The sequence below is a fragment of the Azolla caroliniana genome, unplaced genomic scaffold, assembly GCF_043228905.1.
Source record: "Azolla caroliniana isolate FFs.n. ecotype wild unplaced genomic scaffold, voAzoCaro1.0.p SCAF_3, whole genome shotgun sequence".
Taxonomy (NCBI): Eukaryota; Viridiplantae; Streptophyta; class Polypodiopsida; order Salviniales; family Salviniaceae; genus Azolla; species Azolla caroliniana.
The window spans coordinates 9,631,835-9,703,923 of record NW_028230438.1 but is presented as its reverse complement, the minus strand read 5'-3'; the positions used below and the strand labels follow the sequence as shown (position 1 = coordinate 9,703,923).

Below are 72,089 nucleotides of genomic sequence, written 5' to 3'. Positions count from 1 at the left end.
ACTGGGCAGATATTCTCCACTTCGCCGAATTTACCTATAACAACTCTATCCACGCATCCACTAAAGTTACGTCATTTTATGCTTATACGTGATGTCACCCCCGGTGGAGTGTACTTGAAACCCTAGAGGTGTCCACAAATCCGTGCGCGGAGGATCGTTTGGAGCAGTTACGCAAGATACAAGCGGATTTATCTACTCATCTCCAGCAAGCTCAACAAACACACAAGGTCTACGCGGATCGTCATCGACTTCCATCCAGTTTTAATATTGGAGATCGGGTGTGGCTGCTACGACAACACATCAAGACTACTCGTCCATGTGAGAAGTTAGATTATCGGCAATTAGGTCCTTTCCGTATTATTATAGAAAATTAGTGTATATTCCAGATTTCTCTGGAACATTCTAGAAGCTTTCAGGATTACTCCTGAAAACACTATAAAAGAGGGCACTAGGCATTATGTTGAACCAAATTGGTTCAACGCCAGTCTTAAGCCTTTTAGCCACCATTGTATATTCTCTTCATATAGTACATATCTTTCTTATCATCACTCTCTCTCTCTCTCTCGCTCACTTCTTCCTTCTCTCGAAGAAGTTCCACACCTCTCATAGTACTAATCCTTCGTTTAGTACTAATTCCTTCTCTGTCTTAGTATTGTTCATGATAGTAGTGATATATCTTCTTTTACAATGATTCCTTGATCGCTGCTACGTGTAAGAGTTCATCATATCCAAATGATCCAGATGAACCTACCATATGAAAATATTGGTTCTCTACTCAATCCAATCTCCTCAGACCCTCATGCAAATTTGCTTTTGCCTCCGCCACTGTCTTCGCTCATCGTTGTATAAACTAAAAACAAATAAATGTGCTTCAAAATATTTCCACATAAGCCATCTCTCCATTTTCCATGAAATTCCTATATAGATAACAAAGAAAAAATTAGTTGTCCTCATCCACTCATGACATTTTGCTTCAACCCTTGACAACATCCTCACTCATCCTTTCAAAAATAAATCAGCTTCCTTTTCCACAACATCCAACTTGCCAGTCATTGCCCAAGTCTTGCATCTTTCTATTTTCAACAATTTCCTGTACATACACATAACAGGATTAATCCACTCTCCTCACCCTCATAAAACCATGCTTCTACCTTCGCCACCATCTTCACTCATCAATCCGAAAACTGAAAGTAAATAAGACTGTTTCAAAAACTTCCACATCAACTATCTCTCCATTTTGCATCCAGATCCTCTTGCCATTCATCACTCGAGTCCTGTACCTACAAAAACCAGAATGAATCCACTCTCTTGAAACCCTCATGAAACCTTGCTTCTACCTCCACCACCATCTTCACTCATCCTTCCAAAATTAAATCAGCTTCATTTTCCACTACAACCATCTTGTCATTCATCGCCTGATTCCTGTACCTACAAAAACCAGAATGAATGCACTCTCCTCAAACCCTCATGAAACCTTGCTTCCGCCTCCGCCACCATCTTCACTCATCCTTTCAAAATAAATCAGCTTCATTTTCCACTACAACCATCTTGCCATTCATCGCCCGAGTTCTGTACCTACAAAAAGAAGACCAAAATGAATCCACTCTCCTCAAACCCTCATGAAACCTTGCTTCTGCCTCCACCACCATCTTCACTCATCATTCTAAAAATTGAAAATAAATAAGTCTGCTTTAAAAAAACTTCCACATCAAAGCATCTCACCATTTTCCATCAAAATCCTCTCCATTTTCAGTACTTTCCTGTATATACACACTCCTCAGACCATCATGAAAATTTGTATTTGCCTCCGTCCCCATCTTCATTCATCGTTCTAAAAGTTACAATAACTAAATATGCTTCAAAATAATTCCACAACAACGCCATTTTCACCAAATTCCATGTTGTCTACACTAAGAACGGTGCTGGTGGCAGAAACAACCAATGAGGTGGAACATGATTCCACTCAACATCATCACCTGCATCCAACAAAATAGGAATAATTGCGCAAACTCTGTGAATTCTTCTTCTTTTCCGGTTAGCTTTATTTCCATAACCCTTATAACTATCATACTCGCCTTTTACTATATGTATCACTAATTCCCAAAAGTTCTTAACCTGATCCACAACATGAATTTGTTCATCATTGTATAGTTTGGAACATCTCCCTTTCCACAAAACCCATAGGGCCAAAGAGGAAACAATCTGCCAAACATAACACCGTGAGAAGAACTTGATTCCCAGTACGGAGGTTGAAATAGAGTACACCTGAAAACTTTTTACCTGTAAAGTCAATGAAGAATTATGATAATGATAAAAAACCTTTTGCTGATCCAACATTCCCTAGAATACTGCACCTCACGTGAAAATGGCTGACCTATACTTACGACCTAATAACCTAAGAATTCAAAACCAAAAAACTTTTGGCCGCAACACATTCCCAAAAAACATGATGCAATGTGTCAACTGCAAACCCACACATAACACATGATCTATCAGGCATTGTTCCCCTCAATAAACCTCCTATTGGCAAGGCATAATGAATCGTGAACCATCGAAAATGTAATACCTTATTCATACACTTAAGTGACCAAAATTGTTTCCAGAACTTCAACATATGCGAGGATGACACATTACCTTCCTCCCAATATTTTTTCCCCGCAGGTACCGATTCACTCTGATTCAAAAGAAAATTCCTTCCAAACGCCACAGAATATGTGAAGAATGGGAGGACCTTCGTTTGCGAAGTGTCAGATCTGGACAACTTCCAACCATAATCAGACAAATCCCAATGCAAATCAGCAATTGGCCTAGATTGTAAAACCCAAATATGAGATGAATATTTAGCAATTAAGGGATTAGGATCTATAAAGATCTTTTTATCTAATCGAGCAATTACTCGCACTGGTAACTGATTTGCAGAAGACATAATTGGAGCCTCCTCCTCCACAAAAAACAGTCTACCATTATCCAGAACTTCATAAAAATAAAGGTTGCCATTTTGATGGTGTAAATGAGCTCCTATAAGTATATTAAGAGTGAAAACATACCATACCAATTCTGAAAATGGTCAAACTGCATAGTTGGCATTGTTACCTGAAATACCGTGGTCACTTGAGAGAACATAATATTTGCCCCTCTTAAATTAGACAACCTATTCCTCTGGTCCTGCATTGAAGTCTCCGAAAAATTTAGCCACTCCACAACTGTACGGGCAGGGCCACTATCCAATGTTGCCCAAGATAACCTAGGCCGTAAACCCAAAACACATGCAACTTCATCAGTAAATAAAGGATTCCATAACAATGGTTGACGCATGAATTGAGAACGAGTTTTTGGTGGCAAGAAAACAAATGCTTGACCAATACTTTCCCATGCATGACTAATTCCATTAAAGAACCGTAAAGACCCAACAGACGACTTAGGTAAAGGAAAATACGAATTGAAGAACCATCTAAGACTATCCCTCCATTGACCACCTACCGATGGCTTAAACTTATGTAAATGAAGAATCCATAACTTTTTCCATAACTTCTCTCCAGGAAATAAACTTCTAACAACATGTTTAGACAGTAATGCCTTACTTTGCATTAAGGGATCAATCAAACCTAAACCTCCTTTCTGTTTAAACTGTATAAGAACTGACCAAGCGACCTTTGCTACAAGAGTGTGTGAATTAGCATTCCCCCAAATAAAATTTCGTACTAGATGTTGAACTTTAAGCATTACTAACCTAGAAAACAACCATGTCGATGCAATATACCAAATCGAGGACAAAAGCATCGAATTTGCAGCAACTACACGTCCTGCTAAGGACAACTTTTCCTTATTCCAGTATATTAAGTTATTTCTTAATCTTAACAACAAAGGCGCTATCATATCTTCTGCATTTAATCCCAAACCCACTCTACATCCTAGATACCTAATAGAATGACCTGTTTGTATCCACGTAAATCCTGAACTAAATACATTAATTAGCGGATCTCCCTCAGCCACCCAAAAACTTGATGATTTATCCCAATTAATCAAGGCACCCGATGCATGTGAGAAGTCATCCACAACCTTTTGAACCTGGAACAAATTAACTTGTGAGGCTTGAACATAGAGAGTTGTATCATCATCAAACTCACTAACCACGCCAACATCTACAAATGGTATTGCTAAACCTTTGATATTTACATTATGAGAATTTAAATGTACAGAAAACGCTTCAGAAACTAGTAGAAACAGAAAAGCAGCAAGTGGACATCCCTATCTTACAGATCTTGAAATAGAGAAACGCCTACCAACATCCTCTGCAAATAGAAGAGAGTTGTGTGCATTACGATATAGTGTTGAAACTCCTCGGATCCATCGATTTGGAAAACCCATCCTGAGCAAAGTACCCTCCATAAAATCTCAATCCACTCTGTCATAAGCTTTCTCAAACTCAAGAAATAACACTGCCAAATCTTGCTTATGTAGTTCAGCGAAGGCAACCATTTCCCAAAAAAGAATAATATTATAAAAAATACTCCATTCTTGCATAAAACCAGTTTGGGAAACATGAATTAACTCAGAAAGGTAAGGTTGTAGACGTCTAGCTACCGTTTTTGCTAATATCTTATAGATAACATTCAACGGAGTAATTGGTCTCCAATTTTGAAGCTCCTCTAACTGGCCACTTGATTTGGGAATCATATATATTAACCCCTCATTCCAATCTTGTGGCATATTTCCAGAATCTAAAATTTGTTGATAAGCTTTGATCACTCCCTCACCTATCAAATGTCATGATATGGCAAGACTCGAACCCATGACCTTATGTTACATGGGCCAAGCTCTTGACCATTAGACTATATGTTGTAATACGAAGGATATTATTTTCATTTAGGTTTTACTATAGAAAATTGATGTATATTCTAGATTTCTCTGGAACATTCTAGAAACTTCAGGAGTACTCCGAAGAACACTATAAAAGGAGGCACAAGGCATTATTTCGAACCAAATCGGTTCAACGCCAGTCTTAAGCCTCCTAGCTACTATTGTATATTCCCTTAACATAATATATATCTTTTGTTATCTTCATTCTCTCACTCTCTCTCACTCTCTCTCTCCTTCTCTCGAGAGTTCTACACCTCCCTTAGTACTAATCCTCATCTTTTAGTACTAATTCCTTCTCTGTTTTAGTACTGTTCCTAACAATACTTCTCTGTCTTAGTACTGCTCCTAACAGTTTGAACCGATTTGTCTCTCCTTCCTTCTCTTCCTTTATCTTCTTACTTCTCCCTCCCTTCATACTAATATCTTATTCCTCTTTTCTCTCATACTATGGCCATTGTTAGCGCTCAAGAATATCAATCCGTTTTCTCAGAGCTGCAATGCTTGAAAGAGAAGTTCCTTGCTTTGGAACAAGAAAATCAACGGTTGTTGGGGGATCTTCAACAAATCTCCTTAGAAAAGCAGCAGGCGCAACAACAACATGGGGAACTAGTGGTACGTGTGCAACAACTCGAAGCAACCTTAGTAGTGATGCAACAACAAGGACCCAGTATGCAAGGGATTCATAAAGAACCCAAGATCGGTCTTCCCATGAAATTCGATGGAACACGATCGCAGTTCAGAGGATTCCTTAATCAGGTACGATTAGTCATTCAAATGCATCCTTGTCGATATCCCATTGATGCATCACGAGTGGGACTAGTAGGCACTCTACTTAGTGGCACGACGCTGGCATGGTTTGCCTCCTTGTTAGAAAAAAGCTCTCCCTTGTTAAATAATTTCGAAGAGTTTATTACCGAGTTTAAAGCTTGTTTTGGAGATACCGACAGTGTTAGAACAACAATCAACAAAATCTGAGGATTGCGCCAAGGTGAGCGGCCAGCCTCGGTGTTAGAACAACATCAGTTCCGTGAGGAAGGACACAAGGAAGAAATGTTTCTTTTCGCAATATCAATAAACCCCTCTAGTATCAATAAAGAGGAGTCCATCGTTCAACTTCCAGAGAAGTATCGTCATTATGTTGATGTGTTCGATAAAGTACGAGCTAATACGCTTCCTCACCATCGACCGTATGATTGCCCCATTGATTTACAACCGGGAAAAGAGCCACCATGGGGACCGATCTACAATTTGTCACCAACTGAGATAGAAGTCCTTCAAGCCTATATAGAGGAGAATTTGGCAAATGGTTTCATTCGACATTCGAAATCTCCAAATGGTGCACCCATTTTCTTTGTCAAGAAAAAAGATGGATCACTTCATCTCGTTGTAGATTACCGTGGGTTGAATAAAGTCACCATCAGGAATAGGTATGCACTTCCTCTTATCTCAAGTCTTTTAGAACGGATCAATGGTGCAAGGTTCTTCACAAAGATCGACTTACGAGGAGCATATAACCTCGTACGGATCCGACCAAGAGATAAATGGAAGATTGTGTTTTGCACTAGATATGGGCACTTTGAGTATACAATCATGCCATTTGGCCTCACTAATGCGCCAACAGTCTTCCAACACATGGCAAATGATATATTCCGAGATCTCTTGGATGATTTTTTGATCATCTATTTGGATGATCTACTGGTTTATTTGAAGACCCAAGAAGAGCATGATTCTCATGTATTGTTAGTACTAAAACGACTTCGAGAACATGGTCTTTATGCAAAACTGGAAAAATGTAGTTTCGGGTGCAACTAGGTAGAATTTTTGGGCTATGTGATTTCCTCGGAAGGCATCTCCATGGATCCAGCTAAGGTCAAAACGGTGGTAGAGTGGCAAACTCCGCGTTCGTTGTGAGATGTGCAATGCTTTTTAAGCTTTGCCAATTTTTACCGCAAGTTCATACAGGATTACTCGAAGCTTGTTCTGCCTCTCACACAACTTACCAGGAAGGGAAAATTATTCGTTTGGTCTGAAGAAGCGGACATTGATTTTGAGAGTCTTAAGACGACATTTACATTAACTCCTATTTTAGCTCATGTCGATCCAGAAAAACCATTCATCATTGAAGCAGACGCGTTGGATTTCGCCTTGGGTAATATTCTGTCTCAACAATGCGATGATGAAAAGCTACATCCTATGGCTTTCCATTCACGCAAGTTTGATGCCACGGAAATCAACTATGAAATTCATGATAAGGAGCTATTAGCAATAGTGGACTCTTTTACGCAATCGAGGCATTTTCTAGAGGGGTCTTCTCATCAAGTCATCGTATTCAGTGATCACAAAAACCTTGCCTACTTTCAAAATGCTCGTGTGTTAAATCGACATCAAGCTCGATGGGCCCAATTCCTCACTCGTTTTAACCTCAAAATTACATATTGTTCGGGAAAGCAACAAGGGAAGGCAAATGCATTATCACGACGTTCGTATCTAGCACCGTGTCCCGGCGAGCCAACTTTCGATAACCAAAAGCAAGTAATCTTGGGACCGGCACGATTGCAAGCAATGCAGGTCTTCGGTATGCCCTTGGATTCCCACGTTATCGATAGCATACGTGAGGACTTGAAGAAAAATGTTTTCGCTCAAGCAATTCTAGCACAAATTGATCCCTCTCGAGCATCTTGTTCACATTCGCAACAACCAGATACGGACTATCGACAATTCGAATGTCATGATGGATTACTATTCTTTAAGAAACACTTGTATGTTCCTAATGGTACTTGTCGCCAAAACTATCATGACACATATACAATTGGGCATTTTGGTAGTACTAAAACACTAGATTTAGTACAACGATCCTTCTGGTGGCCCCATATGCGACAATTTGTCGAAGATTTTGTTCGGTGGAGCAGTATCTTCGGTGCTTTTTAAGCTATCATCAAGATGACTGGGCGTATATTCTCCACTTCGCCGAATTTTCATATAATAACTCTGTCCACTCATCGACAAAGGTGACACCATTTTATGCTTACACAGGCTATTACCACCGGTGGTGTGTATTTGAAACCCCAGAGTTACCCACAAATCCTCGTGCAGAGGATCGTTTGGAGCGGCTACACAAGATACAAACGGATTTATCTACTCATCTACAACAAGCTCTACAAACATACAAGGTTTATGCGGATCGTCATCGGCTTCCATCCAGCTGTGACATTGGAGATCGGGTGTGGCTACTACGACGACACATCGAGACTACTCATCCATGCGAGAAGCTAGATTATCAGTGATTAGGTCCTTTCCATATTATTGGAAAAATTAATGATGTCGCTTTTCGTCTTGATCTACCTCCACAACTTCGGATACATCCGGTGTTTTATAGTTCTCTCGTCGAACCCTATTAAGACATCACCATCCCAAGTTGTATTAAACAACCTCCACCCCCGATCGAGCTTGAAGATGGACCTGAGTATGAGGTTGCCGCCATCCTCGATTCCAAGATTGTTCCCAACAAGCTCTACTATTTAGTCGATTGGCTAGGATATAGTCCCAACGAGCGTACTTGGGAACCAATAGAGAATGTGACCAATTCTCGTGCTCTTCTTGAAGACTTCCATCGTCAATATCCAGACAAACCGGGTCCTCAATCCAAAACGACTCGTGACACTCGTCGTTTTAAAGGGGGGATAGTGTCATGATATGGCAAGTCTCGAACCCATGACCTTATGTTACATGGGTCGAACTCTTGACCATTAGACCATATGTTGTAATACTAAGAATATTATTTTCATTTAGGTTTTACTATAGAAAATTGATGTCTATTCCAGATTTCTCTGGAATATTCTAGAAACTTCAGGAGTACTCTTGAGAACACTATAAAAGGATGCACAAGGCATTATTTCGAACCAAATCGGTTCAACACCAGTCTTAAGCCTCCTAACTACTATAGTATATTCCCTTAACATAAAATATATCTTTTGTTATCCTCATTCTCTCGCTCTCTCTCTCTCTCTCCTCTCGAGAGTTCTACACCTCCCTTAGTACCAATCCTCATCTTTTAGTACTAATTCCTTCTTTGTTTTAGTACGGTTCCTGACAGTACTTCTCTGTCTTAGTACTACTCCTGACATCAGATCCCAATACTTTATATACCATTGAACCCCCAACCCATCCAATCCAGGACAAACATCCTTTGCTAAGGTCTTTGTCGCTTTCAGAGTCTCTTGAGGCTTTGAATCCTTGACCATACAATATCCCGTTTAAACAAATCATCTCTAGAAAAGGATCTAGCCTTCAACAAATTTTCATAATAACTCGAGGCTATTTGACGCTGACTAGGATAAGTGGTATAAGAGCCATCCTGACATTTTAAACAAGAAATCCTAGAAGTCGCCCAATGGTCCACACTAGGTACTTGTGAAAGTATGTTTTTCTATAATATCTCTCAATCTCTTGCATGGTTCGATGCATAAATATTCATGAGACCCCACTTTTTCAATCCTATTTGAAAAATTACATATTGACCTCAACCACATGTCAAGACTCCATAATGCAAGAAGGAACCCAACCAAGTATCATTTAATGCAATGCAAAGTCCCGCTTTCTATTAGAGACATGTACTAAAGTAAGCATTAGATAAGGATAGATCTAGGTAGATAGAAAGAATGGAGAGAGAGAAAGAAGGGTGCCGATCCACCTGACCACCCCCGAGCGAAGGGATCGAGATGGACTCGAGCCTCGATCGGCGTCCCATACCATCGCCGTGGCGTTGAGTCGTACCTAGTGCTGGCACGCTCGCTACAAGAGTTGACCCACCACAAGACAAAGTCTCAACGTAGTCAACAACCTCCTAAAATGAGGGTAGCTAGGCCTCTATTTATAGCGATAACCAAGGCCCCCAGCCATGTTCACACTTGGCCTAATGTGTTGTCTCAATCCCGAGGATTTAAAAGTAATCCTCCCCTTCTTTACACTCTCGTTTAACCCTCACACTTATCCACGTGTATAGAATACTACGGTAAATTCTCACCATGGGATATTATATGGTCATGACCGTAACATACTGCCCCCCCTCTCTAAAACATTGCACTCTTGCAATGGAAAGTTAGGGAAGTTAATTTTGAGAGTATTTTCACGTTCCCATGTGGCATCTTTTATTGATTTATCCATCCATTTTATTTTAAATTCTCGGATTTCTTTAGTACGTAATTTTTTTGTTTTAACATCGAGAATTCTTTCTAGTACATGTGGTTTAGAAGATAATTCTTCAGAAGTAACCAGAGTTTCAGTTGTAACTGTATTGTCGCCAGAACCTAGAAGTTCTTTTAGACGACTCACATGAAAGATTGGATGAATTCCAACACTGTTGGGAAGAGCGAGACGATAGGCTAATGACCCAATGCGTTTGAGGATTGTAAAAGGTCCACAAAACCATGGGGCTAACTTAACGCACTTACCTGTAGACAATGTCTTAGAATTGTGAGGTACACGTAAAAATACCTTCTGTCCAGGGTTGAATACACGAGGTTACCTATGATGATCGGCATAAAAATGCGCTCTATCTTGAGCTGTTTTTATATTATCTCGTGCAATATGCAACATATCTTGCATATCCCGAAGAAAGTTTTGCGTACTTCGCAACTCATCATGATGTATATTAACATCAATCGGAGCTCGTGGCTGAAAACCATACATCAACATAAAAGGACTATATCCCGTCGACGTATGCTTGGAGCTGTTATAAGCAAACTCCAAAATTGGGAGATAACGTTCCCATTTTGTTGGTTTTGCACCAATGTATGCTTGAAGCATGTCCTCAATAATTTGATTTACTCGTTCTGTCTGTCCATCGGATTGAGGATGATCCGTGGAGCTCATGCTCAACGTAGTTTCTAACTTCTTAAAGACTTGTGTCCAGAAGTCACTAGTAAACTTTGGATCTCGATCACTCACGATATCCATCGGTAACCCATAAAAACGAAACAATTCGTCCACGAATTGGTAAGCCAATTCAGGAGCTGTTACCGTGGTTTTAGTAGCAATAAATCTGGCCATTTTAGTTAGTCGATCAACGACAACCCAGATGGCATCATGACCTTTTTGGGTGCGAGGAAGGCTAACAATAAAATCCATGGATATACTTTCCCACTTATTATTGGGAATGTCCAAGGGATGTAAAAGTCCTGCGGCTTTAAGTTGCTCGGCTTTGTTAACCTGACACTGGTGACATTTAGTCACATAGCTATGTATGTCAGGATGCATCTTAGGCCAATAAAATTGAGTGGAGATGAGAACGAGTGTACGATGTATTCTAGGGTGCCCTGCTGAGGGTGCATCATGGCATTCAAAAAGAATCCTGTTTTTGACCTCGGGTAAATCTGGAACACAAACCTATATTATCTTGTGCAATATGCAACATATCTTGCATATCCCGAAGAAAGTTTTGTGTACTTCGCAACTCATCATGATGTATATTAACATCAATCGGGGCTCGTGGCTGAAAACCATACATCAACATAAAAGGACTATATATCCCATCGACGTATGCTTGGAGCTGTTATAAGCGAACTCCAAAATTGGGAGATAATGTTCCCATTTTGGGAACACAAACCTCACACTTATCCACGTGTATAGAATACTAAGGTAAATTCTCACCATGGGATATTATATGGTCATGCCTGTAACTCTTTCAAACAATTATCACCAACTGTAGGCACCTAGAACTGTCTCCACTTGCCTAGCATCATATTTCCATATTTTTGAATCCTTTGCTCATTTAAATGATGCTCTTGAATAAGAAGAATATCAATACTACCTACCAAAGACTTTCTCAACTATTGACGGAAAACACTCCTTACTTTACGACAATTTTTGCCTCCTAAGCCCCATACATTCCATGAAATAATATTTAACCTATCCATCAATCATAGTTTTCCCCCCTATTCTCCTTTAAGCAAGTGCGACATCTCTACCCTTCCTTCCATCCTCTGAGGCTCGTAATTGTCTCTTATTAGCCCAAAGGTCTTTCCCAATCACCTTATGTGAACGCATTGGCATGTGCTTATCTACCCTATCTGAAGACCTAGCAACAGAAGTTAAATGACCTATATTCTCACTATCCATGTCAACATTTACAAGATCTACCTTGATCCCTTCATTTTGTTTAACATCATTCACAACTAAGGACATATCAATCTATTGTACTTGACCGAAAACAATTTGTTTACCCTTATTATATTGCTTATTAACCTTTGTAACATGTTCTGAATCTTGTACCTATAAAAGGATGTCTTGCGAATTATGTTCCACCCGTTGTTCCTTTGTAGCATCCACTTTCTTACTATTAACATCCTTTTCCACTTCCTACATCGAATGATAAGGGTTAGCTTTGAGTAATAACAATCGGTTAACCAATGTATTCGTCGGCTTGAAAACATGTTTTATAGAAACTGAAGACCAACCATCATTATTAGCAGCTGATTGAGGAGGTGGATGGGATTCAACATTTGGGCGTCGCTTCTGACACTCTCGACCTAAATGACCAAACTGATGACACACAAAACATTGGTTAGGCAAACCTTGATAATACACATTTTGCATAACCGGAGGTTTATTGGTAAGCAAATTAGGTAAAGAAATCGTTGTTGGCAAACGAACACTTCTTGGGGCGATCACCCTAACAATTGGAACTCCGCCCACTCTATCTGACCTAGAAGCTTGTCCATCACGCGTAGCAATGACTTTTCCTAACAAAGCCCCAATGCGAGGAAGACCATTCCTCCACTCTTTCCTCAAACCAGGGAATATCGCCGTAAAAATCATACTAGAATTCTGATCCTGCAAAATCTCGTCTACCTTAACATTATGTGACCATTTATGAAAAGAAATACACGCACCTTACATGCCTGCCTCCTTAATTGCTATTAGTTTGCTAATCGAATCCTCATATGCAAATTCCACATGATAACATCCTCTAGACAAAAATTAAATGTCGAGGATGTTAGTCATTTCCTCTCAAAAAGTAGCATATAAGATATGTCGGAGTTCCGATCTATTTGGCCGCGAACCCTAGACTTGCACTACCAAGGAGATCGTCTCCAGCCTATGAACTTCTCCCAGTACGGTGTATTTATCCTCCTCTGACAACAGAAGGTCGACTGACTTATCACTTAGATGAGGCAACTTTTGGGGGGGTGCATTGGACTCCCCTGCTCGTGTGTACATGCCAACCGAGAATGGTGTATGCAGTTGTTCTGTAGTCGACCTGTTGTTCGTGTTGTTCGATCCTCTCGCGGTGGCAATGTTGTTTGCTCCATCTGCGGCCTGTTCAACATTCGTCACTACGATATCGGGGTATTCCTCGCGGATGCGTGGAATGAGGCGGGACCTCGGGGGTCTTGTACCAAAGAGCAATAGGGAAAGGAGAAGGGAAGGGACCCACTACGTGCGAGCGTAGATCCACAGGGGCACGGCCCTTCGACACGAAGACGCGAGCGGGGGAAACCAACACAGAGAGGCACAAAGGTATGTAAGTATATATTAACAAAGACAAACAACAAGAAGCACGAAGTCGGTTACAACCGAACAGGCCGGCGAACAGATGCCGATGCCTGTTCGCAAACGCTCAGAAGGAAAGGAGTAGGTTGGAGGTGCTGCCGGAAGCACTCGGGCATTCCTCAGAGCAGCGCGAGCCTCCCGAAACCTGCACAGGAAGAAGCTACGGAGAGTATGGAAGAGAGAGAAGCCTTCGACCGACAACCCGACAGCACTTCGTCCTCTCTGTTTTCCGCGATCCCCCTCCCCTCCTCATCTCCCTCCTTTTATATGCAAGGAAGGAGCCGTTTCCCATTAACTTCCTACCTACCGAATCTACCTACCTAGGATCTTCTATGTACAACATAAGGCGTACGTGTATGGAGAGCCGGCTCCTATGCTCCGGTGCGCCGATTCCGCTTGTGGACGGTTTTCTTCACGACAGCGCACTTCATTCTTTGTTTTTCATTCTCTTCTAAATTCATATTCTTCTCTAAATATTGATTGATAAAATGCATTATATTCATGGGATTCACAAGTTTCATATCTCTCTTTTATAATCTATTCATAACTAGATCTGTCTCAAATTCTTCCTTCTCCTAGTCCAAAACCTCGGTGGTTCCCTCCCAACTCACGCAATGATCTGGTGCCGAAAGGCACGACACCACAAGTCGCAGATTTCCACGACACTGCTTCGGCCCAATTGTATTTCGGCATGTGCTTCTCGTTTATCATGGTGCGTGCTACCTTGAGTATGTGCCGATTCTTTTTTTCAGCTACACCATTTTGTTGGGGTGTGTATCGGCATGACAATTCTCTCCATATGCCTTCACCTTGGAGATAGGAGATGAATTCGTCAAAGAAATTCTCCTGCCCTCCATCTGATCATAGGTAACGAATATTTTGGCATGTTTCCTTTCGGACTTGGTTCTTGGCCTCTTGGAAGTGGGAGAGCACTTCACTCTTTTTCTTCATTGGGAAGATCCAACTATACCAAGAATAATCTTCGATGAAAGTGATGTAATATCGGCATCCGCCGATCGTTGGCATTTGAGCCGGTCCCCATACATCCGAGTGGACTATGTCAAGGATGTTGTTGCTTATGTGTCTCTCCTTTGGCAATGGGAGGCGATGTTGTTTGCCAAGTTGACATGCTTCACACACTTGGTTGACTTGTTTCAACTCAAAGGCCGGAAGTCTGATGATGACTCCTTTCGATTGCATAGATTGAAGCCGTTGGAGGTTGATATGACCAATTCTCTTGTGCCACAACTCGATAATCATTTCAACCTTGAGACCTTTGGCATACATGACCAATTTTACCTTGTCCGAATCAAGAATAAACATTCAGCCTTCTCTCCGTCCTCTAGCTATGAGTCCGCTATTCTTTTCTATAAAGCAATCTCTATTGTTGAAATGTACTTGCATGCCTTGCTCCACGATTTGGCCGTTTGATACCAAAATCTTCGTTATTGTAGGAATGTGCAAGACATTCTTGATGAAAATTCTTTGTTATTGTAGGAACATTGACGATGTGCCGAATGGGATGTGTGGTGTCATTTCCTGTTTCCACATAGACGAGTCGATCGAGAGTATGCAAGTCGTTGAACCACTCCTCGTGGGAAGTCATGTGATTTCAGGCGCCGGAGTTGATGAACCGTACTTCTTATGATGTAGGAGTTTTGGCCGAACCGAATGCCGACATGGTGTTTACTTTGTTCCTCATGATGAACATGCCTCCGTAGTCTTTGAATTTGGATTTAGTGGGGTAATTGGTGACTTGCCGATTTGTGGAAGCCAACTCGATTATTTTCTTTCAGCACTCCTCTTCGCGGTGGCCGATCTTACTACAACAGTTGCAAGTAATGAGCCTGATTTTCCGACCTTGTTCGGCATGGAGGCTCCCCCTTCTCTAGAAGGTTCCTTGAGTGTTTCCATTTGCTTACCAAAGGTTTGAGTTACTTTCGTGATTCCAGCCAACTCACCATCCTTTGCCTTTGCTGAAATGAACTCTTCTACCTCGACTACGTCCTCGATGCCTTCCGAACTCGAGAAGAACATATGTCCTTCTGAAATCTTGCTCTTTGTTCAACATGATTCTCTTTGACCAATAACATAGATTGGAGATCAAAGAATGAAGGCAGTTTTTCTCTTGCCAAAATTGTCATCCTTATTGGGTCAAATCGTTGTGCGAGCCCTCCCAGGCATACTTGAACCATCTCGTCTTCGTCGATGTTTATGTCGATGGAGCCAAGCGAATCACAAATGCTCTTGATCTTGACTGTGTAGTCCTACTCAAACATGTCCTTTTGTCAAATATTGTTCAACTCTTGTTGGAATTGAAGCTTGCGGGCGGTCGTGTTGGCAGCAAAAATTTTCTTTGAGTTCTCTCATGCTTCTTTAGGCATCTTGGTGTCTCGAATGTGGCTAAGCATGTGGTCATGGACACATGTTGCCAAGCACTACATTACCCGACTTGCTCCTTGCTCCCACGTTCGGTAGTTGGCATTTGTGATGTCTGGTTTGTTTTCAAGTGCGTCATTGATGTAGGTCCAATATTTCGAGAGATATGGCTTCCATAAGAAAAATTAGGGTTTTTGAGTGATAACCCTTCAATAAGAAAAGTTAGGGTTAGGGTTTTCCGTGATAGATTTTTCCTTCCCCTCTATGAGAAAAAAAATTGCTCTCTCCCTTCAGATTTTGGGCCTTTCTTTTTTCCCACTTCAATTGCATGTTACCACTCGCACTTGCATGAAGGAACTCTAGTTTGTCTCTCCAGTTGAGTTGCATGCATCCACATGACCTTTACTTGTCCCACACATGACTGTCCTTACAATTCGGCCGCATGATCCTATCATCCGTACAATTCGGCCCGTGCATGATCGGTATGGTCGTCCCACATAACGTTTACTTTAGTTGCATGGCCTCCATGTCCAGTTACGGCCCGTGTTCTACAAATCGCCTGACTATTCCGAACAGTTTGGCCGATTTGCACGTCTCGACCATCCCCACCGATCCGCGTGTCCGACCGTTCCGTGCGTCCCGTTCCGAACGTTCCGTATTGTTAACAATCGGCAACAGTTCGGTTTGAACCGAACCGAACCGCGAAATCGTGGTTTAACGGCTTAATAGTTTCAACGGTTCGGTTCAGTTCAGTTCAAGTTTAGGTTTTTTTAAACGGTTCGGTTTGGTTTCAATAGTAAAGAACCGTAGTTTAAACGGTTTAACGGTTTTTATTTTTTATTTTTTAAAATTTTTATAAAAAAATTTTAAAATTTGTTTTTAAACAATCTTTTCATTTTTACACCTTATTCTCACATTTTAGGATCATCTAAAAAATTCTAAAAATTCTAAATAATGAAATATTATAAATTTTAAAAAATAAAAAATTTGACCTATGTTGAAAATCGAAACCGAACCACGAAACCGCAGTTTTTCTGGTTTAATGGTTTAACGGTTGGGTTTAACGCTTTCGCAGTTCGGTTCGGTTCGGTTCAGGTTTCAAAAAATTTAAACGGTTCAGTTCTAAACCGGTTTGGTTTGGATCCTCTCGAACCGAACTGAACCATTGCCGATTGTTACGTACCGTTCCAAAATCATTTCAAGCAATTCATCCACATCCGTCCGTCTAGGTAGTCCGACCACATCCATTTGTCTAGATAGTTTGGCTCAAATCACCACGACCATTTTGTGCCCCAAACACACATATATGAAGAAATGGGTTCTAGGTCTGCTTATATACGGCTAGATCCGATGTTGTCCTGTCTATGTAGGATATCTTACAGTTTTGTTTCCCCATCTTCTCAAGCTTCATACTCACATAACTTGATACATAGTTGTCTATTTCATATGTAGTAAAATGTGTTTGGAAGCTCTTGAACATGTCCATCTTTTCATACCAAGCCATTAAACAAATCTAAAATAATTATTTCATTATTTTTCATATTGTGTGAAGAATAAGACGACACCAAACCGGACGAGGAGCGCAGGCAAGGCGTGAAGACGCCAGGAGGAGCTAGAAGGTTGAGCCGGCAGAGCAGATGGAGCCTCATGTTGAGCTTGAGGAGGAGTGTTTAGTGCTAAACAAGCCAGGAGCCGGATCCGACGTAGACCGATTGGCGAGGCCGGATCAGTGGGAGCCTGAAGGTTGTTGGAAAGATATTCCGCGAAGGAATATATTTGGGAGTCAGTGTAGGAGAGCTCTTTATCAGCATTCAAGTACTGGTGGTACTTGTGTCAATCCTTTTAAGGACTTGTATGAAAGTGCTCTCAGAGCACATTCGATGTACAGAATAGAGTATTGTTTTGAATCTAAGTTCTATTGTCTGGCTCTCTCTTTGTCTCTCTCTCACGTATTGTTCTCAAGATTTCCATTAAACCTGCATTTCTATTTTCTGTTGCTATCCGATTGAGGCGGTTGTGGTCTATGTGTAGCCTCCGTACGGTAATTTCTTCAACTTTATAGTCAACATTCTAACTAGATTCTACTTATGTAACTACTAAGGTACATGGTTGACTAAATGACTAAACTTAGTTGAGTTTGATATCTCAACACTAATAAAGAATTGTGAAGCAAACATGTTGTTGAACCACCGTTGAAGTGGATTTGTATTAGTTTTTGGTCGAGGAAATCTCATAAATTGTTCAATTTCTTATTTAGAAGAAGACATTGATTCATGGGAGTGCTCACTAACACCTAAGGTTTCCAAAAAATCATCATGTTATGTGTTATTTCTTTGACATGTTTTGTCAATTGTAGAGTTTGGAACATCATCTAGATCATAATTTTCTTCTAATACTTTATGAACCAAATCAATATCCAAATTCCACTCAATTGAGTTATTGAGCATTGGAACTTTGGAACAAAATGAAGGTGAAAGACATTATGTATGAAAGAGAATGTTGTAGTAAAGAAGAAATGTAAACGGAACTCATCACATGAAACAAGTTAAAACAATTAATGGAGTAACATATCGTGGATCGAGAAAGATGGCAATTCTACAAGGTAGGAACTTGGCTTTTTCTTGCACTTGAAGATTTTCCTTAGTTGAGTTGGATTCCATTGATCCCACATCTATATCCAAATACTTGGTACAATGTGTTACCAACACTTTGCAAGCAAGGTAAGCTTTTGAGAGAGTGGGTAGTTTGACCCACTTAAATCACCAATGATTCTAATAGGTAGAAACAAACCATTGTTCCATTGCTTGTATGTGGTTCCAATCATCTATAATAATCATACCATCAATGAAATTTGCAACAATAATAGAGTTGGTTGTACTACAACTCAAAACATCTCTGAGTTTCAAGGTGGCAGTGTAGGAGTGGTTGATAGGCATAGACAGTCACAATGAAATCATGAGTAAGAGGCTGTTAGAAGACAATATTGAGGTTGGGAATGCTTTGGTGCCAATGCAATAGATATTAATAGCTTAGATGTATCTAAATGGTATTGGTTCACAAACACCGGATTCATAATATTGGAACTATGTGATTGAGATGTGTTAGTAATATGATGTTTTGCTAATAGACGTTTTGTAAGAGTACTTGTGGGTGTATTGTTTGACAAAGTAGTAGAGCAACGTGAGCATCAACAACAGGGCACACCTTTATGATATGTATTGTCTGTCCATGAACCTCGATGTGTCTTTGCATTGACTTTGGATGTGTTTCTTGTAGAAGATGAGGCTATTGAGTTCGGGGATGATTAACAATCGGCAACGGTTCGGTTTGAACCAAATCGAACCACGACAACTGCGACCTAACGGTTTAATGGTTTGGTTAAGGTTTAGGTTTTTTTAAACGATTCAGTTTTGGTTTGGTTCGGTTTGGGGGGTGAACGGTTCAGTTCAATTCGGTTTTAACGATTCAAAACCACAGTTTAAACAGTTTAACGGCTTGATGTTTTTTTAAAATATTATTAAACAACCTATTCATTTTTAAGCCTAATTCTCACATTTTAGGAAAATTCTTTAAAATTTTGAAAAATTAAAATTTGAAATAATGAAAAATTTTGAATTGAATTTTTACATAAGTTGAAAACCGAAACCGAACCACGAAACCATGGTTTTAGCGGTTTAATGGTAAAATGGTTTGGATTTTTACCTAATGGTTCGGTTTAAACAGTTTCAGTTTAACGGTCTTGTGGTTCGGTTCGGTTCAGGTCTTGAACCGAACCGAACCATTGCCGATTGTTAGGGATGATAGAGAGTTCAATAAATGTGTGTTCACACTTAACTTCATGTTATATGAGGAATTAGAAAACTCCATTGCAGAAAAGGAAGTCATAATAAGTGGTATAATTAGATGAGTTCTTATAATGTTAATAAAGACGAGAAATCCTTCAAGCTAAATTGGTTTTTACACATGAAATGAATAAAATCTAGAATATACATTACTAATGAAACATTTGAAATTTTTGAATATTTTTTATTTGAACCCTCGGGATTCCCCAAGATCAATAATTGCATTGGTAATAAACAAACACTAGTAAATTTCTAATTAGGACAAAACCTCTAGCTACAACATTATGCATATGTGTTGGACATTCAATTTCTTGCATCTCAAATGATCTTCATGTTGCTAGAAATAACAAATAACCCTAAATACTCTAAACCTAGCAGAAAACCCTAAATTAAACTATCTAATATTGCTAATCCAATTAAAAAGCCCTAAACAGAGAAAATGAGTACAATAAAGGAAACCAACAAGAAAAGAAAGTAGTGAAAGGAATTATTACACCTCGTAGAAATCCATACAAAGAGAATCGAGATGAAGATGACTATTGACAATGAAAAGGAGGAAGAGATGGTAGAAAACCCTAAATTAAACAATTTAATGTTGTTGATCCAGTTAGAAAAACCCTAAACAGAGAAAATGAGTGCAACATGAAAAGAAAGATAGCTCTAAGACACCTTTACAAAAACATGCAAAAAGAAATAGAGGCGATGTGAGCGAAATATATAGATGGAATTTATTGAGGTCTTAATCCAATTGTAATAAGTAATGTATACTCCGTGTTCCACAAAATTAGTCATAATTTGTGATGTTTATTGTTTGGTATATTGTGTGAGAAACAAAGATTTGTTAGATGGGTTGAGAAGCATCCTCCATGTTGCTCTACTATTCTTGACTTATGCAGTCTTTCTCTACAAGAATCACACTAAAATGTGAGGGAGTTAGCAAAGGTCTTTGTGATAATGAAAAATATGATTATGGACACTCTAATCCACAGACTAAGAATCCATGTAGATTGTAGAAATTTGGGATTGACATACAAAAAATTTACAACCAAACCAAACCAAACCAAACCATTTTTGACATAATCCAACCAAAACAAAACTAGAGATTAAAATTTCCAAGATATCCTAAGCTATAAACTTTCTCAAGCCAACACACTGGGCTTAAACTTGCAATTGTTTTTTCGAATCTACTACTTTGATCTAAACAAATGGGTCATTACAGAGACTTTTACAACTGCGGTCTACTTGCAAGGCGACTTGGAAAATTTACAAAAGCTAGAAAGTGGTCTAGACATATTTTGCAAGCGATTGAATGCCATGATCAATTGGCACAAATCCTGTACAATATGGCTCTCTCATGATGCACATCATGCGTGGCACCCAGATCTTGCTTTCAAGTGGATCAATCAAGGTGAGAGCACCAAATATTTGGGTTTCCAAATTGGTTTCAACATACCCCCGGAGACTATGATTACACCAGTTATTCGCTCCATATGACAAAAGTTAATACATTGGAGTTCGAAAAAACTCTCACTAGCGAGGCGCATCATAGTGGCAAACCAGGTATTACTCACGACAACATGGTACAACCTATTATGTTGGACAATCTCCAAGGAAAGTATACACCAAATTCAACGACTAGTACGCAACTAGATTTGGTCTGGTAAGGAAGATCATGCAATTGGGGCCAAGGTGGTGCGGCCTATACTCACATCACCTAAGTCGAGAGGAGGATTGGGTCTTATTCATCCCCTCTCACAATCAAAAGCCCTACTTGCCAATTTTGTGGTGCGAGGACTCCAACCAGGGAATGACTACTGGAAAATGTTATTGCGGTTACACTTCACTTACTTTAGGCCACGAAAAGGGACCAATTGGGCCCCCAAAACTAGATGGATCTCAAACCTAGTTTCTCCCGCCAACTGGAGGATAGGTTTAGTGCATTCGTGTGGAAGGTGTGGTGTGACATTAGACGAGGACTCAGTGTGATCAACCCAATTCTGAACCTGCCTGGCTCAATCAACGTATCCTTTGGAACCCATGTATTAGGGATGAATCTAATCAACTAATTGGATCAAGTAAGGGGATGTCATGGGGATATATGTCGGAAGGTCCGGGAAAAAGTATAGAATGTTGGAGACGGTTTATGTCATTGCCAATACAAGACTAGGCCAACATCCTCCATGGAATCAGGGGCGGATGGGCTATGAGATCTGAAATCATTAACGCTCTACTGATTAGGGAAGCTACTCATCAAAGGATGAAAATGGAGAAATGGATAGGCTACGAGGAGGGCTCTTTGCTCCCAAGATGTAGGGACACACCGGACAGGATCGAAGGCTCTGAACTGCAGGACAACGAGGCATCAACATAGCGTAAGGCATTTCGAGTACTAGCATATACTGGGCATAAATGGATTGTAGATACTGATCTGATCAAAGTACAACCAGATTGGCACATATGTACTCATGAAAACACATGGATACGTAAGGTCAATTGGGACCCTTTGCAATGGACATGGTGTGATCCTTACGTGGGGCAAGGAAGCAAATCTATCCCTTTCTTTCAATTCACAACTAGATTGGGTCACCATATTATAGCCACTCAATCTGCTCGAGATCCGACTGCTGCAAAGGTCTGGAAAACACATCATGTTCCTAACACAATTATCACCAAGTTTTGGCAGGAACTCTGGAAACAACAACACGCGAGGCGAATCACCACTTTCCAATGGCTGTTAATACATAAGTCACTACCGGTTGGTGCATGGCAGCGTGGGAACCTCAGCTCTCGTAATTGTGTAGCGTGTCCAACTGTAGTAGAATCAATACGACACACTCTATGGGACTGCCCAGAGTCTCATCGAATATGGCGGGGGGTTGGCCGCTTATTGCAATTATGCTAGGGGCAAGGCTCAATCAAGTGGGGGAATGTATGTTGGCTATCATGGCAGGCCCCAATTCACAGATATGAGAATCAGGAAGAGGGGATGACTTTGGTTATAAAAGCACAAGAGGTTTTTTTCTCCACCATCAACAATGTCCACTCAACTCCTATCAATGTCAAATCTCAAGTTGTGTTGGAATTGGTCAGCCCAATAACTCTTTGGATTCTATGGAAACAACGGTGTAGGCGGGTCTTCTCCAACCAAACCGTGTAGCCAATAGTGTTAATGCAAGAGATATAGAGTGAAGTGGTAGCCACTCTAAAGAGCCAATATGATGGCCTCAAGGGTCACTCCAATGGAGTCGAAAGACAACGACTAGCCTTCATCCAACAATGGTCGTCCTCCCCCTTTATTGAGTCGGTGGGCATCCACATAAGATGGACCTATCGTGTCCCTACAGGGATTTGTATATACTAATCGCATCTGTAAAATTGTATAACTAATGGAAGGAGTTTTTTTTGGAAAAAAAAAGAAAAAAGAAAAAAAGAAGCATTGTTTTGTAGTGCTTCATTCTAAACAGCGTTAAAGCATGTATCCACCAAAGTATAAATCACGTATATCCATCGAGGCTCTCAATATAACAAAGTAATAACTCAAACATAATCTAAATGCATATACTAATAAAAAGGCTATTGAAATTTACATAGTATGAACCATACGTACCATACGTGCATTCGCGTTCGTGAATGATTGAAACATTCACGAAAGAAAAACACCCTCAAAGAATGATAAATACCATACTTTTGGATTAACTATTTATTATGAGTTAAATCAGCCTAAAAAATTTTAAAAAAACATTTCAAAAAATTTTAAAAATTTTAAAAAAACAAAAAAAAACACAAGAATGTTTGAATAACATTCGCATTCATTTTCCAAGGTAGGAAAACGAATGTTATGCTAGAAGAACACGAATTTTACGTACTATGATTGAAAATAAATAGCTAAAGGGCTCAATTCTGCACATTGATCATCATGCAAAATGCACACGTTTTGTGGTGTGTATTTGTACCTCAACATCAAGAAATATCATCACCATAGCCCTTCTTAACACTTCAATAGTATACTTTTTGTTATCTTCAATACGAAGAAACAAAATTTTAACCAATTAAGAAGTTTCTTCTATTCGAATGTAGGTGCCCAATTGTTTTATTTCATTTCTACCTTCAATAATCATTAGTCTTGTCTAGGCTTTAACACAATAGGAACCATGAATGTGCTTAGTTCATTCTTTCAAATATATCACTTTAGTTATTAGTTATATAGAGTACTACACATTTGCATGAGAGTATCACATATACAACGCAAGTGGCAGTAGATTTATTTGCAATAATTCTTGGGAATCAAATTACTAATGTTTACTAGTTATGTGATGTATAATCCTATTCCTCAAGTTTATCATGTATACATGACGCATGTATCGTCATTCTTGGCATTCATCCTAACACTACAAGCACAAGTTGAAAGTCAATGTCTTAGTGTCTTAATAAAGTATATTATTACAGAGCTAGTAGTTGTCAATACTACAAGTGTCATACATATTATCCATAGTGAAGAATATTAATAGAACATGTGCATGTCATGCACCACAAGCATACATTGATTTCTTTTTTACTATCTCAATGCACAATGAGGTATTTATGCATGTACACTACTAACAGTCGGCAATGGTTCGGTTTGAACCAAACCAAATGGCGAAACCATAGCTTAACTATTTAAAATGTTCGGTTTAAGTTCTGGGTTTTTTAAACGGTTCGGTTCAGTTTCAACAATTAGAAACCACGGTTTAAACGGTTAACTGTTTTTTTTTAAATTAAATTGTTTTTTAAAAACAATCTTTTCATTTTCAAGCCTTATTCTGACATTTTAAGAAAATCTTTAAAATTTTAAAATTTTAAAATTTTAAATAATGAAATATAAAATTTATAAAATTTTAAATTTTAAATTTGAGCTAAGTTGAAAACTGAAATTGAACCAAAAAACCACGATTTTAATGGATTGGATTTTTTTAAACATTTCGATTTAACGGTTTCGTGGTTCAAGTTTCAAAATTTTAAACGGTTCGGTTTGGACACTCTCAGACCAAACTAAACTGTTGCCGATTGTTATACACTACCTCATTCTGCAATTGATTGCATATAAAAAATTGACAATAAATAGATGTTATATGTATGTGCATATGAACTATTAAACTTCTTCATAATTGATTTTGTATATACATATGTCAATATTAATGCAAAGATATGTTTATTTCAATAGTATATTTGAAAGTAACATATTGAAACACTGGTTAATGTTAAATATAACGTAGAAATTATACCTTGAAATTTTCAATTTATATAGGTGGTTTACAACTTTATGAAGATCGACAAACTTGCATTCCTCTCATGATGGATTTATTAAGGCATAGCCAAGAAAGTGACAATCTGGGAGTAAATTTGAGTGTTGGCAGAGTCTGCGAGGATAAAATCAAGATGTCCAAAATTGGGGTTGGTACGAACATTCACATCACTTCCTAACTCAAAAACTAATCTGCCCACATCAACGGGATCGGCGAGTGCATCATGAACACTATTTATTAGGAGCATTTTCTTTGTTGGGATATTAGAAAGTGCATAAACTGGTGGTAACATAGTCCCATATCGCCTCATATTTCCAAATGGCCCATAATCATACTTTGCAAAGGTAGATGTTCTTCCCTCTAGACAAATAAAGAATGCCAAATTTAAAAACTCTTTTTATAAAAACTAAACAAGAAAGAATGAACATGAAAGGGGTTGTTAACAATATATGGAACTTCTTTAGTGTAGCAATCACCCTGTCTCTCTCCCTCTTTCGAGAGTTCATAATTGACCTCCGAGGATGACAATAAAATCTCTCTATTTGTGAGTTAGTTATATATTTACAAAGAGTCAAAATCTATAGAGAGTGGTTTGTGTTCATCGAAATCATTAACAAGAGAGCGATACCTATTCGTCTCTTGAATCCTTGGGTTTAGAAAAAAAGTGTGTTTTTCAAAACTTTACAATTAATTGATGTGCATGATCTCAAACTCAGAATATGACGACGTTTTATAAAAATCCCATTCCTTGAAACTTAACTCACATCCTTTAATATGTAAAAACATAAATTTATTTAGATATGACATATTAAAACTTAGGAATGTTATGCGAGTATATAATTTTGGAGTAAGCAATAATCTTTAAATGCTCTTACATTATGTATAAATACAAAGTTTTTTCATAGTGTACTTAGTGTGTGATGTTTGCCTTATTTCCAGTTTTTGCTAAGAATGAGTAGTTGATCACGTTTAGTTTAATAACTAAATATATGGTGTTGCTGAAATTTCTTTAAAGTGGGCATATCAATAATATTTGATGCATGGTGCTCGATACATACATATATGAAATATTTAATGTTCAATATACCCAATCCCTACTATTTGCATCACATTCAAATTTACTTAACTATGTGGGTATAAATGGTTCCTCACATATTTTATGCGTGTAGGCAATGGGAATGATATAGATGGATAAACCACCCTTGCAAGAGACTTCACTTTGTACTTTTACATGCATACATGAATGTATAGAAGAGGTTGTGGGTGATATATTGGTGTTGCTCGTTAAAAAGAAGATGATAGAACAAGAGAAGTTGAGTATGTCGAAGAAGAGTAAACAATCATCGCATGTGGTGGGTCTTTATCCTATAGATATCTAATGCTAGATGGCTTTGATGACAAATGGAGAATATTGGATAAAAATGAAGAATATTGGCTTTGAAATTCAAAACATTAGAACAAAATTTTGTTTCCTTAAATCAATATTTCATTAAATCCTTCGCATGCAAGGCTAGACCAACATCCTGGGGTCTTAAATGTATTGTTCTTATTGTGCTTGTTGGGTCTAACACTACGATGGCCAAGTAGAATGATTATGAAAAAGAAGTAGCTCCAAACAAGTCCACCTCAATGCTACCACAAGAAATTCATTGATGATGATGAAAATGTTGGTGAAATTGTGAGAGGCATTGAAGAAATCTCATTAATTTGGATTGGAAAATATTGGACCTCCTTTAATGATAATGTAGGTAGTCTTCACACAAGAAATGGTTGGGTGATAGAATTCTAGTAAAACAAGAAAACTTAAGAACCCAATTATTTAGAATAAAAAACACAAATAACATCACATGCAATGTAAAAATAACACAAGGTGGAAATAGAGTGGGAATTTGCAATGTCAAAACCCTATATGAAGATTAGGCAAGGTATGATGGCACCATACAACAATCAAACATATGGGTTCAAAGTTCTTTCTCTAGCTATATGGCATTGTTGGATGTCACTCTCGAACTTGTAAGAAACATGTACATACAATATGGATGATGTAGTGACAAAGAAACATGAGAATTCTATCTATGGTAATTGATATAAAAAGTAAGCAAAATCTTAAGACATTTTTTAGTCAAACATTTAAATTATAGTTGACAGTGTTTGTTCTCATTAACAAAAATAAAATAAAGAAACTTACGTTGCGCTAGGTGGGCCAAGTTCTTGACAGATGTTCCTTGGGTTTCATATTGATCCAACAAATGCCTCTTACTCATGTTGAGACAACAATTGTTACCTTAAAAAAACTTAACTTATCGATGTCAAAAACCATAAGAGAAGATTTCCTACTTGTTTGGATGAAACTTGAAATCAACAGGAGTAGATGTCATGGTTCCTCATGAGATAATTTAAATTAGGCAAGATTGGTTTGTGTGCATACCTGCAAAAAGGAAGACCCACTCCTGATAACAAGTCACACTTCTTCTACATATAAGCTCTACCATTTGAGCTCCACTTGACCTATTCAATGACAAGATGGATTAAAAAATTGATGCACACTTACGATGTATAATGAATGGAATCATAGACTAATAACTTGGGGGGATAGAAGCTTCAGGAAGCCAACTAAATTAAGAAAGAATTGATTAAAAAAATGGAGGATTTTCAAACATATGATGAGGATTACAAATGATGCATTATAATTATCTTCATTTTTTATGATGGAAGTATATACATGTGTGAAGATGGTATACGTTTGAGTGTTGAATTCGTGGACGTTTGCTAGTTGTAGAATCTACAAGTTATGACAATAAGAAGCACATTAGTCGAATTACCCATTTTATATTAGGAAAATATATACTTGACAAAAACTTGAACTACAATAATTCAAGCTTATAGATGGAATTACATGATTTTTTTCTTCTTATTTCAACTAACAAGTACCTGATCTATGTGTAACACAAAAAGGCCCGTTTCAACTGGAGCTGTTCCATGATCAACATATGCAACTGGTGCAAGCATGATTACTTTGTCAACAAAGGATAATAGTTGCCCTTGAGAGAAAGCTGCAAATGCTTGTTGAGCTCCCTACATAAACTCAAAGTTGTGGCACTATATAAACATTAAGAAGCCTCCATTCTCACAATTTTCATTTTGTGGGTAAAAGGCGGTGTTTATTGCCATAATTCATACAGTTGATTTTTTATCTTAAGCAAGGACTTTATTATACCTTGAACTCATAAATAAATTTGTATAAATCCATATCGGTATATGGTGAGGTAACATAACCTATGCAACTATCATTCAAATAGTTTCTTAATGGTCTCTACTTTGCGTTTGCGTTTTGGATTTTGATTTTACGATATTAAGTAGATTTCCTTATAGCAAACATAAGAGTTATTTACTATTAGTTTACCAAGTCAATTTCAAACAAAGGATACTATAGTGATCCTCATAGTTGAGCTCCATTGGGCTATGTGTTAGCCACATGCTTAGGAAGAAGATGAGATAGTTATTGTTTAGTATTAGTTGTGAATTTCGAAAGTGAAAATACCCAAGTTGGCATATAGAAATTATCAGAATTAACACATAGAATCCATTATGATGAAAGATAATTCCCTATCTATAAACACCAAGATGGTTGGGTAACAATTAGCCTTTCATGAAAGAAAGTTAAATAGGTTTTAGTTCCAAACCATAGCCTTGTCCATAACTTGGGGTACACCATGAGCTTTATAGGTATCTCCTAATGGAGGCCCATATAACTACATACCTATGTTATTTATAGAAGATCAAGTTTTTTCCTTGTATTGTTCCACTAGGAATAGAGGAGTTCAATCCCTACCAATGAAGTTTCTTTCTATTATGTTTTGCATTGTTATGCAGCAACATGCTTGTTGAACATTTGTAATAGGACTATTGATTTTGATCGAAAAAGCTATCAATTGCAAATACTTGTTAAACAAATTTGGGAATGGAACGGTTAATAGTTTTGACATTTCAAGATTTTCCATATAACCTAGGAACAAAGGAAGTAATTGGAAATTCAAATGTGGCTAAGAAACAACATCAATCACTATGGCCTATTTGTTTTCAACTCAAATTGTTGCCTGCCATGCAATCCATAGATGGATGATTTGTAATCATCCCAAAAGAATAGAGGTGAATTCAAACTTGGTGGAAGAGGGAGCCCACCATTAATCATATGTACAATGATGAGACCAAGATGGAACAAAGTGGAATAGAAAAGAAACTAGCTACTAGGTCAAGTCATTCAACTTATGTCTAAGAAAATAAGAACGTTGAAGGCCAATTCCAAGTAATCAAAAGTTGTGCTTCAAACCTTTCAGAAAGTGGAACACCCTTTACAAAACATTGTCGATACAAGGAAGATTAGATGTATGAGATAGGAAATGATATTTTCTCTTTGGATATATGAGCTCACTAAGTTCACAAAAGACCAAGATACTCATTTGATGTTTTTTGTCATGAATCTGATTGATAAGCTAAGGGCAAAATATGATGAAACATGAGAAAATGCATGCTCCACATTCGACGATAGTGGGGGGCTTGACTGAGAAAATGGTTAAAACTAACTTATGATATTATGAGTTAGCCTTCCAAAGACTTGAAGTTGGTCTTAGTTCAAACTTAAGAACAGATGGTTTGTGTGGTTGTCTATTCTAAACGTATTGCCACTTAAGTTTGCCAAGGTGCTTGACATAGGACTAGGATGAACAAAGAATATCAATAGTGAAATTAGTATTAGTATTAAATTTTCGATATGTGGAACCTCAATAAATAATGATCTAATTGTATGATTCCATCCTATATGAAAGCCATGAGAAATAGGATGAACAAAAAATATCAATAGTTTAGTATTAGTATTAAATTTTCGATATGTGAACCTCAATAAATAATGATCTAATTGTATGATTCCATCCTATATGAAAAGCCATAAGGATGAAGTTTCATGTGAAGGAAGTTAGGGGTCGATGTAGTTCATTAGATATATCTCTAGGAATCACCTTTGGAAGGCTATATAGATTAAATCATCGTGATTATGTAATTAGTTAGATTAAGTTTGCAAAATGAAGGAATCTATGGACGGATATTATTATGGCTTTAAGTGGAATGTAAGTGATTAATTAAATGATTAAGTTTGATTCTAAGGTTCACCCAAGAACATTGTGTGGATTATGTAGAGCATACGTTTTTATGTATATTCTTGGACATTGGTTTCCTTTGACATATAATAAATCTTATGACATGTTAACCAAAAACAAATTCCCAACTATGAAGCGTGGAATCCTATCCACATACAAATTTGAGATTAATAAAAAAGTACGGTTATGACTTAAAAGTAGTTATATGACATTGATCTATGAGTCACTAATAAGAAATTGCATATGTTAACAAATACAATTTTAAGCAAAGTGTTTCTAACCTGAGAATATCCAATATAATTTATTTTTGTATTTGTATTTTGGTAAACAAATCCAAGCATTGCAGGAAGATCTTGCTCGGCCATTTCATCTAAACTCCAATCCCAATATTCCTGCCATTATAACATAAAAGATTTGTATTATCCCGTTCTCAACATTATTGGCACTATACCCACCTAGGTCCACATCTCATGTGTATGTGATGGGGAATACAATGAGTTTTCACCTCCCACACATCGAATATGTAGTGTGCCCCAACACATGTGGACACACATGCACTAACTCAAATGCTATAGTGGCTATACACTCTACATGCACAATCGTGTCCTACCCATATGTTGAAAATTTGTGCATAATTGAGCAGTTTTAATATACATACTACTATGAGTTAATCCAGTGTGTTATGAAAAAAGCATGTACAAATGGAAGGGCAATATGTAGTTACTTTCAAGCAACACATAGGTTAGTTTGAAGAAGCATACATACATGATCATTCTTTTGGTAGGATGAGTGCCCAAAACTAAATCTTGTGGTTCTAGTATTGCCAATCCAAACATCATAGCCAACATCTGCTAGAATAAATCCCAAAGCCTCAGATGGTCCATTTAGAACCCATACATCTCCACCCTGTAATAAGATTTTGTTCAATATACATACATTTACCACAAAATGTAATATTAGTTTAAGAACATGAATACATTATTATACATACTCATGAATGTAGTAAAATCAACCATAGACATTCTAAACAATGTTTCATAATCTTGAGTGTAGATGGCACATGACTTTGTGCCTAATGTAATGAATCAATACGATAGTGGAGCTACAAGCAAATCTTGGTAGCTCACTATTTTGTACTTTCAAAATATATGAACAAGAATTTGGTTGAGGTTAGCAATGGGCCCGGTTCGGTTCGGTTTCTTGGCCTTGAAACCAAACCAAACCGTTTAGGAAAAATTTAGAACCAAACCAAACCAGTTTATCATAAATTAAAACCAAACCAGACCATTTTTAGAGATAAATTTAATAAGTTAGAGCCTAGAGATTTAAAATTAAAAGTTGAAAGTTACAGCCTAGAGATGAAAATTTAAGAATATTTTTAAACCTATAAACCTATAAACCTTTAAACCAAACCACATAAACCGAAACCGAAAAACCGCTAAACCATGAAATTCAAAACCGAACCGAACCGAAACCAAACCGGATCATAACATTTGAAACCAAACCAAATGGTTTATTTATCTTTGAACCGATAAACCGTTAAGCCATGGTTTAACGGTTCGGTTCGTTTTGAGCTGAAATCGGGCCCATTGCTACTTGAGGTATACAAATGGCACTAAAATCCCGAGCAAGAAAATCAAGAAAATTAATTCGAATAATCATTATAATTTGCTAATGATCAAGAAACAACCAAAGATATATGAAAAGAGAAATGCATTTATGGATATTAACATGTAAAATGAGTGTTAAAGCATGCCCCGTGAACAATCTTCTATTGCATGTGATGCATTTTTTTCTTAACATTCTCAATTTTCGTCCATATTTTTTTTCCCCATAAAAGACATTGCTTTCCAATTAATTAGGAGAGTTTTTTTACAGAAAAGGCTATACAATGTGGTTGCACAACTCACAACAAATGTATTGGTCGTGTTGTCCACTAAAGAGACTACCTATACTGCTTATTTACAAAGGGGCCTCCACTGCCTTCGAAGGGGCATGACCTCGAGCCATTTCATTGCCATACTTATTATCTCCTCTCCTTTTTTTGTATATCGTTATCAATAGCAACAATGTTTTCTCTTTTCACATCCATATACTCGTAAATCCCATTAGAACCCATGTTGAACCCGCCTCTCATTGTCTTTTTATACTTTTAGGCATTACGTTGTTAGGTCGCATAATTATTTTTCTTCGTGAAAAGTAAGAAATTATATTTCCTTTGTTTATCTTGTTTGAATATCCCAATCTAAATGTTTGCACTTTGTTCTAACGTTCCATGCATCTCTTTACCTATATCTCCTCTCCCATATCGAGAAGTAGAAGATTGATCAATATCCCTTATTTGATATCCCCAAATGATTTCATTAAGATTTTTATTTCTACACATTTCTAAGTCTTTTTCATGCCCCTCTTCTAGATGCTCTTCTATTTTCCTTGTTTGTATCAATTTGACAAATGTCTCTTGTCAATGAAATTGTACTGATGCAAAGTTCAATAGTATATTGCTTGAACATAAAGAGTCATTAGTAGATTCCATATACACCAAGTGAATATGGTTCACTTTGGCTTACTTCATATTTGACCTCCAAGGACAATAGTAAAACCCATCTATCTATCTTTGACTTAAGGGGATTTTTATTATTTTCTTTGTTCAAATAAAAACTCACACCTCTATCTTTTTGTCCTCTTGCCTTATACTAATCCTCTGGGTGTGCATGGTGCATGTTAAGCTTTGATTTATCTTGTTATGTTTATGATATTAATTTTTATGCTACACTTTTTGGCAATAAATACTCTATGTTTAGTTAGGCTTGAATATCAACGGGCAATGCCATTAGGTGATATTGATTTATCTTGTTATGTTTGTGATATTAACTTTTATGCTACACTTTTTGGCAATAAATACTCTATGTTTAGTTAGGCTTGAATATAAATGGGCAATGCCATTAAGTGGTGCAGTTATTTTACATGGTGAGAAATACAAAATCTCTATTTTATTTTGTTATTTTGTTTGATGAAAGCCCATACATTCAATAGTAACTCTATCTATTATCAATTTCATCAATCCTTTCTTTCCTCTCTACCTTACTAATCCTTAAGGAAACTGTGTTTTACTCTTTTTTTGTTTGAATATCTATGTGATTCCTATACTTGATTTGATCAATTTCATTCTATATTTCTCAATATATTATGATCAGTTTATTAAGTTTGGTTTGACTATTTCCTTTGATCTCATTATCCATGCAATGACTCTATATTCTATAAGAGTTTCAAAATAAAATTTAGTGGTTTTTTTAACAATCCTTACATGTTGGACTTTCAATAATTTCAATAGGCAACTATGGGAGGAAGTTTCATGACATCAACATTCAACATTGGTTATATACATTATAAAGAAGATAGAAAGACTTATAGTACTGGAATGAAAATAATGCCACTTACAACTAAAAGTCCATGCATTAGGAAAACTACGCCCTTTTTTTCCAGAGCATCTGCTTGACTAATTCTTGACATTCTTTGTAATCCAATAAGAAAGCCATCTCCAGTGGGAACCTGTGTCATGGATCAAAACATTGGCATTATTTGGAAAAGCTGTGATTTCCATCATGATGAAGGACCCACATCTTCATAGGCTGGAAATTTAGCTTCAAGAAACTTGAATCTCAACTGTGTTACAAAATGTGGAGCATTCATTTCACAACATATACGTAGATGATAAATATATATAATTGACCTTAAATTTTACAAAATTCTAGAAGTAGCACCATGTAATATAAAAAAAGAAGTCACCATGTATTCAGTGCATGCATAACCATGTTGAGGGAGAACCAAACGATTGCAAAGTCCATCGGTTCGATTTGTCACCATTTTCCCACTAGCACTATTAACATTGTTTGAACTAGGTGTTGAGCTAGTTGACATGTTAAGAGGCCTTGATGCATCACTCTTCATGACATTACCCAACCAATGCATGTAAATCATAATCAAAACAATGATCAAGTAATTGTGATCAAAGAATGACCCCATGGTTGTCGCTAGAGAAGAAGAGGGAAGGAGACCACCTTAGGATCTTTTCCAAGTTTTATATATAAAGTTGTGTGGAATTGGTTAATATTTTTCTTTCTATGATCTACTTTACAACCTTTGCATTAAAGACATGTAGGTTTTCGTTAGGCAAAAATTATGAGGGGTCTCACAAAAAGAGAACAAGCTATATAATTACAAGCTATATATCACCTTATAATGTTCTTTCACCAATGGAGAGCATTCACATTAATATTACAACCCAATTCAAGGACTCAAAAATCACTTGAGATATATTACAAGTTTGTTATTTTCTATGAAAGTTTATGGAGCAATTGTAAACCTTTAAGTATTTATAAACATTAGCATTTATATAATAAATAGACTCACATCATAACATTGCAAATTTGGAATCTACAATTTGCATCATGATGCATCAACAAAGCTCCATAAGTTATCCTATATCATGTCATAAGCTATTTTTCACCAATAGTGCAATAAACCTACTTTGTTTAGTGATTATATATTAAAAGTTAACTCTTTATGTCTCATGTCACGAGATCAATCATGCAACCTTTTCAATTGTCATGCACAACACAACTTAGTTTTGTAGTAGCATTCACAAGAATGTCATGTACAACCTAGAACATGAATGCTATGTAAACCTAGAAAAATGGGTTTGATTTACCTTCACAAAAATTATTAGGAAATTTCTTTTTTTGTTCAACCTCCAACATTGATTTATTTGTTCATTTTGGTTCAAGATTTATTCCTTAAGCCACAACAAAAATATGACTCTCACACATGTTTCAAAGTAGATTCCTTATCATTAAACTATAACAAATATGGGGATGAAGGAAAGGGGGTGTAAGAATAGATTAAGTGTGAGAGAGAATTAATGAGTGAGACACTAATAATGTAAACTAGATTAGTGCGATATGTTACATGGGGTGACAATATCAACGGTGAAATGAAGACGAGATAGTAAGAGATAGAGTGCATTTATATATGTTTGCTTTATGAATATTTAGTAATTCAGGTGCTCAATGTCACAAAGTCTTTTGCATCAATAGATTTGAAGGGTACAAATCAAGCCACTATCTCTATTTAGAAGGATTCATTTGAGACAACTTGTGATATGACGACGGTGTAGACCAATATAACATAACCATGTTGTAACTTGTCATGAAAAGAAATTCAAAAGCGCATTACAAACTTACAATTTATATATGTCCCATTGGGGTCTTCGCATTGGATCGTTATCTTTGTGCATATAACATGATGATATTGCCACTTAAAAACATGTAAAACACATTATGAACCTACAATTTATATAGGTCCCGATTATGAACTTCACATTGGACCTTTATCTTTTGGTATAATATATCTATAGATTCACATGTGTGAGGTAGGCTTACTGGAACAACCTGCCCACCCACAAGATTGAGTTGTATCTTATGAACATAACTTCCTCACATCAAAGGTCATTTAAAGGCAATGTTAGACGTTCTTATGATATGGACATTGTCTTTTAAGGGCTAGTGTATTCCAAATTTGGCTTGGGTTTACCCATAAACTAAAGATACACTATGAAAGTATGGGTGATTTTACATGAGCATTACGCCCAAATAGTCTTTAAACACTAGTTGATGGGTTATTGTGTAGAGTAATCCGTAAAGTGGTTGGTGGGTTTGCAGTCCAAATGATATTTTGCACTTATATCATTATGGGTTATGTCCATTCTCTTTGTCAATTTGTTGGCTAACATGTATGTGAGGTACTTACTTAAATATGTGAAAATGAATGAGATTCAATATGTACTTACATACTAAAGTGAGGAATTTGGGCATGTAAAACTTGTGCATGATGATGTTTTTTATCAAGTAAAGAAAGAGAACTTGAAAAGCAAACAAGGATTGTGCATATACTTAACATGATTTTTTTGTATTGTTTTTAGAAATAACTAGTTTGTAAGATAAAAAATTGCACATTTACCCCGTCAAGTAGTACACTAACTGTTTTAGAACTCTCTTCACTTTTTCCTACTCTTGGAAGCAAGCTTTAATGAACTGAAACTCCATTTGACGCAAAGCACTCCACTCATGGGTTCCTCTGCACATGAGGTTGCCACAAGAGATTCTTATTCTCGCCCCTAATCCTTCACCTATAGACCTCAAATGAGCCTTCACTCACAATGAACTTTGACAACTACATAACTAGACTAGGTTCTATCATGACTTCAAATTTGAGGTTTGACAAGAAACATGATATTGGTGGGTACTCGATCAAGAGGATCCCTCAAGAATGTTAATGAGCTTAGAATGATTGAGGACATAATAAACAAATTTCATAATTAATGTTGGGGGTGATCAACCACTAAATCACTCAAGAGTTAAGATTTCTAGAATTGTAATCACACATTTCATGCATGAGCATAGGAAATATGGTAATTGGTTAATGAGGAAGAAAGTAGTCATAGGATCCAACTTGAACAAGCTTCATACAACATGTGTAAGATTGATTTCAAGAGAAATGGAATGCAAAAGAAAGAGAAAAGGGGTGATCCTTGAATTGTTGACCAACGACTTACATGCCTTGGTCATCCTAGGCATCCAATACTCTCTCACAATTTACTTCCTCGTTAGAGTTCTTCTTAGAGTAAGAGCTTGTGTGTTTAATCTTAAAACTATGAAGAGCTACAATTAGCTATCTCCTAGCACTTTATAATTGTCAAGAAAGCTTACCTCATTTACTAAGAGTGGGACTTTCTTTTCCTCTTTTGTCATGCACCCTAGTTTTTCTTTTTTAGCATGCACTAGGAGCCGACAACAATTCGGTTCATGTTTGAATTGAATTAACTGGTTTGAGCTCGGATTATTTTGGCTCGAGCCATGCCCTTTGATCATATTACAAATATGTCCTAGTCTAGTTTGTCCAAATGGGACAATGTGAAGACGACTATTATATACCCATATTCAACAGTTCAACCCCTACATCCATAGTGGCATCTAGTGAAATAAGAAATATCAGATATGGAGTAATAGAGAGGTGAGAAAATTGGGTATCAAAACCAAGATGTAGTGTTAGTAGTGTAATCAACTTATTACTAGGGTAAGCTAATTACGAGAGAGAGAGAGAGAGAGAGAGAGAGAGAGATTATATTATTGTCTTCAAAGGTCAAATATGACCTATGAGACCAAAAATATTACATTTCACATGATACGTGTGAAAGTGAGTAGTGACTCTCGATGTTCAAGAACTTTACCAATGAATGTTGCAATCGAGAGTGCACATTGTGGTTGTGAGAGGAATTCATGCAAGGATTGGGCTCGGTCAAAGAGATGTGGAAAGCATGGTCGAATATGATCAAAGGCAGAGCATTGTATCAAAGTGTGATACTCAGACCCGCGAACTTGTTTAGGCCAAAATGTGCATAGCCGACCACTCTCATCACTTGTGCCCCAACACCCTTTCTCACATCGCAATGCATGTCAACTAAGTCGCATGGAATCAATGGTTCGAATGGCAGATAATAGTATGGGCTCTAACATGTATCGATGTGTACGGTTTCCCCGTTCAGCAAAGAATATGGTTTTGTAGTTAGGTGCAACATGTGTAGTATAATGTGTGAAGCGTGAGCCTCCACATTTGTCCCATGTCATGATACATTGGCGTTGCAAAAAGGCCTCATTTACAAAGGAATTTAGTGATGCATCATGAAGCAAGTATCTCGCATCCCATCTACCAAACCATTTTTCTATATCTTGCATCCAACCGGAACACAAAATTTTGCTTTTATGCATATTTTGGATCTTTTTGCTTGCTTCCCATGCAATTCTAGGAAGTCGATGTGAGGGACTTTTTTGGACCTTAAGCATGATTTTTTGAACCTTAAGTATTAGAGACATGAACTAATGTAAGCATTAGATAAGGATGGATTATAGATGAATAGATAGATCTAGATAGAGAGGAGAGAGAGAAAGAAGGGTGCCGATCCACCCGACCACCCCCGAGCGAAGGGATCAAGACGGACTCGAGCCTCAATCGGCGTCCCATACCACCGCCGTGGTGTCGAGTCATACTTGGTGCTGGCGCGCTCGCTACAAGAGTTGACCCACCACAAGACAGAGTCTTGACGTAGTCAACAACTGATGAAATGAGGGTAGCTAGGCCTCTTATTTATAGCGATACCCAAGGCCCCCAACCATGTTCACACTTGGCCTAATGGGTTGTCTCAATCCCGAGGATTAAAAGTAATCCTCCCCTTCTTTAAACTCTATGTATAATTACAAATAATTCCTTTTCTTGAATGGTTTACCGACATTGAGCAGAATCAAGTTCCTTACTCTCGAATGCTATTGGTTTACCATCTTGATATAAGACAACACCTATAGCATAATCGCTTGCATCGGTTTCAACCTCAAATGGTTTTGAAGGATCGGGTAAAAGAAGTGAAGGAGCCTTGCAAACCAGGTCCTTGAGTTCCTTAAAGGCGAGGTCTAGTGTAGCATTCCACACAATAGGTTTTGTAGACTTACACGTTTGACCTTTTAGAAGATTAGTAAACGACGTCGTCAATTGGGAGTAATTACAAAGAGATTTTCACAAAAACCCGACAAAACCAAGGAATGATCGAACTTCTCGAATATTCCGAAGAGTGGGCCAAAGCTTGATTTTCTCGATGCGAGAAGGATCAATTTCAACTCCTCGTTTGGTTATGAGATGTCCAAGATAAGTAATTGATTTCTTGAAGAACTCACATTTTGAGATCTTTGCGTAAAACTATTTGTCACGCAATGTTTGTAAAACAAAGCGGACATGTTTAGCATGTTCTTGTAATGTACGACTATAAACTAAAATATCATTCAAGAAAATAATGATAAATTCTCCAAGTTGTTCTCGGAAAATGTCATTCATTTCTTGTTGAAATGTAGACGGAGCATTGGTCAAACCAAAAGGCATAAACAAAAACTCATAATGGCCATAGCGCGTATGAAATGTCATTTTAGGAACATCGTCCTCACTTATACGAATTTGATGGTAGCCAGTACGGAGATCAAGTTTCGTAAAATACCGAGCTCCCTGGAGACGATCAATTAGATCGTTAGCCCTGGGCAATGGATACGAATTCTTGATCGTCACTTTATTCAAGCGTTGGTAATTAATACACATACGCCATGCACCCTCTTTCTTTTTAACCAAGAGAACTGGTGCCCCCCATGGAGATTTTCTATAATGTATATAACCCATTCGTAAATAGTCCTTGAGTTGCTTAGCTATCTCATAACACGTTCGCGTTCACAAGTGGAAGGATTGCGCATTCCACTTGTAGAATCTTCTTGAAACTATCCAAATACACCCTCTCTACAAAAATTGGATGCACTAGTATCCCATATTCCACAACTTGATTAGAATTTGCAAATATAAAAAGTTTGGAGATCATTAGAAATCATTAGAAATCATGCAAGTTTGGATGTGTTGATAAGTTAATGTAGGCATAATAAAGTTCAACAATGGCTCAATATGTCACTAAGGTGCGACATGGGAAACACTAAGTTAAAGACTTATATTAATTTGGTAAGTTTTACAAAAATATGAGGTGTACTTGTAACCATACTAATAAAATGAGTTATAATTTATACTTTTACCCATACGTGCATGTATATAATTGTGGACAATGTAGGATAGTGCACTTTAGGATAATGTGATTGGAATAACTAACTTATTAAAGTATTCAATACTTGTATTTAAAGTTGATCTCATCTATTCCTCAGTTTGTTCATATGGGATCAAACCATATGTATATAATTGTGGACAATGTAAGACAGTGAACTTTAGGATAATGTGGTGGAAATAACAAACCTATTAAGGATTTCATACTTGTATTTAAAATTGATCTACTCTATTGCTTAGGTGATTCACATGGGATCAAACTCCGAACGATAACGCTAGTGGAACTACAAGCGTATAAAAACATGCGGATAACACTAGTGGAACCATTATTAACACACCACACAATCTAAACAACAATGGAATAGAAACATAATAGTTTTAACAATAGAAGACAAAGATCCATAATAACAACATGGACAGTCATGGCAACAATTCTATGACCATGTTATGTTAAGGTAAACTTGGACCAAAATCAGCCTCAATTTAAACTAAATCATGTTTCTCCATAAATTTGGTAGCCAACTATGCACGCGGTGAAACCAATGTCATAAGTCTACTAACCAAGTATATAAAAATAAAATTGAAACATATAGAAGATTATAAAGAATAGAATCCACCAAGTAAAACCCAAAATTTGTATTAATAATGTGAAATCCAAACAAATCGTCAATGCCATTTTCTTCATATAGTCTATTACATAGCAATCAAATCGTCAATGTCATTTTCTTCATCATCCTGTATAGAAGTCTCTTCGGCTATATGTGCATTGGCTTCCCCTGTTAGCCGAGCCAATGAAATATCTTCTATAAGCTCATCATCAAGCTCTATTAGCTCCCCTGGTTCCCTGGCTAACGGAGGAATAGGCTCTCGCGAAGCAGGTTGAAACCTTTCTGTATCAGCGAGGTTCTTTGCACTGACCTCCTCATCCTGGTCTAGGCACTCCCACAAAGCCTTAATCCTCATGTTTATAAATATAACCTGCTCCTTGTCCTTCTCCAATGCAATTGTGTTTCTAAAGAGCTTCAATGCACATGCAAACGTTGTTCCTGTGAAGAAAGTAACAAGAAGAATTAGTTCTCAAACAAAAAAGATTCAGTATTGGTTATCTCAAGATCGTTACCCTAGTTCGAGGAATACCTGTGCCAGAAAAGAGATCTAATATCTAGTCTCCTTCGATAGGAAACATCTCGATCAAGCACATCATAAGTCGTTCAGGTTTTTGGTATGGGTTGACAAGTCCCCGTTCTATCGTGGTGACATGTCGCAATTTCCGTGTCACTGTTGGATATACCAACAGATTTGAATCTCCCACTTCATTAGAATGCTCCTTGATTCTTTGTTTCTTAATTTCATCGAGGTTGGCCCTCTATTTACATTGGTTTTTATCCTACAAAAAATATTACATCGAGTTAAGAATAGATTGAACAATCTTAAGAAAGGGAATATAGTGAATGAGACCTATAAATAATCCTTACCATGCAAGGTTCTTGATGCCATGGCAACGAGATATCAAAGCTTCAGCTACCGAGTACCCTTGGTCCATACTATGAAAGACAACTATTCTCCACAAGGATGAAGTCGTTAGCTCAGCAAAATCCTTGACCATCTTCTCCAACTGTTTAAACCTAAACAGTTCATCGTCGTATGATGACCCTGGCATTCGAAATCCGTAAGGAATATCCGCAATCATTAGCATATATTCCTTCTTTGGCACATTTTGGATCATGTCAACGACATCGCCGCAAACCACATTGTAGTAAAGATCTCTCATAATATCTTTTTTGTGGCTAAATTTTTTGAAGGAGCCATCTTCCTCCATTTCGTACGCATTGACTAAGCGATGATCCTTTTCTTTTCTAGCTCTCTCAAGATGTGCAAGGAAGGATGTCGGGAAATCGTGTATATCCTTAACTTCTCCTTGTTTCTTGCCACGACACGGTTTCTAATAGAAGCAATCGGACATCAAGTTTTATTATACAAGGTCTACATATGATGAAAGCTTAATGAAAAACCACCAATACTAACCCAATCCTTGAATGCAATAAAATACTCTGATAATGCCTTATATGAAGACATTAGAGGATAATCCTCGGTCACTTGTTCCCAAGTTATACATCCAAGTTGTTTCATCATAACTTCTTCGATCTTCATGTACACCTTATGACTGTGAAATTAGAAAACGAGATTAGAACTTTCAATTGCACCATATAGACTGCAATATCAATATTTGAAAGACTTACTTATTGAACTCAGTGACCATTTCTTGAAGGCTTAAATCTTTGGCCCCAGCCCTTGACAAAACAGACACAAGAAGTTGCTCGTCCTTAATACCTTGCATCGCTCTCCACAGAGACAACTTCATGTCATCAACCGCTTCTTCAATTGTCAAGTCAATTTTCTTGGCCGCTTGTGACTTTAATTCTAGTTGAGGGTCAACCTTACATTTCTTTTGTCATTGACCCTTGACCTCCTTATTCTCCCACATTGAGAAGATTTGATCATGTAGGTCCCATACTTCTCCATCTCTAAAGGCTAATTGAAACCAAGACTCATATTTTCAAAGACTCATACTTTTCCACATGGTCGCTGCAACATGACCGTGTAAATAGAACTCCGGAGCAACCAGCAAATGCGATTAATGATAGTTTGGTCCATCCACAACAAAGAGACATTTATGTGGGACCAAGGATGACCAAAGCAGCCGAAGCTAGATGGCAAGGCAATTTGCAAGAGCTCACGGCGGGGATGTTGATTGCAACGCCGGCTGATGAGAACACGATCAAGTCTATAAACAATTTTGGGTGGGTAAAATTCTAGAAGTGTTAATGCATGAAATAGAAAACACGATCAAGTCTATAAACATTCATTGGTACAACACTAGAAGTGCAAATGCTTTTACAGATACATTGGAGATGATTTAATGCCCAACAAGAAGGGGAGGTAGGAAGAGGAAGCGAAACATTCGTAACACCTCGACCCTTGATATCTCTGATGTGGATATCATCGTGTACGACTTCACACTTACAAAAGTCGGACGATTAAGGAAGTCAACAATAGATATAATAAAAGAAAAATTACCAGGTCTACAAGGTGGCTCTAGTCAAAGGCAAACGAGATCTGCTACATATAATCTAGAGTCAAACCATTTCGTTTATGACGAAGATAATGCACTGATTGGTACATCCGAGGATGACGAGGAGGAATCGTCATTGTATATTAGTTATAGTAGTGATTCTCCGTAAAGGAATGATTAGGAATGTATATTTGGCTATTAAGTGTTACTACATTCCGCTTGTAACAAATCGAGTAATATAAAAGCATGTGTTTTGAATTCTTATGATTTCTAAAAAATCGTTTCTTATAAAATAACATTGGTTGTAAAGTTTGTGATAAAAATTGAGAATGTAACTTTTTGAAATTCCTCTTTTTTTAGTTACTTCTAAATCATGAAAATAATGGATTTTTAACCTTTTTCATAGTATGTTTGAACATGTATGATACTGGTATCAATGTGTTTTGTAAAATTATTGAAAAAGCCCTAAAATCAACCAAAATTTTCCTTATCCTTCCATTTATGCGCGATCCTTCCACTTGTGAACGAGAACATGTTTCATCCTCTTCAGATCGACTTAAGCGATAAGGAGGTACACTAGGTACAATATCTATACGATGGTCTATATTACGTTTATGAGGTAAACCATTTGGTAGTTCACTCGGAAAAACATCACGAAAATCATTTAAGATTTCATCAAGTTGTTGTTGTTCAAAATATGTTAATTGAATCGAGACATTATCGATATTGTAAACGTGAATGTCCGGATCAAGTACACAATAAAATAGAGTAGAACAAGACAACTCGGATATTGATGGAGAGGAAACAATCGAGAGGGATTGTTTTTTTACACATTGAATAAAATGAGTACAATCATTAAGTACAAATGTTATTGAATGATGAACCCAATCAATAGATAAAGAATTGTTTTTATTATAAAACTAGGGATAACCCAGTATTACATCGGTGGTACAAATATTCATTACATGGAAGTCTACTTCCTCTATATAAGTATCAATAGAAATTCCTAATGAATGAATCGCCCCGTTGATGTATTATACTCTTCCATCAACCAAGTGCACCGTGTAGGTGTGATCACTAACGGTGGGTTGGATTCCCCATATCTGAACCAAACGATCATTGACAAAGTTGTGTGAGCTTCCCGAATCAAATAAAAATTGTACGGGAGATCCATTGATATACCCGTTTGCACGTAGTAAATCATTGGGACCCAATACATAGTGAGGGAAAGAACATTGACAATTACTTAAATGATGTGTATAGACTTGAAGGACATTAGGAATCTGACCTTTATGGTTTGCAGCTTTAGCTTTGTTGTCGTGCTCTTTCCGTTTGAGCTTTCAACATTGCTCTTTTGTATGACCCTTCTTTTTGCAGAATACGCAAAAAGGATGATGTCGCTTACAATCGCGATCCATGAATTTGTTGGGTGTCTTGCGTTTCCCAGCGAATTGCGACTACTTAGTCCCGGGCGCTTCGTTGGGTTTGTTGTGGTCCTTCTTTGAAGTGCGTTGATAGCAAAGAACTATTTCAATGGCCTCTTCAAAGGATTTTGGATCCTTATCGTGCACTATCCAGTGATAGTCCGAATTGGGGATGCCATTGACAAAACAAGATATTAACCAATTGTCCCCTTCTAGACCCGATTTTTGGATTTGGGTTCTATCATGGTGAACATAGTCTTCTAGTGAGGAAAAATTCCTGCTACAGAGGTTCATTAAAGCTTGTGCTACCTCGGTTCGAGAGGGAGGTTGCAAAAATTGGCCCTTGAAAACTGTGACAAAATCTGTCCAAGTATCGGGCAATTTCCCCAAAGTACGGAGCCCACACCACCAGACGACGACCTTACCCCCTAGTTCTCGGCTGACATATGCAATCTTCGTACTATCTGGCATGGGATAGAGCTCAAAATGAGACTCCCATCGGCCCAACCACGTGCAGATTGCTTCTTCGGTTCTTTCCTTTTTTTCTCCCGTAAATGGCTTAGCGACAAACGATGGTTCACCTTGTCGCTCATCAGTTCTATTAGTCTCACGTTGTAAACTAATCACATGTGCCTCGAGAGCACTTTGAGATTGCTGAAGTTCGGTCATCTGTTGAGCGGTGAAACTAAGGTATTGGGTTATTTGCGAAAAGTACATCTCAATGGACATTTGTCCAGGACGATTTCCTTGAGTTCCTTCTACTTGAGCGGATGACATCCATACCTCGATCGGCGTCCCATACCACTGTCATGGTGTCAAGTCGTACCTGGTGCTGGCGCGCTCGCTACAAGAGTTGACCCACCACAAGATAGAGTCTCGACGTAGTCAACAACTGATGAAATGAGGGTAGTTAGGCCTCTTATTTATAGCGATACCCAAGGCCCCCAGTCATGTTCACACTTGGCCTAATGGGTTGTCTCAATCCCGAGGATTAAAAGTAATCCTCCCCTTCTTTACACTCTTGTTTAACCCTCACACTTATCCACGTGTATAGAATACTACGGTAAATTCTGACCACGGGATATTATATGGTCATGCCCGTAACATTAAGCATGTATTCTAAGGGGGGGGGGGGGGAGGAGAGAGAGAGAGAGAGAGAGAGAGAGAGAGAGAGAGAGAGAGAGAGAGAGATAGATAGATAGATAGATAGATTATATTATTGTCTTCAAAGGTCAAATATGACCTATGAGACCACAAATATTACATTTCACGTGATACGTGTGAAAGTGAGTAGTGACTCTCGATGTTCAAGAACTTTACCAATGAATGTTGCAATCGAGAGTGCACGTTGTGGTTGTGAGAGGAATTCATGCAAAGATTGGGCTCGATCGAAGAGATGTGGAAAGCATGGTCGAATATGATCAAAGGCAGAGCATTGTATCAAAGTGTGATACTCAGACTCGCGAACTTGTTTAGGGCAAAGTGTGCATAACCGACCACTCTCATCACTTGTACCCCAACACCCTGTTTGACATCGCAATGCATGTGAGCTAAGTCGCATGGAAGCAATGGTTCGAATGGAAGATAACGGTATGGGCTCTAACATGTATGGATGTGTACAATTTCCCCGTTCCGCAAAGAATATGGTTTTGTAGTTAGGTGCAACATGTGTAGTATAATGTGTGAAGCGTGAGCCTCCACATTTGTCCCATGTCATGATACATTGGCGTTGCAAAAAGGCCTCATTTACAGAGGAATCTAATGATGCATCATGAAGCAAGTGTCTTGCATCCCATCTACCAAACCATTTTTCTATATCTTGCATCCAACTGGAACACAAAATTTTGCTTTTATGCGTATTTTGGATCTTTTTGCTTGCTTCCCACGCAATTCTAGGAAGTCGATGTGAGGGACTTTTTTGAACCTTAAGCATGTATTCAACAACCCTTTCCATGGCCATGATCTCAATGGGAAGCGATCCCGTCTCAAGGAGGAGGAGGGTGTAGGGCGTTTGTTTCTTAACTTGTAGAAACTTGGTAAGAAAATGCTTTTGGACATTTTCAAACTCTTTCCACATAGATTTAGGGATGCTACCGCCCCATACTTCCACCCCATAGAGAAGAACCGGTGTCACCAAAGTGTCGAAAAGATATTTCTTGAGGACCCAACACTTAATATCTCCAAGATTGCATGTGTTCTCAAATGCATAGTATGCTCGCTTGCCCGCCTCTAAGCGGCGTGTAGCACATTCATTCCATCTATGATTTGAAGGAACTTCAAGGCCAAGATATTTGAAGCTTTCCACACATTCAAGTGGCTCATTGTTGTACATAATGCATGGTTTATCTCTTTTTTGGCTCTTCACAAGCATAATCTTTGTTTTAGAGCTATTGACACTTAATTTAGTATGCATGCAAAATTTTTCCAATGCCTTCATAAGCTTTTGTGCATCTCCTAAAGTATTTGCAAGAAGCACTACATCATCTGCATATAGCAAAAACATAATCACAACATTCCCAATGGCAACTTCTGCAACACATTCTTCCTTTGCAAACTTGGTAACCATTTCTTCCAATTCATCAATGCATAGACCAAATAGTGTTGGTGAGAGTGGGCATCCTTGCTTAACACCAATAGTGCTTTTGAAAAAATCTGAAAGTTTATCTCTCATGCGCACACAACATATAACCTTCTCATAAATTCAGGAAATTGTAAACATACATTCACTTGGCACCTCAAGTTCTTCCATTCGCCTCCAAAGATGCTCACGAGGTACCATATCAAAAGCTTTCTTGAAGTCTACAAAGCAACAATATAAACCTTTACCTCTAAGGCGACTTTCCTCCATTAATACTCGAAGGGTGATAAGGTGATCAATGGTGCTATGGTGTTTCCGAAAGCTAGCTTGTCCATAAGCTCTCTTACCACTTTTTTCAGCCCATACACTTATCTTTGATTCCATTATACATCCAAATAGTTTTGCCATTAATGAGCCAACCATGATGGTTCGATAGTTGTTTACATTATTTATATCTCCACCTTTATGTAAAGGTTTGATCCAATTTGTAGTCCAATCGTACGGCATACCATGTTGCAATGCATCATTAAACATATCGCTTATCCATATATGTGCTTCATTTCCTGTCCATTTGAGCATTTCAGCCTTTATACATTGAAGATCGCTTGCCTTTCGAGAGGCCAATTTCTTAAGTCCTATGCATATATCTTCAATTGTAAAGAAGGGAGGCATATGTGAAAGAGAACCATAACACATCATCTTTCCGGAAAGAGATAACTCATATAAATTCTTACAATGCATAGACAAGTCGTGAAGAGTTAAGTCACCATAACTCTCAACACGTTTTCCCTTTAGATTTCCCCAAAATTTAGCACATGCATGTGCTTTCTCTTGCGTTTGGATAAATTGTTGAGTAACTTCCCATATTCTTCTCTTTCTTTGAATAAGCCTTTTATACTCATGCAAATGCTTTTGGTAATTCTCTTTATCCTTAACTACATCCAAAACCATAAGGCACTTTCGAGCTTCACGACATTCTTTATCAAACCATTTTTTCCTAAGTTTCTTGGTGCATTTCCAAGATGTGCGGTTGGTCGAAAAACATTTGTTTGTAGATGAGAGAATGACTTTCTTGAAAGCTTCCCATTTGCATTCTAGTGTGGCACCATGTTGTATCTTTGTCATTTGTAACATATCCTCAACCATGTTGGAGTACATGGGTGCTCGCTTAAGGTTCATGCTCAAGTGTGGTTGTTTATTATCTTAAATAGCCTTCTCACAATCAAACCTATGCATACATTTGAGATCAATACATAAAGGCCTATGATCGGATTCCGGTGTCCATTCACCAAGTGAGAATTTATGTATACGATCCAAAATACCTTCGGAAAGTAGCACATAATCAATCACACTATTTCCGTTGTGTTTTCTACATGTAAAACCATTAGTGTTGGGCCATAAGGAAATACCATTTGCAATAAGCAATCCGGTACTATTGCACATTTGTAGGAGTAACTTCCCAAATTGGTCTGGATCTTTTTCATCGCTAGAAGAGCAGTTATACATTTGCATATCCTCTTGCATCCTTGAGATATGTGGCATGAAAGATTCTTGTGAATCAAGTTGGAAACTTCTTGTACGAGCATTCATGTCACCAAAGACAATAACTTCCCCTTTGGATTTGAAATAAGCAATATCATCTTCTAGATTGGCAAACGGTTGATCTTTATCCAAACAAGCATAAAAGTTAGAATCTTGATGAGGAATGTAACATCCAACTACAAAAGTGGGCAAATCATTAGGTGTTTCTATTTTGAGCCATATGTAGCATTTATTTTCATCATTTTTTATGATTGACACATATTTCTCTATTTCCTTCTTAATCAAACATGCCACCCCTCCTTGTCCTCTTCTTTGTCTTGGAATTTTCTTCCATATCAAAGAGTGTACATTATAGTTTCCTAAACCTTGAATCCTTTGAGTATCATGCTCCCATGTTTCAACAAGAAGTGTGATATCCGAGTCATCGGTGAACTCCTCTATGCCAAATCCTGCATTCCATGGGTGTCCATTGCAATTCCAAAAGCATAGTCGTAAAAGTCGTGGGTTAGTCTCATAGATCACGTGTCCCTATTTGCCTACATTGCCATCTTTAGGCACATCCTTAACCTTGTTTTTCAATCTTTCTTCATATGCTTTACGAAGAGCATTTTGTTGTGAGATAGTACGATCTTCACTCACAAAGCATTGTGTACCTTTGAGGTATACCCAACTATTTTCGAGTATGATCCGCCGCTTTGTATCATCTGTCATTGTGCATACAATAGGCCTTTCTCCGGAGCGAGTAACGCCATGTTTCCCAACTTGGTGTGCCCCATATACATTCACATCTGACATCCCATAATGCATGCTAAAAAATTCACCAATGGCCTTTCCAAGGGATGCGGGTGTTTCAATACTCTCTTCTTTAATCCCACGGACGACAATGTTCTTTGATCGTCGTTCACGTTCTTTCAATTCTTGGACATCTATGCTTTCTATATTCTTCTCTTGATACATCACATGCATATTAGATGAGTTTGATAGCACATCCCCACCACATACATCGGCCCATGACTTCATTGTACATACATTTTTCATCTCACTTACATCCCGCCTCATCGTGTCCAATTTTTCTTCTTTTAATGCTTCCTTTAACTCAATCTTGTTAAGGCGCTCATTTGTTTCAAAAGAAGCTCTTTTACATTCTTGAATCTCTTCTTGAAGTTTTGCAACCACTTGTTTAAGACTTTCATTCTCAATGACAACACTTTGGAGCTTAGTATTCTCTTTCATTAACGTCCTAATCTCTTCACCTTGTTTGTTTATGGTTTCTTGAAGAGAAATCAAGTGACTCATAAGCATTTTGTCCATTGCATTAGAATCAAGATTTGTTGGTGATCTCGGCTCATTATCAATCATACCTCCGAACTTTGCGGCGGTTTTACGAGTATTTGCCATTGTAGGGACAAACCCTACAGGAAAAGAGAGACAAAGAGGGAAGGAGAGAGAATGTACCTTTAACTCGATTTAGGGCTTCAAAATCTACCTTCCGTTTGAGGAACCATGGGGCAAAGATGGTTGCGGATGAAAATGCTCATAACTTCTCGCCACGGTAACGGAATTCAGTAAATGAACATTCTTTAGAAGAGAGAGAGAGAGAGAGAGAGAGAGAGAGATGTCTTCTACGACCAAATTTGGCCTATGAGACAATCAATTACAATAATGGGATGTGTACCCATCCAAAAAAAAACATAAATAAATGAGTTTTAGCGCAATACAGAAATGTTATGGGGTGTACCATTTTCTGTAAAGGAAATGACATGTGTTGAGACTAGTTTCATTTCTATCCAAGTCTCACGAAAAAGAGTGGGGGGTTGAATGCTTTCAATGCTAGTGTGGTTCGTGGTCTTGATGTAAATGGTATCCCAACCATAGCTTCTAGGTGGGGTAACTGCTATTCCCTTATCTTCTTAATTGCTTTTGCATGACAATGAGTGACTTAGAAGCCTAATATCCAAGGGTGTTTGGTTGCTCTTTGGTTTTCTTCTTCAATGAGGAAGAGGCCAAGTGATGCCAGTGTCTCCACATTCATCGTCCCCTCTTGTCCCTGGAAAAATGTAACATTTTGTAGCTTACTCTCTCTATGTAGTTTTAGCTCTAAGATATATCTACCTAGTGTATTTATGTCTGAGGTACCCAATAATTGGAAGAGGGTTCAAGTATGTCTTAGTGTTTTCCCCTTATCTCGATGTAAGTTGGACATTTGCATGTAAAATGGTACTCATCCTCTATGTTCAGGTGACATAATTTATATAAAAAGGAAACTCCATTTGCATTTAAAATGATATTCATCCTCTATCTCTATGTCCTTTCCTCTTTTGGAACTCCATTTGCATGACCATTTTCAATCTCAAGTTAATGGAATGATACTCTAAGAAAGAAAGAATGAGAGAAAGGAAGAGATAAAGAAATTATCAGGTTTCAACCCAAGATATAGCGTTAATAATGTAAGAACTTACCACTAGGGCAAACTAACTATAATAACAAGAAAATAGAGAGAAAGAGCGAGATCAGAGAGGGAAAGAAATAAATGTGTCACATCCCACTGTCACAAAAATTGAGAGAGAGAGAGAGAAGCGGTTCACAGTTCGATTTGGTTTGGCTTAACCAATTCAAGGTTCAGTTCGGTTTGGTTCAATTCGAGTTTGAACCTTTCCAAACACATTAAGCTGAAACAGAACCATTGTTGATTCCTAGTATGTACTCTTGCATTATTGTATTGTATAAGATTCAACTTATTACATTGTAGGTTAATCACTAGAAGTTTCAAGAAACTTCTAGAGAATGCATCTTCATGCACTCTCTAGAAGTTTCCTAGCTTACATGCATACCTCCACATTCTTGTATAAATACTTGGGTGCACCTTGATTACAATCAAGGTGAGCAACACCAGTTACGGAAGCATAATTTACTTCTTGTTCTCTTGTCTAGTTTGTCTCTCTCTTTCTTGCTCGCTTGTCTATGCTCTCTCTCTCTTTCTTGCTTGCTTGTCTATGCTCTCTCTCTCTCTCTCTCTCTCTCTCTCTCTCTCAAAAAGATCCAAAAGACGCATAAAAGCAAAATTTTGTGTTCTGGTTGGATGCAAGATATAGAAAAATGGTTTGGTAGATGGGATGCGAGACACTTGCTTCATGATGCATCTTTCGATTCCTCTGTAAATGAGGCATTTTTGCAACGCCAATGTATCATGACATGGGACAAATGTGGAGGCTCACGCTTCACACATTATACTACACATGTTGCACCTAACTACAAAACCATATTCTTTGCGGAACGGGGAAATCGTACACATCTACACATGTTAGAGCCCATACCGTTATCTGTCATTCGAACCATTGATTCCATGCGACTTAGCTCACATGCATTGCGATGTGAGAAAGGGTGTTGGGGCACAAGTGATGAGAGTGGTCGGCTATGCACACTTTGCCCTAAACAAGTTCGCGAGTCTGAGTATCACACTTTGATACAATGCTCTACCTTTGATCATATTTGACCATGCTTTCCACATCTCTTCGATCGAGCCCAATCTTTGCATGAATTCCTCTCACAACCACAATGTGCACTCTCGATTGCAACATTCATTGGTAAAGTTCTTGAACATCGAGAGTCACTACTCACTTTCACACGTATCACGTGAAATGTAATATTTTTGGTCTCATAGGTCATATTTGACCTCCAAAGACGATAATATAATCTCTCTCTCTCTCTCTCTCTCTCTCTCTTAGTATCGAGCCTCATCTCCTCGTCTGTGACAGTCTCTATCCCTTTCTTGTTCTTTGTTATGCTCTCGCTCTCTCTTAGTATTTAGCCTCGTCTACCTGTCCATGACAGTTTGTTCACGTCCCCATTTTCTAAGACTTAGCATGTCGGATCTTACCGAGAGAATAAATAAGCTCATGGAAGCCATGCATCAACTTCAACTTGAGAATGACAACCTTCAGGAATTGCTACGGAAGCATCAAGTTGGAACATTGATGGAACTTGAAGAAAAAAACAACTCTCCTCCTCCATCAACAAATGGTCTACCTGTAGAGCCTACTCCCTTGTCCACTCTTTCTCCAACTCCTTTCCATCCCACTACAAGTATGGACCCCAAGATTAGTTTACCTGACAAGTTCGATGGCATGAGGAAGCACCTCCAAGGGTTCATAAATCAGATCAAGCTTATTATCCAACTACCCCAATGGTATGCGGATGATTTTCGTCAAGTTGGTCTCATTGGGACACTTCTGTTAGGAACTGCACAAGATTGGTTTGCACCATTGGTCAAAACTTCATCACCACTTCTACAAAATTTTCCTCCCTTTCTAGAAGAGTTCGAGGCGACATTTGGGGATTCGCACAACAACTTCAAGGTGGCAACGCTCTTTGAGATCTCGTCCATTGTCATCATACGATGACCCCGTGCCGATGGAAATCGATCAAGCTCGTGCCCTGCCACTCATCGAGGCTGAACGGAGGTATCGCCAATCCAACAAACTATGTTTATATTGTGGTGCATCTACCTAGCTAATTCATTTTCTCCCAGACAAGAATTGTTACCCGTTCCTTTGGGTGAACACCTTTGATAGATCTGCGTCTATCGGTCTTCAAAGGCGTGGTACGTGAAGGCTCGTAACAGAGGCGTCGAGAGAGATACAAGGCTCAGAGAGAAAACACTAGCGAGGTTTTGATAGACGTGGCGGCGTGAAACTCATAGGTATGGATCAAAGCACAGACTCATGCAGCAAAAATAGGCACAAATAAGATATATTACTATGGCAGAAAAGATTACAGAACACGGCCTATGGCCGGTGACCTTACGAGTTTATCTAATTACGAATGACTAAGCTAGTGCTTCCGCCTATAGTTTTCTTCTCTCCCTCTCTGAGGTATTGGTCCTCGTTTAAATAACTTGGCCTGTGATACTCAGACTCGGCGTTTGCTAATTTCCTAATTTTACATTTCTGTCCTGTGGACAACACCTGGCACGCCCGTGGGACAGGACCTTGTCCGTCGGACCCACGTCTTACAAAATACTAACAATATTACAAAAATTGCCTTTTAGGCGTGATCCTCGTTTCATTCCTTCTTTAAGATGTCGAGGATGCTTTCGGGGTCCGGGGTGGTGGCAGGGTGGTCTGGTTGGACTGTCGGTGCGGGGGTTTGAGTTTGGTCCGGGGGTGGCTTATCTTCTCGGGCGTCCGCCTCGGGTGCGGCCGATTCTTCTGGTGGGGGTGTGGGTTCGTGGGCGTTGACCTCTACTTCGACAGGATCTGGTACCATGTGGGCGTCTATGGAATGTCTGTTGGCCGGGGCAAGTTCCTCCTGTGCGGTGTCCGTGATCTCCTTGCTGGGAGATTCTTCTTTTTGCTCTGTGGCCGTTGGAGGGCTGGTGGGGATGGCTGCGAGTCGTTCTCGTTCGAAGGCTTCTGCTTCCAGGCGAAACAACATCTGACCGTCATTGAAGTCCTCCATTATTTGCTCGATTGCCGCGGTGTGAGATTTTGCCAAGGACTGGTAATCCTCGGTTAAATCTGCACGCAGGTTTTGAATGCTGGCTTCGTCCATTTTGTAGAAGTCGCGGCCCTCCTTCCGTCGGTTCTCGGCGTCGGTGCGTAAAATATGCAATTCGGCAGCTTGGGCTGCCCATTCGTCTCCTGCGCAACTTAATGTTTCCTCGACCTTTTTGGTAAGGTGTTGGCGCTGTTTCTCGATCGGTATTCGGATGCGTGTCTCATCCATGCCGGGCTGTGCTCGGATGGCTGCTAATTCCTGTTTTAAGCCGTCGACCTCGGCCTGAATCTTCTGTGTTCTGAGCTCATAGATGGCTTGAGTGTTCTTTGCATCCGCGGTTACGAGCTGGAGAGCCTGCTCGTAACGCTTGGTGAGTTCTTTGGTGGCCTGCTCCCGTTCTTTTTGACACGTGGCCCGGATTTGTTCCTGTTCGACGATTCTCTCATCTTGTAGGGCGAAGTAGGAATCCGATAAGGCATCTTTTTGCTCCGAAAGTAGCTTGCATTTGATGAAAAACTTGTCAGCCATCTCTTTAAGGGTTGTACGCTGACTCTGCAGCTCGGCATTCTCCGCGTTCATCCTCTCCTCCCGTTGGCAATTTCTTTCCTCCTGCCGCTGGTTCCAGTCTTTTGCATTGTCGAGCGCGGCCTATAGGTCTAGAACCTCCTTCTCTTTCTTCACCACTGTGGCTGCGTATTCCTCCAGCTTGCTTTTGAGTTCGGCTTCCTTGCCCGCAGCTTGCGCTTGTACCTGGCCCAGTGCTTCGTTTTGCTCATGTATCCTTTGGTCGGCCTGGGCTCTTATCTCGGCCATCTACTTGGAAGCTTCTTCTTTTAGGCGAGCCATCGCCTCTTGATGCCATTGTTCGTGTCTCTCGGTTCGCCGTTGTTCTTCTTTAAGCTCCGCCTGGTAATCCCGGAGCGGGGGTTCTGTCTGGGTTGCCACCCCCTTGGGTGCACGAGGTGGGGGTATCTCGGTCTTCTCCATGGGCGTGGGCGCCTCGGTTGTTGTGCAGGCATCGACCATTTGTAATGAGTCCGTTTGTGTACTGGCCTGCACCTTCAGGATTGAGTCGGTGATGGTGCTTTCATCCATCATTGTTATGCGTGGAGGCGTTGGGAGGGCCTCGGGGGTCGTTACCGGAAGGCTCGGGAGTTGTTGTTCCGGCCGGTTTTGCTCCCAAGCTGCCAGCTTCTGGTTCGCAGCGTGCCATAGTTCTGTAGCCATCTTAGCCTGTTTTTGGGCTATTTTTATCTTTCGGGCCATGTCTTTGGCTGCCCACGTAGTGCGATCCAGGTCCCGATATGTCTCAATAAGGGCCGTGTTCAACTCGGGGACCTCCATGGGGAGAGCGGCCTGTTTTGCCTCCTTCTTCCTCCCGATTTTTTGTAAAGCCCTGTCCTCCTGGGGCTCAATTTCACCTATTAGCGCGCGTTGAATCATTTTTGTTTCGGCGTGCTCTTCCGCCATTCAAGCGGCTGCCGCGACTTGGGCTCTGGCAAGGAAGTCAACCAGCTCGAATGACGTACCGAGGCGTAGGAGCGCACTAAATTCGTAAGCCTCCGCAGGGAGGTCCTTATACCTGAGGACTTCATCCTCCGAGATCTGTGTTGTCTGCCCATGCTCGATCGTTCCCTGGTTCAGCGATGCCTCTGCAGGGGTGATGGCCAAGTTGCTCTGTCTGACCACTAAGGCTTTCTCCTGTTGTGCCTCCTTCTATTCTTCCGAGGACTCGCGGTTGAGTCGTCTTCTCTTGCTTGGCTGTGTTTGGGGTTCCGGGGCCGGTAGTGTCGTTTCCTCCGCCTGCTTCCTTTTCTGGGGTCGTGGTGGTGCAGCCTGCTGTGTGTTGGGGCGTGGGCTAGGTCCTGGGGACGTTACTGAGGGGCGCGACGTTGGCTGTCGAATGGTGACGTCATCGGTCGTGTTGTCTTCCGCGGCTACCTCCCCCTCCCATTCTTGGCAGGTCTCGGAAACTACCCTTTTTTGTTGGGGTTGGGCGGGTGGTGGTGCAAATGCGGTTTTTTGGTTAGCGGCAGGGGGTGAAGGCGATGTGGGCTCCTCCCATGCTTTGTGGCTGATGGCCACGAATTTCACTCTCTACCTTCGTGGTGGTGGTGGGGACATGAGTGCGCGAGGGGAAGGAAGCGAAGAGGGTGGGTATAGAACCATCAAAAAGTGGGTAAGAATAGACAACATCTTCTTACCGGACTGAAATGAAGCTAAGGCGGCGCGGAGTCCCTCGCCTGTGATGATTCCCCAATCGATTCTGTTTCCTTCATATGTGCTGATGATGATGGTTGCCTTGTTCTGCGGCATGCTCGTTGGGTTCGTATGCACGAACGCATACTCCATCAATATACGAGCAATCTCCCCGAAAGCTTTGTTGGGACCGCCATACGTGCGATATGCCTTCCCTGTGGCTGAGTACTCACCGAAGTACGCCTTCATCTTTGATGCCGGGGGTATGTCGAGCTCATGGTCCCGTCCCCGTTGCAGGTCCAAAACAGCCTGAAGCACGTTGTTGGTGATGGCTTCGGGACTTATACGTTTAGCCACAGTTTGGGCATCTGGGTGCGCGGGGGCATCAATGATCTTCAGGTAACCGCCCATTCCTCGTTCCTGGAGCCAGGCGCGGGTTTCTGTTGAGGCGGTAAAAGGCATGGTGGAGATGGAGACGGGGTTCGACTGTGTGGAAGCGTGAAGCAAAGTGATGAGGCGAGGGCAAGCCACAGGAGGAACAACAGGAAGGGGAAGTCCAGCAAAGAGGTTATGAGAGCGAAAGAGGGCTTGAGAGCAAGAGCGCTTAGCGTGATGAGGGTGAGACGGGGTTTCTGATCTTGAGAGCGATGGAGATGGGGAGTGATAATGGTCTATGCTGCGTTTTGGAAACGGTTTTAGTAACTTATTCCTAGGGTTTTGTGCCTGAAGCGAATCCTGAAGATTCTAAGTCGTGGGTGCCATAATAAGTGACTAGCACCACGTGTCCTGAAGGTGAGTGGGGTGCTTCTAGTGCTTTGCATGTGCTTTGCATGTGCTTTGCATGTGCTTTGCATGTGCTTTGCATGTGTGAACAGCTTAAATAGGTACTAACTGAGTGGTGGCGAGGGGTGCTCCTAAAATTGTGGGTGCCTAGGTGGGTGGTGTAGGTGTAGCTAATCAATGGCTAAACTATGGTTAATCCTACCTACTACTACTTTTATTAATTTTAAGAAGGTGGGTGAGTTCTTATTCAGGGGGACACGTGGCATCCTCCGTGGTGATCTCCCGAGTCTTGTTTGTGCCGTGTGGCTCGGTAAACGGGTGGGGTGGTGTAGTTCCTCGATATGGTCGAAGTCGAAAACCATTGGCCCAACTTTTGACCGTGTCGCCGGCGAGTGTGCCGAGCTGGAACGTCCCGTTGAACTCGTCGATAATCCAGAATGGACCGGTCCACCGAAATCTTAATTTTCCCGGCATTGACCCGAGTCGTGTTTGAAAAAGAAGAATTGGTTTGCCGATGGTGAGCTCCTTCTCCAGCCCATGTCGATGTCGATCCACGAAAGCCTTGCATTGCCATTGGCGTTGTTCTAGCTGGGCCATACTCTCTATCCTATCTTCCCCGAGTTCGAGGAGTTGTTCCAGCCGGTATTGCTCGGATTCGGCCTTGGGGAGCCGTGCTTTGACTTGAACTCGGAGGCTCGGGACTTGGAACTCGACGGGCATTACGGCTTCTAACCCGAACGCCATTCGAAAGGGGGTCGATTGGATGCTTGTTTTGAAAGTCGTACAATACGCCCACAGCGCGCTCTGGAGTTTGTCATCTCAATCGGTCCTATTTTCATTGACGATCTTCTTCAGTATGGTTTGGAGGATATTGGTCGATTCTGCCAAGCCGTTCGCCTGCGGGTAGTATGGTGTGCTTTTCTTGTGCACCACCGCGTAGTGGTGTGTAAGCTCACGTATTATGTGATTGATGAAGTGCCCACCTTGGTCACTAACGAGCTCGATTGGACATCCGTAATGGCACCATAGGTGCTCGTACACAAATTTAGTCGTGGATGCCGCTGTGTTATCTCGGAGTGCCTTAGCCTCGACCCATTTGGTGCAGTAATCCGTGGCAACGATAATATACCTATTCCCTGTTTGGGCCGCGAGTGGTTTGAAAGGGCCTACAAAATCCAAACCCCATTTTTGAAATGGGTCCAACGGAAGAATCGGCTGGTGTGGCATCCGTGACAGTTCCATTGGTTGCCCCAGACGTTGGCACAAATCGCACTGCCGGCAAAACTCGTGAGCGTCTTTCTTCGTTCTCGGCCACCATAATCCACTTTGCCAAACTTTCCTTGCCGTGGAATCCCCGGCGTAGTGTCCCCCAGCTACTCCTTGGTGCGCTTCCTGAAGAACGGCGTTCTTCTCGAATTGCCAAATCACTCGGCGCCATATGCCGTCCGAGCCTTTGTGGTAGAGAATGTCCGAGACGAGGCAAAAATTCCGGCTATGCACTGCTAGGCATTTTCTCGTGTCAAGGGTCATGTGCTCGGGAGGGACGGCGGTAGTGAGAAAATGGGTCATCTTCGTGATCCATTCATCTCCGTTATCATCTGGTACCGTGGTCAGGTTAAATAGGTTGGCGTCCGGTAGCTCGTCGTACGTTGTTTTCGCCGGTTCTCCTGACTCAAGACGACTCAAGTAGTCGGCGACGGCATGTTGTACCCCGGGTCGATGCTGAATCTGAAAATCAAACTCTTGTAGTAGGAGCATCCACCGAGCCAACCGTCCGGTGAGGGCTTGTTTATTGACCAAATAAAGAAGGGCCGAGTGATCCACGTGAAAGGTAAATTTTCGGCCCAAGAGGTAATGCCGAAATTTATTGATGCTATAAATCATACCGAGGGCCTCCCGCTCGGTGGTGGAGTAATTCTTCTCCGCGGTCGAGAGTTGTCGGCTGGCGTAGTACACGGGCCTATACCAATTCGGGGGTGTGCATTGCATCAGAGCACTTCCGATGGCAATGTCCGAAGCATCTACGAAGACATGAAACGGTTCGGACCAAACCGGAGACTGGACCACCGGGGCATGTGACAGCATTCGTTTCAGGGTCTGATAGGCCGTGTCCTCGACTGTCGTCCATTGGAAAGGAAGGCGATGGACTGCGGCGTGTAAGGGTGTCGCGAAATCGGCCAGGTGTCGTATCATTCGGCTGTGCCACCGGATCTGTCCCAAAAAACGGCTTAGTGCCTTAGCGTTCGAGGGTGCGGTGGCATTCAGGATTGCCTTTACTTTATCCGGGTCCATAGCGATGCCTTCTTGACTGACAATGTGGCCGAGAAGGTTGCCGCTCGTGACTAAGAACGCGCATTTTGCCGGGTTTAAACTCAATCGAGCTTGGCGACATCGGTCCAGGCAGAGTCGTAACTGGGTCATGTGTTCCCGTCGATGGCCATACACGGCGAAATCGTCGAGAAAAACTTGCATGAACGCCGGGATGTAGTCATGAAAGATTTCGGTGATGATGCGCTGGAACGTAGCCGGCGCCGTTTTTAGACCGAACATCATAACTTTTGCTACAAAAACACCCCATTCCGTGACGAAAGCGGTTTTCTCCTGATCCTCCGGGTGCATTCTTATTTGGTTATAGCCGCTGAACCCGTCGAGGAAACTGTAGCATTCGTGGCCGGCTACCGTGTCGAGGACGCTATCCATGAATGGGAGAGGGAAACCGTCGGTGACTGTTGCCGCGTTAAGCTTCCGATAGTCAACGCAGACGCGGATTTTTCCGTTCTTCTTTGGGACCACTACGATCGGGCTCAACCATGTAGCCCGTTTAACAGGGCGAATGAAGCCCACTCGAAGTAGTTTGTCAATTTCCTCTTTGACTTTAGCGGCGTAGTTGGGGTTCATCCTATAGCGCCTCTGCTGAACCGGCCAAGTGTCGGGTAAGATGTGAATTTGATGTTGGTAGTATTGAGGATCCAACCCCTTCATATCGGTGTAAGACCAAGCGAAAACATCCTGGTAGTCGGTGAGTAATTTTACGAGGCATGCCCGTTCGCCGGTTGGTAGATTATTAGCAATTTGTACCGTATGGGGATTCTCATCCGAACTGAGGTTTATTGTTTCCAGGGTTGATGCTTTCACTCGTTGTGAAATGGCGAGTTCGCGTTCGAAAGCCTCCCGAGCATGACGTAGCTCGGCAACTGTGGTTGCATCGGGTTCATCCTGGGGTGATGACTCCTCCGTGACTTCCTCGTCTTTAGATGGCTCGATAGTTGGTAAGGCATTGATTTCGAAGAGAGGGATGATCGTGGGATGATCATCTAGGAAGTCATCGACCTCCTCATCGGCCAACCCGTCGAGCATATGGACCCCTTCCGCGTATAACGGCGAAGTGTTGAGGGCGACGGGGACTCGTTCTTCAGTGATGATTCGGACTTTTGTCTTCCCTCTTCGGAACGAGATCATGTTGCGTTGCCAATGTTGCTTGATATTCGCTGTACGCAACCATGGTCGACCTAGTAACATTGGGTAGGCGCCTTGTGTCTCCAGTCGTAGCACGACGGCCGAGATCGTGAACATGTGGCCTCCGAGTGTGAAGTCGAGATGGCGGATTAACCCAATGGGGCGAACAGAGCGGGTGTCGGCCATCCGAAGCCAAAAGGGGCATGGTTCCCATTGATTCAGGCCGAGGTTGAGACACGTTGACTCGCTAATAACGTTTACGCCGGATCCGCCGTCGATGATGCATCCGTGCAGGTCTTGTCCCTTAATGATGATTCGCACGGCTGGGTTCTGAGAATCCATGAGTGGTGGACCGGTTCCTGCTTCGGTGAGGTGTACCGGTGGTGTCACGGCCTTAGTATTGGCCTGTAGTGCCGCCAGGGTGTCCCGAAATCTCGGCATGAGTGGTAGCAGTTTATGTAGGGGCAGCGAGATGCGGGAGTTGGTAAGAACATCCCATAGCTGGTCGTCCTCCGACGACGTGGATGGTGCCGGGGTTTGTGGTACTTCACTGGGCCCGTCCTTCATGTCAGTTTGCATGCATGCGGCATTATTTTTATTGGCCGTGTCGACCCATTCTTTTGCTGCCTGTCGTACTTCATACTGGATTTGCCACTGAGTAGTCTGCGCTTTACTCCGGGTAGTGACCGTTTGAACATCGGCCATGATACTGTTTACCGTGGGTGCCTTGCCACGGTTGGTTGTCGGACATTGCGTGGCGTAGTAGCCTGGTTGGTTACATTTAAAACATGTCACGTTGGCCGAGCTGCTGGTGTCCGCTCGGTCTGTGTGTGGAAGCTGTTGTTGATCCTCGGTCTCGTTTGGTGGTGGGTTGTTCCGAGGTGCGTTGGAGTTGCGCTGGTCATGTTGAGGAGCGTCCCGTCGGCGGTTGTGATTAGGTCTTCTATTGTTGCGTGTGTTGCGATTGCCGTTTCGCCGATCCATGCATGAGTTCCTTCGGTCATACCGATCATCGCGATCGTCATCGTATCGAGCATAATCGTCGTGCCGGTCATCGCGATAATAATCAAGCCGATTATCACGTTGGTAGTCGTCGTTTCGGCGCCATCGATCCGGGGATCGCGGTTGGTCGTTATCCTGGTCTCGGTAGATATATCGCTCGTCCTACCGAGAGTATGTATTTCGTGGCTCGATCTGGCGGACCGGTGCCGCCGTTGTGTGGTTCAGCATATTATATTCGCACTGCTCGACCGTGTGAGCTCGAGACTGACAGATCGGACTCTGTGGTCGGTTGGGACATTTGAGGGCCAGGTGCCCTGATCCTGAACACGCAGTGCATTGGAGGGCTTGGCGAAAGCGATTCTCCTCTTGGGGAAGAGCATTTTGCAAGGATGTCATCGAGAAGGTCGTGCCGTGCTGGTTCCGATCGAGGGCGAGAACGCGCGCTATGACTTGTTCGATAGTATGGTTGGTGAAATTTGTAAGTGCGAGAGTCGTTCGTAGAGGCTCTCGTAAACTGGATAGGAAAGTGTCCGGTATATGTTGTGCTGAGACATCATCGGCCACTTGTCTGTAGAGATCCTGGAACCGGATCATGAACTGCGCGACCGTTTCGTGCGGTTCCTAGCATATAGAGAAGAATTGCCGGAGCAGTTCCCGTTTAGGCACCTCGCGATGGAAAAGTTCAAGGAACTTTGTGCGCACGATTTGGAAAGTGGTGGCCTCTCCTATTTCGAGGCGAGAGTACCATCGTGCGGCCGGTCCATCGAGGGAGAGTGTGAACTCGGCAATCTTCGAGGCATCGATTTCGGCCGGCGTGAGGCGGTGCATGGAGTGGTTAGCCAGACGTGTGACTCCGCGTCAGGTCCATCGGCATATCGTGGGTATGGGTACGACATGATGTCGTACTGTGGTTCTTCTAGTAGCACTGGAAAAGGGTTTAGTTCCGGTTCATTGACCTACGGAGGGCTCGACGGGGGTTCTGGTGGTGAATCAACTCGCGATCGCGTGTCCGGTGGCGAGGATTGCACTGGACAAGCCCCCGATTGATCGGGAAAGGATTGGTCAGTGACCGCCGAGTCGGAAGTTCCTTCGACTGGTTCAGGGCGTCGGGCAGGTGGCCGAGACCTCGTGGTGCGAGAGGGCGCCGTAACGGCGGCTGGTGGTTACCTTCAATGAAGTTCGCTATGCACTCACAACTGTAACCGGGCGTGCCAAATTGTGTTACTCGTTCCTTTGGGTGAACACCTTCGATAGATCTGCGTCTATCGGTCTTCAAGGGCGTGGTACGTGAAGGCTCGTAACAGAGGCGTCGAGAGAGGTACAGGGCTCAGAGAGAAAACACTAGCGAGGTTTTGATAGACGTGGCGGCGTGAAACTCATAGGTATGGATCAAAGCACAGACTCATGTAGCAAAAATAGGCACAAATAAGATATATTACTATGGCAGAAAAGATTACAAAACACGGCCTATGGCCAGTGACCTTACGAGTTTATCTAATTACGAATGACTAAGCTAGTGCTTCCGCCTATAATTTTCTTCTCTCCCTCTCTGAGGTACCGGTCCTCGTTTAAATAACTTTTCCCCTAATACACAACCGAGCCGTCGGTGGCCCGTGATACTCGGACTCGGCGTTTGCTAATTTCCTAATTTTACATTTCTGTCCTGTGGACAACAAGAATAATCAACGACACTTATCTACAAACAATATGACTAGATGGCCCCAACAACTGGAAAACAACGGTGTCCAACTACAGTAGGAGCCATGCGGTTGGACAATCAACATTCGTGTTGCTCCCATAGTTCAGCTACATCGATAGAAGATATCTCCTTCTTGGTAAGCATCCATTTCATGTTTATTTCAATTAGTTCCTTAACACTTCTCAATTCCGGGGCAACAACGTGTTTTATGCACGAAATGCTCATTTGTAAACACAAATTTTTGGTTGTCTGATTGTCCAAGCCAATCCCAATGGAAGCTATTGATGGATGCATGCTTTCTTCTGGAGCAGTCATCAAAGCCATTGTCCCACTTATCTTACAACTCAAGGACTACCAAGAGGTCTTAACATTTTACGTTATCACTTCACTACGACATCCGGTCATACTTGGTTTGTCCTTGCTGAAGGCATAGAATCCAATTGTCGATGGGCGCAACCACTTGATTATTTTCTCGCAAGCAGTGTGTCATGTTGCAGCAACAATATGGCACAAATCGGGTTAGGTGCTCACCCTTCCATTAAAGCGGGAATCAGCTCCAAGGGTTCACGTTCCTGTTACAATGAGGAAAATAGTGCATAGTGCCTCTGAGTCGAGCAATCCAATGAAGAAAACTACCGACCAAGTATGAAGACTTCGGGGATGTTTTCGAGGAAATCCTCGTGTGTTCACAAAATGAAGTGAGATCACCGGGGTCCTGGACCAGAAGGATTCAAAGTTTGTACTAGCATAAGCAAGAAAGTATTTAAGATAGATCGATGGATGGAGAGAGAGAGAGAGAGAGAGAGAGAGAGATTGAAGCCTTGACATCAATTTTGAAAGACAAGATACATCACCAATAAGATAACTAGATCTTTTATTAGTAGTTTCTTCCTTCAATACATAGCTTGCCCCTCTTACACAAGCCCAACTAGAGGCTTTTATAGGTCTCTCCATGCCAAAACAATAGGCTAAAACCACGGGCTAAAACTATGGGCTAAAACCCACGGGCTAAACCATGGTTTTGTCCACACGGTTGTTATATGTTTGTTTCCTATGGAATATTGAATTTGAAAAGACAATGTACAAAATCTAAAGCATTTAGTAGTAACTTTAGTGGTAAGTCAATTTGTCTTTTATCTTGGAGGTGCAAAACCTTGCTTGCACCCCTTTGTATTCACTCAAATGTTACTAGGCTTTAGTCTACAAATGTTTGAGCGCACATTACATGTGCACATGTTTAACCTTACATCTAGCCTTTCTTTTCCAATTCTCATTTCGTTCCTGTTTACAACATGCTAGCGTAGGTGTGTGACCATCATCCCTTCCACACATGCATATTGCACCTTCTCGATTTTGTCCGTTCCTCACGATTTTCACACCGTTGCTGAAAATCTTCACGACAACGTGTTTCAGAAAAAGAATGTTGATTGCTTGCCCAAGCATCGACCCTATGACTGTCTGATCAATCTGCAAGAAGTTGCCAGTCCTCCCTTCAACCCAATTTATGGGTTGTCAAAACCATAACTCTAGGCACTCCGAACTTATCTTGACGAGAACCTTGAAAAGGGTTTTATTCAACCCTAAAAAACACAAGCATGAGCTCCTATTTTGTCCTTGAAAAAGATAGATGGCTCCTTATGCCTCTACGTCGACTGTTGGGGTCAAAACAAGATTACTGTTTGCAACCACTACCCACTACCTCTCGTCCCAGAGTTGTTGGATTGACTCCGAACTGGGTGGATCTTCTCTAAGATTGACCTATGGGGCAATCGATATCACCAGCCTGAATGCGTTCGCGAATAAAGTGATAGTGCACTTCGATGTGTTTAGTCCACGCATGGAATACCGGATGCCGAGCGAGATAGATGCTGCTCATATTGTTGCAAAAGAGGCGAATTGGATCCGTGATGGGAACGCCCAGGTCCTTCAAGATGTGTTTGAGCCAGACAGCTTTGCACGCGGTGACTGTTGCGCCCCTGTATTCGGCCTCCATTCTTGACAGTGCGAAGTATGATGGAGGTGATTTCTCATCCTCCTGTTGTATGTTGGAGACATGTTGATTGCCAGATAGGAAAAGAAAATCGGAAGCTTGAAGAAGGCCTTGAGTAGGTCATTCTCGATGAAATATATGGGTCCGGCAAGACAAATCCTTGGAATGCACATTGTTCGGGATCGAACAAAGAAATTGTTATGGTTGTCACAGGAGAAGTACATGACAAAAGTGCTCTAGAGATTCGGCATGGAAAGCGCAAAACCGGTCGGCTTGAGACTGCCGACAAACTGCAAGCTAAGCAAAGGTCAATGTCTGAAATTGAAAACCGAGAAGGCCGAGATGTCAAAACTCCCTTATGCCTCGGCAGTTGGAAGCTTGATGTACGCGATGGTATGTATCAAGCCAAACATAGGATACGCAATCAGAGTGGCAAGACGATATATGAGCAACCCCGGAAGAGAGCATTGGGTTGTCGTGAACTGGATACTTCGGTACCTGAAAGGCACCTCGAATGTGTGTCTTCGATTTGGCTCGGGTAACCCCACACTAGAAGGTTATATTGACTCGGAGATGTCAGTTAATGTGGATACCAGTTGATCCACGTCCGGGTACGTAATGACTTATGCAGGGGGAGCTGTTTTGCAGCAGTCAAGGTTGCAGAAGGCCGTGGAGTTGTTGACCACGAAAACCGAGTACATGGCCACAGAGGAAGCCGGCAAGGAAATAACATGGATGAAGGATTTTATCGGTGAGTTGGGAGTTCGGTAGGAAGAATTTCAACTCTACTTCGATAATTAGAGCACCATCCATCTTGCCAAGAATGCTACCTACCACTCGAGAACCAAGCACATCTAGAGGAGATACCATTGGCTCCGAGAGCGAGTATAAGAGAAGGACTTTTCTCTGATGAAGATCCACACAGCCGAAAATGGATCAGATATGCTGACGAAGGTGCTGTCAGCCGAAAAGCTAAACGCGTGTTGATAGAGAGTCAGTTTGGTGAAGTAACCCATGCCGGAGTGAAAGGGGAGTTTGTTGGGAAATAGGTCCCTCTAGATGGTAAGAGAAGAGTTGAGTTGATGAGTATCTCGGTTGAGGCCGAAACCGAAATCAAGGATATAGCCAACTTGGGAGACTATATTTGTAAATAGTTAGAATGTGCCCCATGTGGGCTATGTATGTAAATAGCCATAAAGTTGTATAAGTATATATACAACTAGGGCAAACTTTAGTAAGGTGTAGTTGATCATTGTTGTAAAGTTAGAACGAGGTAGTTGCCTCTATAACTGTGCGAGAGAAAGTGTGTGAGAGCTAGAGTGTAACTCTGCAGTCGTCTGTTGACGAAGAAGATCTCGAGGTCGTTGCCTCCAAGTTTCTTATTGTACTCCTCTCTACTTAGTGATTCCGTTTCTTGGGGTTTGTGGACCCCCATGGTTTTTCTCTTCCGGGTTTTCCACGTTAAACTTTGGTGTCTCTGTTCTCTTTGTTTTATTTTGTTTTTTGCCCCTCCATTTTCTGTCTGTGCATTACCTTGCTTGTTTTCTATGCACCCGAACGCATACGTGAAACCGGTTGAGGCCGGTCAATTCTCAACATTTTATTGACAATTCATTATTGCTCCTACCATTATAAAAGAAAAACTAGTAGTAAATCTTCGAGAATCAATGCCCCCCAAATCTGAATCAAACCAACCAACTAGTGATTGGTCTTTCAGATTGGTATCGTTTATATGTTAATCCATATTTAAACATGTGTTTTAGATATCGCATAACTCTCTAAAGTGATTTCTAATGCATAAGACCGGGGCTATGCATAAAGCGTGAAAGATAATTGTTACTCCTGGGTTGGACTAGCCGCTAACACAGGGTGTCCTTCTAGATCACTTCACCAAAGGGGTGGTTACGGGGTAAGGATCCGACTCCGATTTGATCGTAACCGACACTTCTGGATCGATTCTGAATAGACAATGACATATGGTTGATTACACGTGTAAGATAAAGACAATAAGCACAACACGGAATTGACAGATACACCATAGTAACAAAACTCTCTTATATTAATTCCACCTCCATATATATCATTCTTCGGATCCTTTTATAGGTATCCGGTTTTGTTTACAAAACGGTGCCAAACCGGCAACTGGCTACGAACCGGTCCGGATCTGGATCGGTACATCCTTTCCGGATCCACCCGTTCCTATTATCCTTAAATACTAATTTTTAATAATTACGAAACCGGCTCTCCCCCTGACTACTTTTCATACTCTAGCCACTGGCCAACAATAATTAATTGCAAGACAGAAGGTTAGGATGAGTTCTTGTAACTAAATATCGAAGCTTTCTTATTAATTGTTTTAAAAGGAAAATTCTTCATAAAATCAATATCTCTTTTTGTGGTTTGGCCATCTTATACAGTTAAGTTACGTGTCAATGACAAGGGAGTAGTACAAGGTTTAATGTTTAGCATGCCAAAGGATTTCAAATTTTCATTAATGAATTTATTTTGATGAATGGTCAAAGTGCCCAGCCTACGATTAGGAGTAACTTGTATGCCTAGGAAATATGATAGGGGACCTAAAATCTGTTTTTGAAAGTTCTAGCCTCGCTTGAGTAATTTTAGATGTTGTTCCAACTATAGGAATGTCATCCACATATAGAGTTACCACTAACAACCGATTAGATGTATGATTATGTCTAATGTATATATTTGTTTCCAATAATAGTCTACAATAGCCATGTGAGAGCATGAAATTGAAGTTTTGAAACCATAATCTAGGAGATTGTTTGAGTCCATAAAGAGATTGATATAGCCGACAAACATAGTTTGGTTGGGAATGTGACTCAAAGCCAAGAGGTTATGACATCTAGTTTTCTTCTAGTAAATCACCATGTAGAAATGTTGTTTGTACATCCAAATGATGTACCTCGAGGTCAAGAATGGTAGTAGAGCCATTAGGTCCAATAGAAACAATGCCATGCGGAGAACAAGTGAGAATGCCTCAGAATAGTCAAGTCCTTCGACTTGAGAGAAACCGCAAGCCACAAGTTGAGCTTTGTAACATGCAATGGTACCATCAAGGTTTAGTTTTCTCTTCAACACACATTTGCATGAGATAGGTGAGCATCCTGTTAGGAGTGGTACTAGAGTCCATGTTTTGTTGGCATCGAGAGATTCAAGTTCTCTCTCCATGGCGGTTTGCCATTCAACACGATCTGGACTTTGCAATGCCTCATTGATAGTTAACGGATCATTAGAAACGTCTGATGTGATGCGGGGGAACCAAGTGCCAAGAATGCAAACTCAGTTTCAATATGGCCCACAATAAGAAGATCTATTTTGTTGATGTGATCATAGAGATCTTGAATAGTGCGAACTTTCTGTGGAGTGGATGTAGGGTAAGTGAACTAGGTATTTTGCAATGTCAGAACTATTTGTATGTTCTACATATTGTTTACTATTGGAACATGAAGTATTTCTACATCATATTTTAATTACTTTTGCATCCTTGTGACCAATGGCTTTCTCCTTGCCATTAAGGCGTGATTATCTTCATAATTGAACAATGGAATTTTTGCAAGGATGGGAACATGAATAATCAATGTGAGTTAGTTGTGTTCCATCTAAAGGTTTCTCCTTATGAATATTTTGGTGATGATTAAGGATCTTTCTAGTTTGGGTAGGATTAGTGTTTAAAATTGGGGCACGTAAATCAATTTGTTGTGATTGTTTGGTTATCAAAGGTGATAAGTTAGAGTCATTGGTTGAAGGTGAAACTTGTGGGTGGGTCTCTAGAGATGAGGACGTTAATGTAAGAGGATTAATTGGCAGGGGATCAATTGTGACTTGTTGGATTTCCAAGGAAGTTGGCAGAGTTTGCCAAGAATTACTAGGTGATGATATTACTTCTTTGTTAGATTTGGTGTTGGACAGGTTTGATATAGTAGTTATGTCTTGTATCTTTTCAAGTCCATGTTGTGGGTGACAATCAGATAGTAGGTTATCTTTGTCAAATATCACCCATCGACTGAATATAAACCTTTTGGATTTTGTATCATATAATCGATAACCCTTATAACCATGAGGTTTGCCATACCCAACGAATATTGTGTGAACCGCGTGATTATCTAATTTTGATCGAGTGTCTAAGGGTACGAGTGCATAAGTTGGACATCCAAATATTCTTAGATTTTCATAATTTGGACTTTTCCCAAACCACAAAGAAAATGGAGTTGTCATAATTGATCTACTATATGTTTTATTGAATATATAACAAGTGGTCGAAACAACCTCTTCCCAATATGTTTGGGGAAGGTTTGCAATAACGAGCATGCAACAAATTGCATCCATATACAACTGGTTTTGTCATTCAGCCCATGAATTGTGTTGAGGTGTATAAGGGATTGTAATCCGTTGTTGAATCCCATGGTTTTGGCAATAAGTTTGGAAGTAACTTTGGAACTTGAATTATCCACCATTATCTGACTGAAGTGCTTTAAGGGATAAATCTTGTCGATTTGTTACAACTTTATGGTAGGCTTTGAATTTTTCAAGGACTTGATCACTAGATTTTGTCTTTAGAAAAGTGACCATTGTGAAACAAGTAATTGATAAATGTTAAGAAATATACATTTCCAGATAGGGATGGAGTAGACAAAGGACCACATATATTTGGCGGGATTAACTAGTCGTTGTAGGATGTGAAAGAAATGGTGAGTAAGAGAGCTTTCCAAAGATACACCCTTCATAAAGGGATAGTTTCGATTTTTGAGGAAGGGTAAAATCAACTGTTATATATTGTCGGGCCATGTGAACCATTGTTTGATGGTTTAAGAGACCTAATAGATAGTGCCATAGTACAATCGCATAGTTTGATGTGTTTGAATCATCTATATGGTGTGCTTCTTCAATGGGCACCATAGAGCGGCCTAATAGGTAAAGACATCCTTGTCTTGGACAATTAATGACATAACCTCGACTAGAGGGTTTCTTATGAAGAATGACACATGTGTTATCATATGTGAGTTTATTGACAGATATCAAGTTTTTTGCTATATTAGGTATATAATAAACTTCATTGACTTCAATGAAGTTCCCATTAGAAAGTTCAAGATGGGCAGACCCATGTCCAAGGGTGTGTTCAACCCCATCATTACCAAATCTCACTAGGAAGGGATGTTCTAAGGGCTTATAGTTTTTCAACCATTCAACCCTTGAGGTGAGGTGACATGTAGCACATGTATCAAGAATCCACATTGAAGTGGGAGTGTGGTTAAACGAAGTGAGGGCCATAAAGGCAATGAAGGAATCTTCATTGTCCTCATCAAAATTTTGGTCACTATGACATATATCATTATCTTGATCATAGTCATCGTGTGATGCTTTGTAAGAGTGGTCTTGTTTATATGTTCTTTCCCCTTATTATTAGAATTCCTATAACAAACACCAGGACATTTGAAATAGGTAATATGTCGCATTTTGAGAACTGTCCATCAAAAAATGCCACAAATTAGGGCGATTCACAAAAAGGGGTGCCTCATGCATGAAGGATTTTAAAAAATGACCCAAAAATGTATTGATTTCTAGCATGTACAAAAATTTCGGTGTTCAAAAAAATGCCAAGAAATAATGGGCATGCCAAATTTACAAACGAATGTCCAAAATTACTAACACCAATATTTATAGAAATTCATGACTCCAAATCTTGATGTACAATACAATATTTATAGTTAATTGTATCATAACAATCGTTTTCCAAGTTTATGCCATCGTCTTCATACCCATCAGATGAACTAGTAGGAGTTTGTGAGGTCTCATCCTCATCATTAGTGGCAACTAAAGCATTTCCTTCATCCAATTGCAATCCAACCTCATCATGGTTATGAGTCATGCTTCTTGTTTGTCTTTGTGTTGTGTCTGGAGCCACATTCAAGATCTTCTCTTTCGGTATCTTCATTGTGGTTTGTCATAGATAGATTGTTTTGGTCAAAGGTAAGTCATACACTAGTATATAAACATTATCCAATGTGAGTGTAGACGTGCTTGATGCATTATTTCTTCTTCACTTTTTGTTTATGATATTTAATTATGTACTTTCTATTTACGATATTTGATTATGTGAGAGAAACGTACAAGCTACGGTTTATTCTACCAAAATCATTAGAATCTAAAAAATGTAGTAAAGATGCTTTTTCGTTTTTTTTAGATTCTCATAGTGATCTCAAACAAAAATCCGATGCATTCCATCCACATCTGATACACTACGTCAAATTTTACTCTATACATCTAGAATACGATGTAGTGCATGGGATTCCTATTGTAAGTCTTGGATTTTTTTTTTAATTTTCCATTAAAAAAAAAAACTCTTGGATTTTCAATTGAGACAACGCATTGCATCGAATTCTAGCTATATAGACTAAAATATGATACATTACATTGGATTTCAGTTGAAAATCCACTTTTAAAATATCTTTAAAAAATGAAATAAATTTAAAAAATCTTTGATTTTCAAATCAAATCCAATGCACTACATTGTTTTACTCTATACATCTAGAATCTGATGCATTGCATTGGATTTCAATTGAAAATCCAAGTTTTTTTTATTTGTTTTCATTTTTTCATAACAAATTAAAAAATTAAAACAATGTATTATCAACTGAAATTCAATGTATTGCAGAAAATTTTAGTCTATACAACTAAAATCCGATGCAATGCACTGCATTTCAGTTGAAAATCTACTTCTTAAAAAACAATTTGATTGTTATATATATTTTCCATAAAAATATAAAGAAACTTATAAAAAAATGGATTTTCAACTGAAATCTGACGTACTGCATCAGATTTTAGTCTATACAGCTAGAATCTAATGCAGTGCATCAGATTTTAGTTGAAAATCTGATTTTTTGAATTTTTTCCATAAATAAATAAAAACAATTGAAAAAATGGAATTTCAACTGAAATCCAATGCATTGCATCGGATTTTAGTCTATACAACTAGAATCTGATGTAGTGCATCAAATTTCAGTTGAGAATCTTCTTCTTCTTTTTCCATTTTTTTCATAAATAAATAAATAAAAATTGAAAAA

The 72,089-nt window shown here is 40.0% G+C and overlaps 1 protein-coding gene across 2 annotated transcripts; it reads right to left on the bottom strand.

Moving 5' to 3' along the window:
* Positions 1-24,889: 24,889 nt before the first annotated feature.
* LOC147866195 (triacylglycerol lipase 1-like) lies at positions 24,890-34,412 on the bottom strand. 2 transcript variants are annotated; one of them, XM_087316556.1, is made up of 10 exons: positions 34,303-34,412; positions 33,856-34,207; positions 33,508-33,618; positions 30,832-30,972; positions 30,348-30,458; positions 27,845-27,988; positions 27,655-27,695; positions 27,342-27,421; positions 27,102-27,197; positions 24,890-25,273 (listed from the first exon to the last, which is right to left on the bottom strand). In XM_087316556.1, exons 2-10 carry the CDS (start codon positions 34,090-34,092, stop codon positions 24,972-24,974), a joined length of 1,263 nt encoding a protein of 420 aa, XP_087172682.1. In that variant the 5' UTR covers positions 34,093-34,207; positions 34,303-34,412; the 3' UTR covers positions 24,890-24,971. The 2 variants fall into 2 exon arrangements, with proteins under 2 accessions (XP_087172682.1, XP_087172681.1); XM_087316555.1 differs by having other exon boundaries at positions 33,856-34,365.
* Positions 34,413-72,089: the final 37,677 nt, after the last annotated feature.

Bases quoted from the DNA above. Each gene is read 5' to 3' on its own strand.
- LOC147866195 (XM_087316556.1), bottom strand. From the start codon at position 34,092: ATGGGGTCATTCTTTGATCACAATTACTTGATCATTGTTTTGATTATG. The intron at 27,422-27,654 runs GTATACCATCTT...GTCATTGAATAG, and splicing joins CACGAATTCAACACTCAAAC to GTCAAGTGGAGCTCAAATGG. The intron at 27,198-27,341 runs GTATGCACACAA...AGTTTTTTTAAG, and splicing joins GTGGGTCTTCCTTTTTGCAG to GTAACAATTGTTGTCTCAAC.